This window comes from Benincasa hispida, chromosome 8, assembly GCF_027475165.1.
Source record: "Benincasa hispida cultivar pf3 chromosome 8, pf3_genome.v1.1, whole genome shotgun sequence".
Lineage (NCBI taxonomy): Eukaryota > Viridiplantae > Streptophyta > Magnoliopsida > Cucurbitales > Cucurbitaceae > Benincasa > Benincasa hispida.
Genome location: NC_143485.1, coordinates 41809305 through 41881393, shown reverse-complemented (window position 1 = coordinate 41881393; position 72089 = coordinate 41809305). Strand labels below are relative to the sequence as shown.

Below are 72089 nucleotides of genomic sequence, written 5' to 3'. Positions count from 1 at the left end.
GCACAAGCTGCAATACTCCCAAGATAAAAAGGTTGCCTGTAGAGACACAAAACTCAACAAACAATTAGCTGCCAAGTCCCCGACAACGACGCCAAAAACTTAATGACGAAAAATTAATTGTTAATTACTTGACGACTAAACTTACGTGAACGCATTATGCGATGCATGTCTTAAGGTATGCATTGATTATCATGTGTCGGTGGTCATGCATTCCTGTCATAAGTTTTCTTGCGCTAATGCCAAGTATAATGCGAACGCAAGTTTCTCGGGTGATCTAAGGTCGAACTCAGGGACTTGTGGCTAAACGTATGCAGTAATGTGTATGCGGCGGTTAAATAAAAGAATGATGGAGGGGTTTTTATGCTAACACTACTCCTACTTCTAACTAACAGACAAAGCACTGAGAATATGAATGAGAGGTAGAGACACAACAACCATTGATGCATAGTAAATGCATGGAAAATGGATAAAATGTGAGGATGTCTTCATCGCAACCCTAAGCTTGACCGCAAGGGCAACCTCAGCCAACACAAGCTATGCAATAATGCTACACACACTTCAGCCTAATTCTAGGACGCATGCGATGTATATGCGATAGTGCCAAGAAGCCTATGCCTAAACCTCTATAACCCGCTCACGTGCTCTCGCCGCATGAGCGTGATAGCCGCATACCACCATATCCTACTTCTTGACGCATGCAATATTCTCTCTGTAGGGTGCATGTATTGTGTGATAGCAAACGAAGCTTATTCCTAAGTTCCCCATTCTTGCTTATGCGTTCCAATCCGCTCTCTCGAGTCTTAGATTTGGATTTTATACTACTCTTTCAAGTATGCCTAAATGATGAATGATGCGCTCATAAAACAAGGTAACCGCATGAACTTGGCTGATGCAAGATTATTCCTATCTCTAGTGAACAATAGCTTACATTGTTTGATGCGTCCAACCACTTACCCTCCCAGGCAATTAGTTGTTGCTGACTTTACTCATAGACAAACATTGTGTCCGCCTATAGATAGGCATTGCTACAGCTTCGCAGTAAGCAAATAAGGTTTTCTCACACACCCCGCAACGCGCACCTCTCGGTGGTTTGCTACATGCTTCATATCTCTAATCCACATGACTAAGTATGCGATACTCCAGCAATCTCACTAAGTGATGTAATGAAAGTTAAGGATGCTAAGTAAAGAAGATGGAGATGGAATCAAAGGAAACACAGAAATGCATTGAACACATAATGTATTAATTCCTTAATCCTAAAATGTAATACAATATAATATAAGAAAAGAAGAGAAAATGAAATGACCAAGATTCTCAATGTTGAACGTCACAAACTCATTTTCTCATAAATTCCTAAAATAATTTTCGCATATTCTACTTAACAGCCTTCATAATTCTAAATAAAAGGCCTAAGATGACATGCAGATCAGTTAACAGTTCTTGACCGAACAAATGGTGTTTGTTAGGTACAGTTCCAAGAGTTGGTTCTGCCTAATGGTTGAGAATGTCTCATCCTAGTGATGGGACATCTGATCACCCCATCGGTGACGTCTGTCCTGCCTCGTTGGGGCATCATTACAAAATAGAAGTCTTATCACTTAGGGTACTTGGAAACTGTTTTGCTAAAAGTAATTGGTTAAAAATTTAGTTTTGCAAAGTCTTATAAAAGTTTATTCGTTTTTCAGCAATAGTTTTAAAATGGCTACAGCCACTATCAATTTACTTAGCGCCGAAAAACTAAATGGCCAAAACTATTCGAGTTGGAAACATATGCTCACAACGATACTCATCATCGAGGATCTATAGTTTGTCCTTACGGAGGACTGTCCTCCTATTCCACCTCAAGACATTACTCGAAATGTTCGGGCGGCATACGAGAAAATGAGTTGTGGGACTCAAAATAAGCTTGAATCGAAGGGAATTGGAGAGGAGGTTACTGGTTTTACACAATGTGAAGAACACTTCTACAAACACAAATTCTCAGCTTCAGCAACGATTGCTCTCACCTCTTCCACTCAAAATTCCAACTTTATATTGCATGACTTTCATGCAACTAACAACCTTGCATGAATCAAAACTCATGCTTGAATAACTGAGCTGAAGAGAAATGGAATTATGTGTGAGCTGTTATAATTAGAAAAAATCCCACTTTTGGGATTTTTTCCATTTTCAATTTTCTTTTGATTTTTTTTTTTTAATTTTTGATTTCCAAAATAAAAAGTTATTTCAATTAAGAAATTGAAATTTTATTAATTTTACAAAATTAATTTAACAACTAATTTTCTAATAAAATTAATAAATTAATTAAACAATTTATGAATTTTATTAATTTAATATCATATATTAAATTAATTCGTCACCAATTCCATTACCATGAATCTTTATTCATGAATTTAATATTTAAATCATATTTAAACATTAAACGATTCTCCAATTCCGTTTAATTCCAAAATTAATCGTATACTTATATCACATATAATTACTAATTCCTTTAATTCTAATTTGAACGTTTCAAATCAACTTATCACGCTACTCTAAGGCTAATCTGTTTGTGAGCTAGTAGAGGGACCTAGTGGACCTACAGATCATGGGCTCCAACGATCCGAGATTAATTGGCTAAGCTCTTTATACCGAATTAACCCTCATTTGTTAAGTCACTCCACTAAAGTTCGTAGTTTCACTCTCTTCACTGTAGATATATTGTGTCCACTCGATATAACCATGATTAGTAAGTTAACCCTTCACAGGTTGTTCGTAATAACAGCTGGGTCAAAAGGTTGTTTTACCCCCGAGATTACCTCTTATTCCTTAAGTCCCACTAATCCTCTAATGAACAATTGGTTTGTGATCTAATCATCAAACCGAGTCTCTCTTGGGAAAATTAGAGGATGGGGCCCCTTGTTCAAGACCCAGAGTCAGCACTTAAGGGAACAACCTCTTTACTATCCCTGAAAGCGGGTAGGAGTGAATTCCAGCTTGCACCCTATGTCCCCAGCTATCTACCCGGACTTACCCCTGAAATGAAAGGCTTATTGAGCCGGCGTCGTTGAGTCAACCCTCACTTATGCAATTCTAAGGATAATCCCGAATAAACAGAAGTTCACAGTTAGCTCAAGATTAAGGTCAAATTACCTAGGTCATCATTTTGAAATAGTCAGTCTTAAACGGTAAACAGTGTTATAAAGTAAGAGTGACTTATTTCGTGGTTCGATCTTGTGCAAACTCATTGCATAGGACGCCCACACTCTTCATGTCATGACATGTACGAATTAGGATCACTTCATCTGTAGCACTTTACAACTCCTTACAACAACTATAGAGTGGGTCGCATCCGATAGTGTTACCAGAATAAGGCACCAACCTTATTTATAAACTATAGATCATTTTGACTGTTTACTCGAACCTGATCCACTTTTATGTCTCCACATAAAGTTCAAGTACTCATATAATAGTCATGGACCTTTTTAGTTTATTGGATTTATTTCTAAAATGAAATAAGCAATTCATATATTCAATAACAACTTTATTGAATTACAGAATGAGTTTATTGTTTACAAACCATGAGTTTTAAGACATAAAACACAACAGTTGTCGCCAATCTTCCTCATCAATTAAGCAAACTATTATCGCATTCTTCACATTAAGTCTCAACCAGAGGTATAACCCACCTTCGACAAAGTGATATACTTATGGATGCATCGTCTAGAACTGTCAGGGCAGTAGCCAAGTTTGTCAAGGCGTCCGCCTTCTTATGTTCTGACCTCGGGACATGTTACAACATCACGCTATCAAATTTCTCCATCAACTGTCTGGCATAAATGAAGTAAGGCTTCAAGTCATCATGCTTCACATCATACTGGAGTAAGAGATGATTGATTATCAACTTTGAGTCACCAAAAATCTCCATGCATGATACCTTAATCTCCAAAGCCATTTGGAAGCTAATTGTCATGGCCGGATATTTCACAACATTGTTCAAGCACAATTCAGTAAGTGCACAATTATAGGGCAACAAGTGTTTCTCTGGTGAAATAAAGATGTTGTCTGCCTCCGGGCCACTTCTTTGTTCTACACCATTGAAGAACATGATCCAAGGTTTCGTGATTTTTGTGAAGAGAATTTCATCATTGGGGAAGTCTTCTCGCAACTTATAATCTGATGGAATTGGGTGATCTACTAAGAAGTCAGTCAATGCTTGTCTTTTGATTGCCTTTTGTGGCACATAGACAATGTCGTATTGCTAAAGCATGATTGCCCATTTGACCAAATGCCCAAAGATGATTGGCCTAGATAGAACGTACTTGATAGGGTCGGTTTTCGCAATCAGATGAATGACAAAGGCTTACATATAGTGTCTCGGCTTATCGTTAGCGAAAAAGAGTGCAAGACACGTCTTCCTAATAGAAGAGTAATTGATTTCAGCTTCAGTCAAAGTTCTGCTTAGACAGTAGAGAGCACACTTTTTTCCCTTTTCCTCTTCTTGTGCCAACAATGCCCCCAGCGATCTTTATTGTGCAACAATGTACAATATCAATGGCTTGCCTGCTACGGGAGCTCCTAAGACAAGAGGGCTAAGCAAGTACTTCTTTATGCTATCAAAAGCATTTTGATAGGTCTCATCCCATTCAAATTTTTCTCCTTTTCTCATCAATATTTGAAAAGGTTGACATCGACCAGCTAAATTAAAAATAAACCTTCGGATGTAAGCTAGACATTCCTGAAGACTTCTTCACTCATGTAAATTATTTGGCCTCGGCATCTTCTGAATGGCATCGATCTTGGATTGATCTATTTCAATCCCCCGATGCCTTACAACGAAACCAAGAAACTTCCCTAAGGTTACACCGAACGCACAATTGAGAGGGTTCATTTTCAACTAGTATTTTCGTAGGCGATCAAACACAGCTTTCAGCTCCTTCAAATGATTTTATCGTTTCTTGGACTTGACCACAAGATTATCAACATAAAATTCTACATGTTTGTGTAACATGACATCAAACACCTTTTGCATGATGCGTTGGTAAGTAGCGCCAACATTCTTCAACCTGAAGGGCATTGCCTTGTAACAATCTATTCCTTTTGGAGTTCGAAAGGCCGTCATTTCATCATCAGTGAGAGCCATTCGTATTTGGTTATACCCAGAAGATCCATCTATAAAGGATAGGGCCTCATGCTTGTTGTCGCATCAACCATGATCTCTATGATAAGCAATGGAATGTAATCTTTCTAGCATGCACTGTTTAGATCACAAGAGTCCACGCAAACATGAAGTTGTTCGTTCTTCTTTCTAATAAGGAAAATGTTGGTTACCCACGTTGGGTATTTGACTTCACGAATAAACTCTGCTTCAATTAACTTATTGACTTCAGCTTCAATCTGGGAATAAGTTCTGGTCGAAAGCGTCGTTGAGCTTGCTTAACTGGCCAACACCCCTATTTGATTGCAAGATGGTGGACTGCTACCTTCGGATCAAGCCTCGACACATCTTTGTACGATCAAGCGAAAACGCTCATGTATTCAGTTAGCAAACTCATATATTTGCCTTCTTCCTCTCCAGAGAGTGATGCATTGATGAAAGTTGGGCACGGTTCCTCTACTGTGCCAAGATTCACCTTTTTGAGTTCGTCCACTATGGATATATCACCATCCTCTAAACCTAGTGGAGCATCTTCCACCTTCTCTTCGATCATTTCGTCTTCGGACTCTTCGATGAAACAACATGAAATAAAACATCGGCCTTCAGATCGCCAATGGGGATTCTAAGCGTATCATACCTATCGCACTTCGGCTACCTTGGTTGAAACCTTGAATTACCAACTTGTTGTTTGACAATTCTTCCATGAGGATACCTAATTGCTTCATAGTCGTCTTAGGCATTATATTAACGGTTGATTCATTGTCGATGTGAATTCGATCAATTCTTTATTCTCGAATGTATCCTAAGACATACAAAGTCCTATTGTAAAGCTTCGATCCCAACAGTAAATCTTCAGCTGAGAAACCTATAGTTGTACAACACGAGGCATACACATGCAGCATAGAGGTTGGTACACTAGATGCGTTGGATTCTAACAATACATCGATAAGAACGATCTTAGTTGTTTGAGGGAGTGACAACATGTCATCTATGCTGAACGATGGTAAGTCTTTTAATTCTTCCATCATTTTCGATGAACTTAGAGGAGTATCCACTTCTTCTATCGTGCTGACAGCGTGACAAGCAACAACCTCTAGCGTTTTCCTCGAACAGTGGTCGTAGAAGTTCTTTGGAAGGAAATCTGCTAACGTCACCTTTTGCCTAGATTGAAGGAAGTCCTCATTTTCCTCCTCGGCAAGTTTGGGCTTCCAAGCCTTCCTTTTTCCCTTTCTTTTCTGAGTCATATTCCCTCTTCTGTAACTCCATAGAAGCGTGACTCTTTTTGGGTAAGACTCGACTTTCACTTTTTTTGACACGTTATGACAATTCATCCCTTGTCATCGTCGCTATCAACATGTTCTTCTTTGTTTTGAAAATCTATCATTTGGGTCACTTGCTGAAACCGAATGACCATAGGTTCGAGAGTCCTAAACTGGACAAAACTCTCTCTTTCACCGTAACATATAGTTGATATTGAGGTATTCGAGTTACTGCCACTACGGCATGATTTGTTTGAGCAACCTCGTCCAAATCCAGCTCAATCTTCCTCTCATGAGCCACCCTTAGAATCAACTCCTTCAGCACAAGCATTTTTCGTCTAGGTGGCTAATGGCCCTGTGATACTTGCAGTAGTTAAGTTCGTCCACTTTTCCTACTTATTCTGGTCGTTTTTATTCTGGTAGCTGAATAAGTTGCTTTTCTTGCGATTGCTCAAGCATATCTGCAACATCCGAGTCAAGAAATGAATAAACTTTTTATGCCTCTCCTTCAAAGTTAGACGACGTCTTTCACCTCCATCGTCTTTCTTCTCAATCTTCTTGTCTTTTTCTTTCAAAGAAAATTTCAACAGGGTCGTATTAACGACCATTGATTCCTTTGTGGCGCTTTTCACAATCTTCTTAGTGCCCTTTATCTCTTTCTTGTCCTTCTTCATCTCATGGATCAGGAAATTCTTTGTCCCCTATTGGCGATGCTCAACCCCATATCGTGGGCATGAGTTTCCAATTCCTCAAATGTATGGTTTTATTCCCTGCAAAATAGAAAGAAGTCCCTAGTACATACCTTGGGTGCACATTTCTACCGCAGACAGTTCGATGAGTCGATCTTTGTAATCTAAGCTCAGAGCTCTCCATTGGTTGATATAATCGATGATCAACTGTCCTTTCCATTGTTTGTCATTTTTCAACTCCATCATACTGATAGTGTGTCTGGTGTTGTAGAAGCAATTCAGGAACTCTCTTTCCAATTATTCTCAATTGTCAATCACCTCAGGCTCTAGATCAGTGTACCAGTCAAAAGCATTTCCTTTTAGGGTTCTGATAATCTGTTTGACCAGTAAATCTCCTCTGGTTCCCTCATCCTCGCATGTTTTGTCAAAATGGGCAATGTGTTGTTTCGAGTTACCCTTTCTATCGAATTGCTGGAACTTCAGGGGTTGGTACCTAACAGGCATCCTCAAGTTGTCAACTCTCTGGGTGTATGGCTTGGAATACATAAAGAAGGTCTGAGACGGGCCTCCACACTGAGCCCTTATGGAAATCATGATTATATCTTGCAACTATTAGACCGTTAGAGAGGCAACGAGTTTGATTGCTGCAATTGAGCTTCATGCACCACGGTCTTCCCTTTGTCATTTGCCCTGCCAGCAGAGGTTTGACTTAACTCAGCAGTTTCACGAGCCTGCACTGCTCTCTTAAGGCAACGATCTCATGATCTTACTCCTCAACAGCTTTCATCAAAAAAAATTTCTTTCCATGTCCGCCATGACTACCTCGGTCGCCACGTCTGCTATCATGATAGATATCACATTCGAGTGTGATTCCCTCTTCGACTTATTGGAGGTAGAAATGGAGTTGTCAAACAAGGGATTTTCCTTGATGACAACTCTACCTTTAGGAAACTCTGTCATCTGTTTCAGAATGCTATGCATGATGACGGAGCTCTACTCTTGTCCCTGTAGAACCTCCTTTGAGCGACTGCGGATGACAGGTCCCATGTAGAAGTCGCTTGCAGAGTTACTTTGGATATAGCTTTCTTTGGTGTCATTGATTTGTTTGGATGTTGAGAGAGATGAGAGGTAGAGATGCCCCACTGGACGTGCCAATTTGTTTGCACAAGGCTTGGAAACTTATTTCGTGGAGTTGCACTTGAGTTGATGTCGATGTTGATTTGATGCAATGTGGTTCAATCTCTAGTACTTGATCCTCTAATTCTCTCTCAGTTGAATGTGTACACTTGACTTGAAAAGGCAGAGTGCGTGATGTTCTTGAAGTCGAAGTCTTGGAAGAGTCTTTGTATCTTCAAAAGACTTATGTCTTCAAGGAGTGTGCGACTTCAGGAATCTAGTAGTCTTCTGATTGTTGGGAGAGTTCTCTCTGGACTCTCTGGAATGTAGAATTTCCAACCCCCACAAATGAAGAGAATTCCTCTATTTATAGAGTTCTCAGGTGGGCTCCATGGATTTGGACTTGGTTGGTCCATGGACTTGGCCCTTGGACCCAACTAATTGGATTTAGGTCTTATTTGACTATTTTTGGGCTCAATTTGACTTTTAGCCCAGATAATAATATCAAATTGGGTCATTAATTTCACATAGTCCAACGTTTGTGATTAAAACACGTGACATCATCAAAATTCACCAATTTATGTCTCCAACTTCAATTTGAGGCCACCTGTCAACTTCTAATTGGTCCCAAATTCAATTATTTGGAATTTCGTCATTAATTTAGTAAATGACGTGACAATTTGTGATTGATCCAAAATTTCTCTTTCAATAGTGTTTATTGTATAAAAAAATTATTGAGATGGTAAATTACATTAGAAAAATAAATTAATAAATTAATTGAAAAGATTCTTTAAATATTACAAAAAGGGGTGGAAATGGTTCGGTTTGGTAGTCAAACCGATTTTCCTAATATGTGAACCGATTCGAACTGATTTATTGTTTAGACCGAACCGAACCGAAACGCATATGTGGTTCGATTCAGTTTTAAATTCGATTTTAGTATTTAAAAAAAACTATGTTATATTTTTTAAAATTAAAAAACAGTTTGGTTCGGTTCGATTTTAAATTTGGTTTTATAATTTTTTTTAAATATATAAATAAATATTATTCAAATCGGACGGAACCATATTTTTTAATTTCACCCAATTTTCGATTCGCTTTTTGTAATTTGGATGGCCACCCTGATACAAATACAAATTAGAAAAAGTAAAGAAAAAAACTCAATGAGAGTATCAGGATACACTTTGTCAATTAAAATAAAATAAATAAAGGAGAGAGAAAAACCTAAACCCTTTCGTCTTCCTCTCACTCTCACGTGCTCCACCTTCTTCTTCACAGTTCACGCTGGTTCTTTCCTTTCAGCAGCTCAGTATCGCCGCCGTTACCGCCGTCTTCTTCCGCTCGTGCCGACGGCGTTTTCTTCCTCTCGTCCTGCCGCAGCCTTCCTTGTGCTGAACTGATTTTCTACTCTCTTTGTTTTTTGTTAAAGGTATTCTCCCAATCTCCATCTATGTCTTTCTTCTCCCTTGAAAATTCAAATTAGGATTCTCAAGTGAAAGAAAGAAGGAGCTGTTTTGATTTTATTATTATTATTATTTTATAACATTATCAGATTAGCAAATTGGAACTTGTCGAACTGTTGTGTGTTGCCCTATGCCTTTTGATATCTTGCGTTTTTTCTGCCAATTGAGGCTTTGATCTTCTTTGTGTCTTTTTATATAGAATCGCTCGAAGTAATCTATCGTGTCATCCAATTCTCTTTTAATCCCTAGCTTGTAGGAGTTGTTTTGATCGACAGAACACATTTAACTATATTTATTGGTAGAGAAGAAAACAATGAATCTGTTTTGAAAATTGGAATTTCCAACTTGATTTTTGCTGGAATTAAGAGCCTTCTATTATGCTTTGTACGTCGTGTACGTGATTTAAAGAATTCACTTGCAGCCACAGGTGTGAAATTGGGAAAGATCGAGGCTAGTTCATTCCTGGTAAGGAAATTCCTATTTCTTGACGTTTTTTAACCTTCTTTATAATTATTCTCCGTGATTTCTCTTCATATTTTTCGCCACCAGTTTTTTTAGTTCTGCACCTTCTAATATTTGCGTTGAAATTATGCTTTAAGTATTGCCTTATAAGTATGAAACCTGCTTCCTGAACAGCTTATGACGCTTTTTTTTCCTTCTTCTGCGACTAATTTGTGACTGAATATGTATGATTTTTCCATTTTCCTTGTTGTTTTGGACAGAATCTAGCCGAGCTGATAATATAGAATAGTTCCTGGCTTATTGTAAGGGTCTTCAATATGGCAAGTGGACCTGGACTCGAATCTCTGGTTGATCGTAAGTAATTTCATTTATAATCCCTCAATCTGTTTGTTTTTATACGTATGTCAGTATGTGTAGTTCATTCAGTGTGAAAATGGGGTAATTAATCATACGAGGATATTATTGACCTCTTGAGGTGTGCAAGTTGAATAGATTGTCTTCTTTTGACCTGGTTATTAATTGTATTGGGCGATTCAAAAGCACGTCTTTGTATCGTTTTATACTCTGTTAAGGATACCACATTGGAAAAATCAAGAGACTTCAAAGTCTTTATAATATACACGGACTATTTTTTTTAATTACTAATTGGTTTTGAGATCAACCCATGTTACCTAATATATTGTTCTTACTCTTCTCACCTGCTTGTGCTAAAATCATCCTCTTAACTTTTTTTTTTTTTTTAGAAACAATATCAGTTATCACAAATGACGGCCGCAATATAGTGGTATGTTCAAGAGCTATCATCCAGTTAACTGGTATTTCATCCACCCAATTCGTGTTTATGTTAACAATACTTTATGCAGGGAGTGTTGAAAGGGTTTGACCAGGCTACAAATATTATCCTTGATGAATCTCATGAACGTGTTTACTCAACCAAGGTTTGTACAATAACCAATGTAGCTAAGATGGAATTTTCTACTTTCTATTGCTCTTTCATTAACTGTTAGTTTAGAGAGAGAATTTTTCCAATATGTAAAAATAACTTATATATTTCAGTTTCTGCTCTTTGTGGCCCTCCTTTTCTTATTTATTTCAATCTATTTTGTCAATGTCTTTTGACTTTCTATTTGAACAATTTCTCTGGCGTTTGCTACATGCGGGGATTGCTATTTCCGGATCCCTTGAAAACTTGGTTAGTAGTAAAGTTGAATAAGATATTTTTCCTTCTTTCACTCACTAGATATGAGCAAACCTTATTACACCTTAGTTGATGAATTTCTATTCTGGTGGTTCAAACATAAAATTTTGTACTTAGCTGATTGTTATTTGTACTTTTGTTTATATTTTAAATTAGAAAACATAACCCTAGGTTGGTTAAATAATGTGATTTGAGATGTTAAAAAATCAGAAGAAATGTGAAAAGAGTAGTAGAAACAAATAAGGGATAACATGATGATTAAGAAGTGGGAGTTCCAGACTTTCAATTGGTCATATTTTGAAGTATACATGAAAATTTTGTATTTTAAATTTCAAGAATGATGTTAGATCTAGAGTAAATCGTTTCCACCGCAAGGAAAGCATGTTTTTCAACAGATACCAAAAATGACCTCATTAGCTAAACTCTGGCCTAGTTTGCTATCCACTAGGCAATGGGCAATATGTCATCTAGTTTTCACTTATGATTTTATGTTCATTTTCAATTATTCATCACATGGGCCTTTGTTTTGGGAAACTGATCCCATGATTATATTTATATAGTTTTTGTTTCTCAGTTCCCTAGTTCAAATAAGAACCATTTTCACATGGATCATAATTTTACACTCGACGTAAATGTTTATACTCATTAAATTGTGTGAACGGATAAACTTTCATGTGATTTGGGTTGCTTGAATTTTCTGATTTGATGGCTTTCAAGGAATTGAAGACTATGCATTTGCCCTTTGAATCTGCAGGAAGGCGTTCAGCAACTTGTTTTGGGTCTATATATAATCAGAGGCGACAATATGTAACTACCATCTCACTTTTTTCTTCTTTTCTTTCTTTTCCTTGAGAAGTTTGGAAACCTAAAAAATGTATCATTGAACAAGAGGTCGGAAGTCACATCTCCATTCCTACATATTGTTGAATCGGAAAAAAAAAATGTTGCGAAAAACACGTAGAACTAAACTATTTTAAAATTATGTTTTGTTTTTCCTTCTTAATTTCATGTATATTTTACCATGGTTTACTTTTTTAACCATTAAAACTATTCTAGAATTTGAATAGTGATGATGATAATGGGCTGTTTATTTTATTCCCTCATTGTTTTTATATTACAAACTTAAAACTGTTTTGACACTCATAAAGTTCTTAATTTTCTGCAGAAGCATTGTTGGGGAGCTAGATGAGGAACTTGATTCTAATCTGGACTTGTCCAAATTGAGAGCCCATCCTCTCAAACCTGTGATTCATTAATTGGACCAGGAAGCAATGAATGAGTGTTCATTATGAGCGAGCTTCCATTAACAAGTGAAGCTGTTAACGGTTTTTGGCTTTACCTTTCAACACCTTTGACAGCTTTGCTTAGATAAGCGGGTATTATTCGATGGTTATGGATATTAAATATTTGAAAGTTAAATATTTGGAATTTAAATATTTGAGATATTTAATATTGTGGTTGAATATTTAATATGATCAAATACGGTAGAATTAGGCAGTTCAATAAGAATAAAAGAGTCGAGTTGAGGTGTGTGCACAAGCTGTCTGAAACATTTTTAGATAAAAAAAAAAAAAAAAGGAAGAAAAGCAAGATAATTTGTTTTAGAAATTGCATGTTTTGGGAGCTCAAAATTAATTAGTTAATTTTTTTTGTCGGTTTATTATGTTAATCTCTTATTAATTAATTTTATCTAAAATATTTAGGAAGATTTTTAAAAATAGAAAGATAAGAAAAACTATTTACACAATGTTAATCTTGATTTTTTTTGTTATTTCTATTAGTAGTTTGAGATTTTTTTTGTTATTTCTATTAGTAGTTTGAGATTTTTTTTGTTATTTCTATTAGTAGTTTGATATTTTTTTTATTTGTGAAAATTTCTTAAATATTTATTAATTTATTAATATTGATATCGAAATTGATTCTAAAATGTTAAATGGAATTGATACTAAATAGTTAATTATTTTCTTTCGAAAAACAAATTAAATTTAAATTAACCAATAAAGATGGAAAATAAGAATGAAGTTTAATATAAAATATAGGTGTAATTGAAATTAGGGTAAAGTACAAATTTTGGGTATGTTATAATTATGTATTTAGTATTTGGAAAGATCCATTAAATATGCAACATACTAAAGCTGTAATTTTAACATTGATTTTGATAAGTATCGATCTCTTCTTAAGTTTCTAATTTCATCTAATGTATTATTGAATGAGTCTAGTTCAATGATAATTTATAAGACTTTTCTTTCTAAAAGTCGGAGGATCGATCTTTCATCTCTTAATCTTGGTTAAGTATTTGTAATTTTCATCTTCAACTTTAAAAACGTTGTAATTTACACTGTATGGTATGTTGTTTGTGAAAGCACTAAAGGGTTTAGGCGAAATAATAAAATTGAAAGTTAAGAGTGAAATTGTATACAGTTTAGATAAGTTATTGAATTGTTTGATAATCATGAAAATATATAGTTCATACACTACATGTCCTATTCTTTTTTGAGTTCGTTTGATGAAAGAGTTTGTTATGTGGCAACTATTGAATTATATAAGTTTTCGAGAATTAATCTAGTTCACAAACGAAACTTCACAAATATCTTAAAGTTATAATATATTTCATATCTAGATTTTGTCATAATTTTCGGACAAATATAGTCTTAATACTTATTCTCTCTCTTATTATAGTTTTAAAATTCTTAGAATTTAATATTAATTAAAAATTCAATCGGAAATTAAATATTAAAAATATCATATTATCAATTAATACTTTGTATTTCGTAGATTAATGTGGGGTATTATTTAATGAATGTGATTTTATTCTTTCACTTATATGATATTTATGTACATATAAAATGTTTATTTCAAATATGTATGAGGTTTATTTTAAATGTGTTTAAAACAAATACAAATTTAAGATTTTATATAATATGTACCTCATATTTTAATGTTAGTCTCATTTCTACTAAAATATATATTCCACATATTTTTTTCATATATATACATGTATATTATATTAAGATAGATAGTGTCCTCCGACTATTTAAAATATACCCATATATATTTGAAATTGAAAACAAAATTTACAAATAAACTCATATATACTATGTACTATAACTTACTTGACTTTTATGTGCGAATTATTAATGATTGTCATACGTGTGAATATGATATTTTTTTCATATGTATCTTTTTTTTATTTCTATTTTCTTCTTATTATTATTTTTAAAAATGTTTGAAATTTTATTATTTTTTTTCATATATATATGGAAAAAATCACTTAAGATGTGTGAATTTGGTATATTTTTTCATGTGTCTTTTCTTATTTCTTTTTTTATTATTATTTTTTAAAATGTATGAAATTTGTGGAAAGTGATATAGACATATTTAGACTAGATTTTTGTGTAATATTTCATACATGCTATTCATGAAGAAAATAAAGAGTTTTAATAATTTTGTAATTAGACCTATATAATTAGGTCAGAGATTTCTATATAAAAGACCTAAAGAATCGGCAAATATTACGTTAATGTCTTGAACATTCATTTTTTTTACAAAAAAGACCTATTGGTCTTCCTATCTTCACTAATATTAGTGGCTATTTATAATCTAGCCCTCACCTATAATATATATTTATTTATTTATTTCTCTCTCCCTCATGCATATTCTCTCCCCTCATGCATACTCTCTCTCCCCATGCATATATTCTCTCTCTCATTGATGGCTCAGCACAAATGACACGAACGACTTGGGACGAATCAATGGTGTGGACAGCGTGGGGCGAATCGATGATGGTAGGTTGAACAGATTCAGTCGACGGCATGACGAGACAAGAAAATTTAGTTGACGACGACGGGGAGAGAGATCCCTGGTGGCCATGGCTGAAGAAGAATAGATGAATATTAGGATTGGCAAAAATTCTCACGGGTCGGGTCCCTGATAACTTGTGAAATACAAGTTATTTATATTGTTTTGTTTAGATATTGCGGCTAAAAGAAATAAAAGTTGCATCGATAGTATAGAAATTGGCTAAGAAATGCAAGAATTATAAATTGTCGTCAATACACCCACTAACACCATTGTGATGGTAGAATAGAGTGTTTCAATTTATGTTTTGCAGGAAATCAGTCACCGCATGCGTTAATGGCTCAAAGATAAAAGAAACAACGCATCTACGTCACATTGCGCCCATCATTCAGGAATGAATAAAGATCAACGCAAAGACAGCACATGCGATAATCGATCAAGAGCTTAGCGAACAAAGAAAATTCAACTGCATGTGGTAATAAAAAACAACACCGCATGTAGCAATCGATCGAAGATGTAAAGAGCAACGTATTTGCAGAGGAGTCTGACAAATTTACAGCTTTCAGTAGTGCATTTCTGACGGGTTAATTGCGTAACAGAAGGAATATTCACTCCGCCATTTCAGGAACTACCATAACCATAAAGTGGGGACCATGAAGTCAAAGAGCCAAGCTTCACCTATAAATAGCTTCTGCAAATTCACTGAGAAATATACTTGAATACATAGAGACGTGCATATATCGATTCTGAGAGAGAGACTGATCTGAAACGACTGTCCAGAGTAGATCCGGGATAATCAAGAGACAAGGTCGAGAGGTGAGTCTCCGAGCAAGGAATCCTTCCAATCCTCGTCGTTGAAGCTCTGTGCGAAGGTCATTTCTACCAGAAGAGCAAGCCTGAGAGGGAAGCTCTCCTCTCCATTTCTACCACACGCCAACAAGCAAAACCTCCGTTTAGGATCTGTGTCAAGATGTTGACATTCCTTCTGTATTTATTTCTAATCTCTATTTCATCACTTGTATTCATCTTCTTAATCTTTCATTCACACCATGTATCGAACGCTTAATCTTAGTATTAAATGTTATGCTCATTACCATTATCATCTCTCTGTCTATTTCCGTTCATCCATAATCCATTTTTTTCATGATGTTTTCCTAATTCCCTGGGTAATTAGTAAGAATTAAGCAAGAAAATTAATTTGTGTTAAGGAAATAATTAAGTTTAGCTAAAGCATGCTCGATGGCATCTTCACCTATGAGAGCAGAAGTGAAGATGTTATTCTACCTATCGAGAGAAGGTTAGAAGAATGCGTTAACTAAAGCGAGAAGTACTTCCAGAGATGGAAGCAACCTCGCGTTTATCACGTTCATCCCTGTTTCACCATAGAGATATAGGGACGCAGTCAATCACCGATAGGTGTACGCCAAGGGAAAGCGGAACCTTAGTTGCATCTTTAATGCAATTGACAAACTTGCGTTATCTTTACTAATTACTCTTTCTATTTCTGATTCATCCATAAAGACTTACCATCATATACCACAATCCTTTGTATAACTTCACAGTCAGTCTCGACCTCAGTATCATGTATCACGTATCTTGTATCTTGTATCATATTAGTTTAGGATTTTATTTTATTTACGCAACTTTATTTTATCAACATAATTTTATTTCACCGCAATTTACATTACTGTATAAACAACCATTCTTTATTAATTGTAAAAACCAGTCGCATATACCACACTGTGTTCAACCTCGGATTATTCTGAGAAACTTGCGTTGGAATTATACTTGGTTTCAGCGCAAGGAAACTTGTGACACACATTACTCCATCGCATACTACAAGCATATCATTAACAACGCATATATTTAGACGTAGTGTGCATAAACGATAACACAGCATAACATTCCATCTACATTCCATTTCTATGTCATCAAGTTTATGGCAACATGAGCTTGCATGATTCATTCATTCACATTCATATTTGTTCACATGTTGTAAGGTAAGACAATAGACTCACCGTGACAAGTTTATGGCGTCGTTACCGGGGATTGGTAATGGTTAGTGTTGAATACTTTTGTGGTATTTTGCAGGACAGATCTCTTTGTACTGGCTGTTTATCGTGAAGAGCAGTCTGACGGTTTATGAATACTGGAATTGATCCGGAAATTCTAAGCTGACCCAGAGATCAGGTGTATTTTTCGTGCAAGAGCACATCAGGACCAAGTTAGGCGAAGAGGAAACATAGCTAATAATAATAAGGCACCTGAAGAGAATCAAAGGAAAAATTGGCCAGCGCAAGACCCTGTATTTTTTGCTGCAGACTGCAACATCCCAATGAGGAACTATGCGGCGCCAAATTTTTATAACTTCTCACCCCGAATTTCAAGACCCACGATTGAGGAGAATGCAAGTTTTGAGATAAGACCGATAATGCTTCAAATGATTCAAAATGTGGGACAATTCGGAGGTCTACAAGGAGAAGACCCGCATGCTCATTTGACCCGTTTCGTAGAAATATGCAACGCATTCTCTATACCTATTGTGACTCCAGAAGGAATCAAATTGTATCTCTTCCCATATACACTGCGGGATGAGGCAAGGAGGTGGGCTCGGTCACTAGAGCCAAATCAAATCAATGCATGGGATCAGTTGGTCGAGAGATTTATGAATAAATTCTTCCCTCCAACCGTCAACGCAAGGAGACGGAGGGATGTGTTGAATTTTGAACAAAAGGGTTATGAAACTTTGAGCATCGCCTAGGTGCGATTCAGGAAATTAGTGAAGAACGGTCCGCACATCGAGATTCCCGATTGCGTTCTGATGGAGACTTTTTATAATGGCTTGGATCGATCAACACAAGCAGTTGTTGATGCCTCCGCGGCAAGAGGATTAATGGACAAAACGTATATGGAAGCAAAGATCATCTTAGATCGCATTTCGCGAAATACAGATGAGTGGTTAGACAACGGGTATGAGGAAAGAGGTTCGAAACAAAGAAGAGTAGAAGGTGCCATTGTACGAGCTGATACAATGAACACCCTGGTAGACCAAATGACCACAATGATCTCGCTCCTTCAGACTATGGCTATTTATCAAGAACATCTCTCTCAAGGTTCAGCGCAAGCCAATGTGTTGACACACGTGGCCGCGATAAATTGCGTTCAATGTGGAGATGGACATTTAGTGGAAGTCTACCCGTTGAATCAACAATCCATATACTCTATTTATAATGAATCAGTCGGCAACACCTACAACCCTAGTTGGTGGAATCACCCAACTTTCAATTGGGGCAGGAATCACAACCAGGGAAACCAAGGTAATCATCAGAACAGTTATCATGGGATTCGAGGTAACCCTCTGGTTTTCATTAATCAGGAAAAAAGTCCAGGTAATCTTCAGAGTATACCACCCTACGACCAACCATTCTTTTCTGACACCTCTTGTAGTACCTCATCTTTGGAAACATTATTGAAACATTATATTGAGAAGAGCGAGGCAATTAAGCAATCGCAAGCTTCCTCCCTTAGAAATTTGGAGGAACAAATTGAACAGCTTGTGATCAAACTTAAGAATAAAACGCCTGGTACGCTGCCCAATAGTTCGAAAGCATCGGTGCCACGTGGTAAAGAACAATGTCAAGCAGTGACACTGAGAAGTGGTAAAACAACAACCCCCATGTCACCTGTACCAAATTCAGTAACAAGACTGGTAGATTTAACCATCAACGATGACCCGTCAACCATTAATGGCAGAGTTACCAGTTCAGAAGAAAGTACATCTACAAAGGATGAATCTCAACAAGACTTAAATTCAAAATCACCGGAATCTCCAGCTTCTAAAATACAGCGAGCACAGGACCTCAATGAACAACCAATTTAACAGGAAGTACGGTGGGATCCTCCACCTTTCCCTTCCAGGCTGAGAAAGAAAGATGACAGCAAACAATTCCAGAGGTTCCTAGATGTTCTCCGACAATTGCATATTAACATTCCCTTAATAGAAGCGTTGGAACAGATGCCGAGCTATGTGAAATTCCTTAAGGACATACTTGCCAACAAGAGGAAGATCGGGGAGAATAAAACTGTTGCGTTAACATATGAATGTAGTGCGCTGTTTCAAAACAACATTCCCACCAAAATGAAGGATCCCGGGAGTTTCACACTGCCCTGCTTGATAGAGGGAAAAGAAGTCGGGAATGCGTTGTGTGATTTGGGGGTAAGTATAAAACTCATGCCCTTGTCAATCTTCAAAAAGTTCAATATTGGCAAAGCAAGACCTACCACGGTTACATTGCAGTTGGCCGATAGATCAATAACGCATCCCGAGGGCAAAATAAAGGATGTACTCATGCAAGTAGATAAATTTATCTTCCCTACTGACTTTATCATATTAGATTATGAACCTGACAGAGAGGTGCCTATCATCTTGGGTCGCCCATTTCTTGCAACAGGGCAAGCACTGATCGACGTCCAGAAAGGAGAGCTTACCATAAGAGTCGACGATCAGCAAGTTAAATTCAACGTTCTCAATGCGTTGAAATATCTAGGTGATATGGAGAATTGTCAATATGTTGAAGAACTGCAGGATGATCATTGGCATGAGCCTCAGGAAGAATCGGAGGAAGAAGACTTTGAGATCGGCACAATGTGGGAAGAAAATTATGCCGCAATACAAACTGAGTCGGATTTTGAAACACTCAAGCTATCTGAACGAACAACGCAATGTACTAAGACATCTTTAGAAGAACCACCCATGTTAGAGTTGAAGCCGTTGCCAGTGCATCTCAAATATGTGTATTTAGGGGGCAATAACACTTTACCAGTTATTATATCTGCCTCGCTGAGCAAAGAGAAGAAGGAAGCACTTATCCAGATCCTGAAAAACAATGTCAAGGCTTTGGGATGGACCTTGGCAGACATTCGAGGAATCAATCCCTCGTATTGCATGCACAAGATTTGTCTGGAAGAAGGAAAAACAGGATCTATAGAAAGGCAACGTCAATTGAATCCTGCCATGAGGGAGGTTGTGAAGAAAGAGATAATGAAGTGGCTTGATGCAGGCGTCATTTACCCTATATCTGATAGCAACTGGGTAAACCCAGTGCAATTCATTCCAAAGAAAGGGGGAATGACAGTCGTCACCAACAACAAAAATGAATTGATTCCCACAAGGACAACTACGGGGTGGAGAATATGTATGGATTACCGCAAATTAAATCTGGCCACTAAGAAGGACCACTTCCCACTCCCATTTATTGATCAAATGTTAGATCGACTTGCGGGGAACGAGTTCTTTTGTTTTCTTGACGGCTACTCACGGTACAACCAAATTGCGATTGCGCCGGAAGATCAAGATAAAACAACTTTCACGTGCCCCTTCGGCACATTTGCATTCTATCGCATGCCGTTTGGACTCTATAATGCACCAGGTACCTTCCAAAGGTGTATGATGGAAATCTTTTCGGATTTCTTGGAGGAGTCAATCGAGGTATTTATGGATGATTTTTCAGTTTTCGGCAATACTTATGACTCCTATTTATCAAATCTTGAAAAAGTCTTAAAGAGATTTTTTGGAAACTAATCTTGTTCTGAACTGGGAGAAATTTCACTTTATGGTTGAAGAAGGAATTGTCCTAGTTCACAAAATATCAAAGGCAGGATTGGAAGTTGATCAAGCGAAAATCAACGCAATTTCCAAGTTACCACCACCAGTCAATGTGAAAACACTTAGGAGTTTTCTGGGACATGCGGGGTTTTATCGAAGATTTATCCGCAACTTTTCTCAGATCGCAAGGCCCCTAAGTGCGCTCCTCGAGAATGACCACAAATATGATGTTGATGACACATGCGCCGAAGCATTTCACATGCTGAAAAATACGCTCATCACCGCACCCATTCTGATTGCGCTGGATTGGACGCAACCTTTGCGTTGATGTGTGACGCTAGTGGATATGCAGTGGGCGTAGTCTTGAGTCAGCGCAAAGATAAAGTTTTGCATCCTATCTATTATGCTAGTAAAACGTTGAATGATGCGCAGGAAAATTATACAACCACGAAAAAGAAAATGCTCGCAGTGGTATTTGTGTTGGAGAAGTTTCGACAGTACTTGATTGGAACAAATGTTGTGGTGTATACTAATCATTCTGCGATCAAATACCATATGACAAAGAAGGATGCAAAACCGAGACTGATAAGGTGGGTATTACTCCTGCAAGAATTTGACCTAGAGATTAGGGATTGAAAAGGTACCGAGAACCAAGTCGCAGGTCATCTGTCAAGATTAGAAAATTGCGAGGTTCAAGTGAAAGAAAAAGATATTGAAGAAAAATTCCCTGACGAACTGTTGATGTCGGTATCCGTTAATGTTCCATGGTATGCAGACATTGTAAACTTCATCGTTTGCGGCCAAGTACCAGAAGACTACACGTACTAGCAGAAGAAGAAGCTAAGACATGACGTCAAGTTTATTTCTGGGATGAGCCCTTTTTGTATTGACTTGAACTTGATCATATCTTGCATCGATGCGTTCCTGAGCATGAGGCCAAGCACATTTTAGAGCTTTTTCATGAGTCCCCTTATGGAGGAAATTTTGGGGGGCAGCGAACTGCCGCAAAAGTCCTACAAAGTGTTTATTTTTTGCCAACATTATTCAAGGACGCCCATTCCCATGTTGTGCAGTGCGATAGATGCCAGAGAATAGGGAACATGTCTAGAAGAAACAAGATGCCCTTGACTTCAATCTTGGAAATTGAATTATTTGACGTATGAGGAATCGACTTTATAGGCCCTTTTCCGCCTTCAGAAGGTCATCAATACATTCTGGTCGTGGTTGACTATGTATCGAAGTGGGTTGAGGCCATCGCTTGTGCTAAGAATGATGCGGCCACGGTAGCGAAATTTCTCAAGAAGAATATTTTTACCCAATATGGAATGCCCCGGGCCTTAATCAGCGATGAAGGCTCATATTTCATCAACCGCATCATCACCAACCTGTTGACCAAATTTAACGTCAGCCATAGAGTTGCGACCGCATATCACCCACAAACCAATGGGCAGGTAGAAATTTCTAACAGAGAGATCAAGACTATCTTGGAAAAGGTAGTCAGTACCTCTAGGAAGGATTGGTCACCCAAGCTCGATGAAGCACTGTGGGCATACAGGACTACCTTCAAAACTCCAATTGGCATGTCCTCATATGCTCTGGTCTTCGAAAAAGCTTGTCATCTGCCTCTCGAGTTGGAACACAAGGCAATGTGGGCAAGCAAGAAGCTGAACTTTGATCTAGCAAGCGCGGGGAAAATTCGGAAGTTGCAATTGAACCAGCTGGTCAAGTAGCGAATGAACGCCTACGAAAATGTCAAACTCTATAAGGAGAGAACCAAGAAATGGCATGATGACCGCATAAACAATTGGACATTCTTTGAGAGTCCAAGGAAGTTGAAATCCCACTGGTCTGGGCCATTCCGCATCAAGACTATCTTTCCCCATGGCGTAGTGGAGCTAACAACTGAAGATAGGAATAACGCATTTAAAGTCAAGGTCAACGAAATAAGCCCTACTATAGGGGTGACGTGGATCGACGCATGAAAACCATCAACTTAGGCAAGCAGGATTGACCGCTTGCGGGGATGCTATTGCAATAACTCTGAAAAGCTTCTTTCTTCCAGCGTCCGTATATCTATGTTTAAGTGCTTTCTTTACAGCTTTCATTTACTGATTTTTAAATTGCGTTATTTACTACTTATTAGAATAGCATTTACTGCTTTACGTGTTTACTTTCAATTTAATTCAATTGTGTATTTTCATGTCGTGTTTAATTTCTTTACTTTTGTGCATTAGTAGCGTTGTCTTAAAATTTCTGTGAATGACTAAATAAAACGATGAACACCGCAAAGTCTTATCAACTTGTGTGTTTGATGAATTAAAAAGAAAAATAAAGAATTGGTATGCATTGCGATGATGGGTGCATCTTGTGATAACAAGAGACACTTTGCGTTTATCCTACTCAAATGCATTGCGTTGAGGGGTGTGTTGCGCTCGTATCTATTTTTTGCCCGTCCTTAGCGAAAACGCACTATGTTGAGGTAGTTTTGCGCTAGTAGAAATACCATGTGCTCGTCCTCCAGAAATGTGTTGAGTTAAGGGGTGTGTTGCGTTGATACATTTGTTGTTGCCCGTCTTCTACAAAGATACATTTGTTGTTGCCCGTCTTCTACAAAGATACATTTGCGTAAATGGAAGCGTGGTGTTAATCTTTAATCGTGCACCCGTCTGAATCAAATACAAAAGATAATTTCATTCATTCTTTTTCTATGTATAGAAGATAATTTCATTCATTCTTTTTCTATGTATAGAAGTTATTCTTAATTCTTTGTACATGCTACAATTTTGTATTGCGTTATTTATAATTCTTTGCAGACTTGGTTAGTTTTTAATACAACTGAGTAACAATTCTTTCCGTATGCGTTAGCCTCTTATTTATCATTCTTTGTCAATTATTGCAATGTTCTTTATCTTTTATTTTGCATTATTCCTTGCGTTGCCATGATGAATTATATGCATAACCTTAGAAACATTTCCTACACTTTGTATTTTCTAACTAACACTTAGATAATTCGTAACAATAGCACTGCTTTACCTTTTATCCTTCAAAATTCTGCTCAAACCTTCTTTCCAAAATTTTGACTAAGTTTTTGTCTATTCTGTCTAAAACAACGCAATGAGGACCTTGCGCATCTCTAAATTTGGGGGTGGGGAAGGTTTGAGCAGATGCGATCAAGTGGATGCGGTCATTAGAAAAATGCGTTCATTGTCAAAAAAAAATAATAAGAAGAAAAAAAATTATTTTTCATACAAACTCCAATGTCAACGCAAGGAAAATTCCAAAACAATCCCAACCTGATAAGAGTTAAGTTGTGAAAGGAACCTGCTCGTAGTTGGATGTTCGCATGACACTCGTGGGAACAAGCCAAAATGAAGGTGGATTTCCAAGAACGATGCAACATGAAAAAAAATGAGAGAAAAATAAAAGAATATAACTGACAACTCCTCTGACCAGCAAAAGTTAAACTTAGCTGAAAATCAAGAGTTGAAGTTGAGATTGGCACACAACCGTAGTTGGATGTTCGCATGACACCCGTGGGAACAAGCCAAAACGAAAGGTGTAACCATGATCAATAGTCTCTAAGAAAATAACGCAACCTGACCACTGCATTCAAGACGCATCAAGTTGTTTTTGCAAGAAGAGGTAAACATTCTTTTTAAAATGAGAAGGGAATTTTTTAGTAGAGATTTGTTGTACAGAAGAATAAAGTAGGGCATGTTTATGAATTATCAAGGATAGAAAGAAATTGTGTTGTTAAGTAATGTTGCCTAGGTGGAGCATTCGGAGCAAACAATCGACGCAAAATTTAGGATAAGAATTGAGCAATATTGCCTTAGTAGAAGATATGCTTGAGGACAGGCATATATCTAAATTTGGGGGTGTGATAACTTGTAGAAATACAAGTTATTTATATTGTTTTGTTTAGATATTGCGGCTAAAAGAAAGAAAAGTTGCATCGATAGTATAGAAATTGGCTAAGAAATGCGAGAATTATAAATTATCGTCAATACACCCACTAACACCCTTGCGATGGTAGAATAGAGTGTTTCAATTTCTGTTTTGAAGGAAATCAGTCACCGCATGCGTTAATGGCTCAAAGATAAAAGAAACAATACATCCACGTCGCATTGCGCCCATCATTCAGGAATGAAGAGAAGATCAATGCAATGAAGGCGTATGCGAAAATCGATCAACAGCTTAACGATCAACGCAAATTCAACTGCAAGCGGTAATAAAAAACAACGCCGCATGCGGCAATCGATCGAAGATGTAAAGAGCAACGCATTTGCGGAGGAGTCTGACAAATGTACAGCTTTCAGTTGTGCATTTCTAACGGATTGATTGCATAACAGAAGGAATATTCACCCCGCCATTTCAGGAACTACCATAACCATAAAGTGGGGACCATGAATTCAAAGAGTCAAGCTTCACCTATAAATAGCTTCTACAAATTCACTGAGAAATATACTTGAATACATAGAGACGTGCATATATCGATTCTGAGAGAGAGACTGATCTAAAGCAACTGTCCAGAGTAGATCCGGGATAATCAAGAGACAAGGCCGAGAGATGAGTCTTCGAGCAAGGAATCCTTCCAATCCTCGCCGTTGAAGCTCTGTGCAAAGGTCATTTCTACCAGAAGAGCAAGCCTGAAAGGGAAGCTCTCCTTTCCATTTCTACCACACGCCGGCAAGCAAAACCTCCGTTCAGGATCTGTGTCAAGACGTTGACACGCTTTCTGTATTTGTTTCTAATCTCTAGTTCATCACTTGTATTCATCTTCTTAATCTTTCATTCACACCATGTATCGAACGCTTAATCTTAGTATTAAATGTTATGATCATTACCATTATCATCTCTCTGTCTATTTTCGTTCATCCATAATCCATAATCCATTTTCTTCATGATGTTTTCTTAATTCCCTGGGTAATTAGCAAGAATTAAGCAAGTAAATTAATTTGTGTTAAGAAAATAATTAAGTTTAGCTAAAGCATGCTCGATGGCATCTTCACCTGTGAGAGCAGAAGTGAAGACGTTATTCTGCCTATCGAGAGAAGGTTGGAAGAATGCGTTAACTAAAGCGAGAAGTACTTCCAGAGATGGAAGCAACCTCGCGTTTATCACATTCATCCCTGTTTCACCATAGAGATATGGGGATGCGGCCGATCACCGAGAGGTGTACGCCAAGGGAAAGCGGAACCTTAGTTGCATCTTTAACGTGATTGACAAACTTGCGTTGTTTTTACTAATTACTCTTTTTATTTCTGATTCATCCATAAAGACTTGGCCATGATCCTTTGTATAACTTCACAGTCAGTCTCGACCTCAGTATCATGTATCACATATCTTGTATCTTGTATCATATTAGTTTAGGATTTTATTTTATTTATGCAACTTTATTTTATCAATGCAATTTTATTTCACCGCAATTTACATTACTGTATAAACAACCATTCTTTATTAATTGTAAAAACCAGTCGCATATACCATATGAGTAATACATTAACGAAAACAATCCCTGTGTTCGACCTCAGATTATTCTAAGAAACTTGCGTTGGAATTATACTTGGTTTCAGCGCAAGGAAACTTGTAACACGCATTACTCCAACGCATTGCTCCAACGCATTACTCCATCGCATACTACAAGCATATAATTAACAACACATATATTTAGACGTAGTGTGCATAAGCGATAACACAACATAACATTCCATCTACATTCCATTTCTATGTCATCAAGTTTATTGCAACATGTGCTTGCATGATTCATTCATTCACATTCATATTTGTTCACATGTTGTAAGGTAAGACAATAGACTCACCGTGACAGTTCCCGCCCTGATCGGGGCGGAGAATCCCCAGTTTGACCAGGGATTCAGGTCAAATCGGGGATCCTAACTGGGTCCCGGTCGGGGATGAGGAGGGTATCCCCACCCACCCCGTCCCCGTCCCCACCCCGATTAAATTTTTTTGTTATATATATATATATATATATTAATTACAAATATTTTTATATTTATATATTTTTTTTAAAAAAAAAAAAAGTGGTCGGGGATGGATCCCCGTGGGGAATCCCTATCCCCGTCCCCGCCGGGGGGAAATACCCCACGAGGATGAGGACGGGGAGTTCCACTCGACCCCGTTGACAACCCTAATGAAGATGAAGGGTTATGTATTATAAACCCCCTTATGAAGATGTACTTTATTTTTCCCTATTTTTATATATACCGTGATATATATATGTACTTTTTTTAGCTTTTGTAGGAAATTTAATATATATTGTGGTATATGTATTCGTTTACTTGATATAAACGAGTGTTTTTTTTTTATTCAGACTTATTGTATTATGATATATGTATTGTGGTGTAAATGAAATTTATGAAGATTTATATAATGTGGTACATTTCATATATATGTCAAGCATTGAGTCGATCTCTAATTTATAAAATGTAGTATATTACATATATTGGTTAGAATGTTTTCAAATACCTAAGAAAATATTCTAAGATATATTTAAAATAATTATGAATCTGTCAAAATGTTCAAAGGTATATTTAAAATAATCATTAATCCGTAAAAAAAAACCAATGAATTGATATGTGAAAACCAACGTAAATAGAAAATAAAATTTCATTAAATGCATTTTTTTCCAAATTGAAAAATAGAAAAAAATAAAATAAATGCATTTTCTCTCTCCAATTGATAAATGAGAAAAACTATATTAGATGCATTTTCTCTCTTTATAATAAATATATTTTCTCTCTTTATAATAAATATATTTTCTCTCTCGATCATTAGAGTGGCTTTGAAAATAGTAAAAAAAAAAAAAAAAGAATATAAATAAATATAAAAAAGGATAAAACTATCCAAAAATAATAAGAGACCTTTTTGAAAAAAAAATCAAATTTAAAGACATTTATGAAAATATATGATCAAAGATGGGCTTCTTATGTAAAAATCCCATTTGGTTATATGCAAAGGAAGCCCATTATATAAATTAAAAATGATTGGAATAATCAAATATATAGCAGTAATTATACTATCATTTGGAAAAATAACAAAAGCGGAGTACTTCTGAAGTAAAACACATGGATATCACGTGAGTTCAACTTTTTGAAATCCTAAAATACCTTATCGTCTCTCTTAATTGCAGTGTAATTAATTCGACATTTATATTAATGAGATTGTAATTAATTGTTCAAGTTTATATCCCAATATACTTTCAATGGCAACTAACATCATTCTTTCAAGCGGATAATTTTCCATAAATCTCACAATTTAACGGTTGTTTTGAATTTCTATATCAAATTTAATAGTTATTTTGAATATTTCGATCTTCTATAACAACAAACTTTCAAGTATTGGCTTGAAATTTAAAATATCATATTATATTATTTTTAAATTATTTTTATGATTATCTTATTTTGGATTTTTAAATCTTATATTATATTAGTTTTCGTAACAAACTTTTTATATTTACAGTAGATTTTCTCTTAATCATAATTAAATCATACGCTTTTTAAATTATTTTTATGAATATCTTTATTATAGATTTATTTTAACCGTGGAATAAAAAAAAACTCATTTTTATTAATTAGTTTTTTTAAAAATTTTAAATCATATTATTTTTTGTTTTAAAAATTCTATTGGGAAGAATAGCAAAGCAGAAATTTCATCAAATTGATAGCAAATACAGTCTCACATGTGTTCCCATTTTTCTTTAACCCTAAAATGCTAGAGTTTTAGTTACACTGTGAATTTTTAACATAAAACTTGATTTTCTCCTACATTATTTCTTTATACTTTTCTAATTTTAAAATCAAATGCATTTTTTTTTCAACTATCATATTTGATCTTATCTTCAATTTCAAATTTTATTTTATTTCTTATTGATTTTATTTTTTGTTATCAATCAATGACAAGTCTACTTTGGAGGCTTAACTTAACCGATCAAATCCACTACTGCAGGATGAAAGACTCGACTTAATCGACCATGACTAATATTAAAGTCACAGAGTCTCTTATTGCTAAAGTGATTCCTATCGAGCCATTATGAAAAAGTAAGCAAGAATATAGACGGTGTTGGTATTAACCTATTTGCCTTGGGAGTCTTATACCCACCTTGACCGATTCGATCAATGAAGAATGTACTGTACCATCATCGAACATTGTTTGTTTCTTTTCTATTTATGAGATCTCCCAATTGACATAAACACCACATCATGATTTGTTAGTAATTTCAATTGACGATTTTTAATTGAGATTTTCATACTCCAATCTAAATCGGTTTCTTTCTTCATGAATGCAATTATTTAGATAAAGTTTTTATCAATCCAACACTCACTTTCTAAACTAATATTTTGATCTAAAACAGGAAAAAGTGATTTTCAATGGCGGTGTATTTGTTGGGCGTAGTTTGGAAACCAATTACACTATATTTGTAGGTCACATAAGGCCATTTGCAGATTTTTTTTAGCATAAATCCTAACTTTCTTCTAAATTATCTCCCTATACTTTCGAATTTTAAAAATCAAATGTAATCTTTTTTAAAAATCGAATATAATTTTTTTTTTTCAAATACCATGTTTGATCTTATCTCTTCAATTTCAAATTTTATTTTATCTAATTTTTCAATTTTCATCTATTTCTTACTAATTTTATTTTTTGTTCTCAAGACGAAAACTTTGGAGGGTTGACTTAACCAATCAACCTCATTGGTACATAGATAAAAAGCTCCACTTAATTGACCATCGACCAAGAGTTCAAGTCGCAAAGTCTCTTCTTTCCGGAGTGATTCATATCAAGCCATTGTGAAAATGTATGTCAAGCATATGAAAGGTGTTGGTATTAACTAGTTTGCTTTGGCGGAGGAGTCAATTTGGAGAGAAAAATGGCAGCAACTTGGTTGGAAAAGAGGTTGGTGAAGAGTTTGGCCGATGTTTCTTTTAATTACAATGTAATTACGAAAATTTTTTAATAAGTCATTTGTATGGTGAGGGTACTTCAGACTTGTATAAATTCGTTTATATTTTATTATTTTTATGAATGAAATTATGATATATTATTTTTATAAATGAAAAGTTAAAATCTACATTGCAGTAAAATTTGATAAGCGGATCCGATTGAACTCCTGATGGGCCTCTTACGATCCGGGCCTTGTATCTATGGCTCGTTCCACGAGAAATGTATATCATATGGCTTTTGCGCAAGAAAGAAACACTCCGACTCCTTCCTCCCTCCCGCCATTGCTCGAAGCTTCTGAAGCATCTCTCGCGACTACAATCCTCTGAGCAAAAGTGTTATCCCTCTCGAGTTCTCTGTAAGTATATTTCTTCTGTGGAAATCGTCAATTGCGCCTCTTGCTCTTCATCATCTTCGTGTTGCTCCTGCCGCTGTCTACTCTTCTTTCACTTCCTTTTGATTATTTTTTTTTGTCATCTGTGGCTATCTCAGAGGTTAATTAGATGAAATCTTGACTGTTTACTCTGAAAATTTCTATTGGTACCTTAATTTTTCTTTAATTTGTATTTTTCGATTATTCATCTCTTCGAATGCATATATTTGTGGTATTATTATAGTTCTTTTGTCAAAAACAATCGAGAGTGATATTGAGTTATCTTTGTATTAGATATTTTTCGCACAATAGGCAATGGCTACTGAAGAAGACTCCGTCGAACAAGTTGCTGCAGCACGTAAAGAGAGATTGAGAGCTCTAAGAGCTGCTCAGGAATTGTTAAACGCTTCAGATGAGAAGAATTCTGGAGGAGAGGATAAAGAGAATGGTGCTACTGCAGATGCTGAAGAAACGTGAGTGTATATCTTCTTCTTCGCTGTTGTATCGGAAGTTATTTTTTATTCGATTTCTTCAATAAGTTTATAAATTATGATCATTTTTGCACATTCGTAACGTTCAGATATGTTCCATTCGACTGCTCTGACTGCAATATCATCTCTTTACTCTATTCGACTATATTCTCATTTAATTACGTTTTTAAAGATCTATCCTATGGTATCCTCTCCAAATGTACGATCCTAAACTATGATTGTACTCATAGATTAGAAGCTTAGAAAATAAGAAACATGAATGGATTTGAAAAACCATTGAGGAAGTCGCACAATAGTACATTAAGGCTACATCATTCTGTAGAAACGTTTTAATTTTTCATATCTCCTAGAAACTGACACTTCACTGGAAAAAAGAATATTCTATCGAAAGTAACACAATGGAGTAGATGATGAGGGGAAAAGAACAGATTTCATGCGACTCTCCTGTCCTGAATGTCCGTCTCCTTCTCTTTGGATTGGTGATGTCCGTCTTCCTCGGCCTTAAACCACTCTCGTTTATCTCTGTGTTTATTGCCTGACCTATTTTCCTTCTATTTTAACTACTTCTTTCTCATTCCCTTTCTCTTCCCCTTCCTTTAGCCATCCTTTTTTCTTTTTAAATCTTTATCTGTCGTCTTTCTTTTCTCCCTTTTAGTTTACGGTGGGAGTCTATGCCAAAATTACATAATTGGCACAGTTAGCCAAGTTCTCTAGAATCTGGCTTGGGACATGTTACAGACGACTACTGTCCGCTGTAGCCAGTGTGCTGAGCTCCCTAGAACTTGGTTTGGGGCATACTACAAATAAAAGCCTTGGCAATAGAATTTGCATTGTAGGGCAGCACAGACAAAAACTGTCTTCCTTTCCTTAGTAATCTGCATCTTTCTGTTTGCAGGCTAGAGTCGTAAATGGCCACAAAAGCTCCAAATGGAGCAGAAGACTAACCAAAATCTATGATAAAATAGTATTAGAAACTAAGCTGTAAAGTTTATCTGAATGTTGATGCATGTGAAGTATGCTCGTAAAAGTATCTTCCCACTAATAAGATATTTATTTCTTTTCTTTCTTTTGATCCTTTTTTTTTTTTTTTTAATTCTTTCTTTCTTTACTTTTCCTTTTCCTTTTCCTTTTTCTTCTTTTTTCCCTTCTAGTTCTTAATAACATTTGGGCTTGTAGGAGTTTGGGATGATGATGAGGTGGTGACAATAATGGCAATGTGACATACAGCTTAACTGTTTCAATATATTACTCTTGCAGGGGGAAATGTGTTCCAATATAAATGACTTTCTCTTGCCATTGAATATATAGTTTGATGTCGTTCTCATTCCCAACTTATTTGAATATTGATATACACTGTAACTATGCATGTACATGTTAAGAAGCTCTTCCCTCTTGCAAAAGTGCAAAATACAGATGTAACTTATTTTCTGTTGTCGAATTATTTTATGCGTCATTTGCCTAAGTTTTTTATTCACTAATAAATTATCCTTTTGCAGTAATCTTAATATGAAATTTCGGAACTATGTTCCTCATGATAAGGAGCTTCAGGAGGGCAAGCTTGCCCCACCTGTATTGCCAAAGTTTGAGGACCCTGTTACTACTGAACCTGCACAATTAAAAGAGGTACTCTTATCAGTTCTGCTTTTCTGTGTTACACTGACCTATGCTCATACTTTTTGGATCTTTTTCTATTTATTGTATTCCATCGGCAAAATTATAGGACCCATTTGTAAATATCGCTCCAAAGAAACCAAACTGGGACCTTAGAAGGGATGTACAGAAGAAGCTTGATAAGCTTGAAAGACGTACACAGAAAGCATTATATAAGCTTATGGGTAAGTAGAAATATTGAATTAGAGGTCTATGCAAACTTGATTAGTCATATTTTATCCTCGTTCTTTTACTTGCTTCATTTGGTAGTTGTAACTGGACTACAAATTGAATTTTATTTGCTTTGTTTGTCTGAGAAGATATCTATCTCCAGTCAATTAGCATATACATAATATCATTTTTGTCTGCTGGTTCTGTTTTGGGGGTTCTATATGTTTTCTTTCACGTCTTTAACTTGTGAACAAATTTTCATGCACCACAGCATTTATGAACAATTAAGAGATCTTGATTATCATCTTTTAACCTGTGTTCAAGTCAAACATGCGTGATGTAATGTTGCTTGCAACATATCTCTCTTAACAATTTTCAACCAAGTCATTACATGTAGAGATTAAAGAATCATTGCATGAAATAAATATCTTTTAGGTGAGTTAATTTAATCCTGTAAGGATGATTTAGAGTATTTGATCTGGTTGTGAACCAAAAGAATCTCTTTGTAATTTTTTTAGGGGGAAAAAAAACTTCTCATTTGTATAATTAAATGTTTAGGGATACAAAGTCCCAAAATGAGAGAGAAAAAAAAGTAAAATACAAAACAACAAATATACTCTTGAAGAAATTTAGCCATGAATATAAGCATCGAAAGAATATAGAGCCTTTTTCAAAATCTTCGTCTAAAAGACTTGGAGAGCTTGGAAACAAAAATTGATGCAGCGAGAAAGGTATTAGGCCAAGTCCATTTCCGAACAAGGGAAGTTCATCCCTAAAGTTGAGAGAGAACTCTCCAAGAACACAAGTCCAATATATAATTGATATTCAATACCTTCCTATTACAATCCTAAACTAGCTATTTATAGCCTTACAAAAAATAAGGCAATTAGATAATTAAACACTAATTAATCTAAAGTATCAACTAAACAAATATTAACTAAAATATAGTAATTATCTACCAAGTCTCCTCATCAACGAAAAAGGCCACCAAAGTATACACAAATGAGAAAAAAGGGCCACCAAAGTAGAATAATCTATGAAAAAGGCCACCAAGACAAGTATAGACAAAACAGCTGCAAATGCACTGTTTATAGAAAACACGGATGCAACATGGCCATCAAGACCAATGAGAACAACCTCTGAGGAGAAAAGATCAAAATGCTAGTGCTCCTATTACCATGACTAAGGCTCTCTTCTGACCGGTATAACTGGTATATAACTCTATCAAGCCACCTTTAATTCCATATTGGAATTCAATCTAAAAATAATAAAGCTTATCAATGTTCACTTTAACAAGCTCCGACCAGAGGAAATTTCTTTGCGGTTCTTTTGACTTCAATTTCAGCATACCAAGGCTAAATAAGAACGATTACAGCCCTTAGTTACCTTCCACTGAATTTCTTTTTATTATTATAGTTTCCTTATGATTATTGATTATTAGGAGATGTTGATTTTATAGGAGGGGTTCTCTCTACCCGAACTGTAAACTGTATGTGCCTCACTTATTGTTAATACTCCACATGTTTCTTATTAAACAATTTAGAGCATTTGGTCATCAGTTGTGTTTCTTATGACTGTTTCAATCTTGAAGTTTGAACTTTTTGGGCTGTAAGACTTTGGGGGATTATTTGGTATCGAGGGAAGTTGTGGAGCTTAGAGTAGAAAAGGGTCATTTTAAAAACTCATGAAGACATGGAATGTCATAGAAAGGTCATGCTAAACTAGACGGGTTACTTATTTATTTATTTATTTTTAAAGGACGTTGCAATATAAATATGTGGTGAGGCTACAAACCTATGATCTTTAAAAGGAATCATTGAACCTACGAAACTACTACAATCTTTGGGAGGAATTAAGTATGTCCTATAGTTGAAATACAAGTTGATGTAGGTTACTCTCATTTGCTAGTATGCATTGGAAGTCACAACAACGATTATTATGTGTATTGTATGGTAGAAAATTATTTGAAGCTCTGAAATTACAGAGTAGTTACAGATTTATAGAGCACCCTGCTTACTTACCTTAACGATCTTTTTGCTCATTCAATTTTGTGTAGAGGAACAGGAAAAGCAAAAGCAGTCAGCTGAAGGAGACGACGACCAAAATGGTGCAGAAGGATAGTATGGCACACAAGTTATGAGCTTCGATATTACGGTCTCGTTAATATTCATGACTACTGCGACATGCTTGGAGAAATTTGTCACTGAAGTACGATGGCTTTTCTGGCTTATAGGGTCAGTTTTTCTGTGACCTTTCTGATCCTTCTTGGCTACAAATCTTTTGATTTAGTTTATCTATCGTGGCTCATGGTGTGTTCCTTGACTAATTACACCTCATACGGTATCTCATGATGGATAGTGATTTGAAATTTACCTATACTAAGAATAACTTTTTATTTCACTTAATCTTCTTCGTGAACCGTGTTTTCCCCCCCATCTTTGTCTGCTACTTTATAATCTACTATGGACATTGATTTCACAAATGGTTTCAGTCAGACCCCCTTGCAAACGTTCCACGGTTCTTTCACTTGTTTTTGTGTCGTGGCAGCTATCTATTTCCAGGTGACGTCAGAGCTGCAAGTAATATATGCAAATAAAAGGTGATTGTATGATTATCATAACTTTGATTTTTCAATTTTGAAAAACACGATTGTTTGACCGAGGTTTCAGTTTTCAATTTTAAATTTAACATTTTTGAAAAGCGAGGTCTCTCTCTCTCTCTCTCTCTCTCTCTCTCTCTCTCTCCTGGAGGATAAGCATAAATATTAAGTTTATGTTACTCAAAGTATTAGTTTTTTTTCACACTTCTGGACATATTTTTATGTTCCTCTTAACAGTTAACATATCTCTCCCTAAATTTTGGTTTTCTTTTTCCAAACCTTCTATTTGAAACTTTTTCCAACTTTCCTTTAACTCTAACTTTCCTAATTTGTCTTCCTCTATAATAGTTTACTATTGGTTTGTTTTTCGACAAGTTCTCTCTCTCTCTCTCTCTCTGTTTAATTAAAAAAGAAACTTGCCTTTAAAGAAAACACTTATCAAATATATTTTATTTTCTTTATTCCGAAAGAGAAAAATTGAAGTAAATATTAAAACATCAATTTGTTTCTGGTACTAAGAACATATTTCATTTGTCTATATTTTCTGTGTATTTAGTAAATGAATTTTAATAAATTCTAAAGTTAATGTTATTAAATTTAGTGCTTATTGTTAGCTTAAAATTTTTAATGAAACTGATAAAATAATAATATTAATTTTCATCTAAGATGTAATGTCATTTAAAAAAAAAAAATTAACATGTTAAATCATGGTGCGTAAACCTAGTGCATAAACAAAAAATGATAAGAAAGCAAATGAAGAAAAGAAAAACAAAGTGTTAACGCCTGCTTCCAAGGCAGAAAACAATATACTGAGGAACTTGAGAACTCTAGCAAAATACAAACCTCAAGAAAGAAAGGAAACATTAATTTATTAAGAAAGAAAAAGGGAAAAAGCCAAGACCTATGATGAAATACACACAATGATTGAACAACGACGAGCTTTCCTTTGGCATTTGCACCATTCGTTTTCAGCGTCGCCTCAGTTATGTATTGATGTAATATGTGCAGATTTGTCTTATCTTTGATCACTTTTTAATTGTTTAGAGGCAACTTGTTGACCTCTGTTTATATTCTCCTCGTTCCATGAAGGGTCCACTGCAGGAAGTTGGAATTCGTCTGGCTTCAGCGCGAGAGCGAAATCGGGCAATGTCGGTGCAGTTTCTACGATTCTGTAATTTATTCATTTATTAGTGGTTTCTTTTTACTATGGAAATAAAACGAAGTCTACAATTCAAGAATTGGACTTACTTTTCAAAAGAGTACAAGTCACGGTTTATCCGCACTTTGCTTGAAGCATCTTTTGGAATTTTTTCTGATAGATACTTCATGGTTCCAAAGAGCGGCGGATTTCTGCATGAAGAATGCAAGTGTTTACAATTGTCAGTTATATTTTAACCTCTGTCAATTCTGAAAGAAGTCAATATTTAAGGTGCGAGCGCCACATATTTAAGAAAATTTGATTTTTTAAAACTTTTTTGAAGGAAAACATATGTCAAATCTAGTTGAGTTTCTATAAATAATGAGAAGTAGAACATACTTATAGAATTTTAGGTTAAATTAACAAAATATCTAATAGCTTTCTGAACTTTAAATTTTGTGTCTAATAGGTTGACAAAAAAAACTTTTCAAAATTAATTAACCATTTAATATAAATTTGAATTTTATGTAGCCATTCAAAAGCTCATAAACTAAATTTGAAAATTTCGAAGTTTGGACTGAATTTGTAAGATAAACCAAAAATTTTAACGGTAGTTTTAAACAAAAGATTGTATGAAAATAAAATAAAACAATACGTTAACTTAAACCTTATATACGACATTGGTTTGAAATTCTTTCTACTTCAAAAATGAAAGAAAAGTTAGAAACGGGTTGGAAATTTGCGAACCCAAAGACTAAGAACATAGCAGTAAAAAGAGAAACGAAGTACCTTGATAATGGAGGAGCGGAGTTAAAAGCCTCGCAAGCCTTTTTACTTTCTTTAAAATATTCATCGGCTGCTTGCAATGCAGCTACAGCCATCCCGTGGGACTTCTCGGTGTTTCCCTCGTCAAGTATCAAACCATGATAATAGTATGCTGCAGCCTGTTTATAATTTAACAAAACCCATGGGTTAGTTCTACATAGGTTTGCCACAGCTTATGCACTATGACATTACTGACCATGCTGACTTAAATAAACGAATATCAGTTCTCGTTAGAGACGGCACAGCAAAGTTTACTGACTTGGAAATCGAGATAATTAAGAACCAAATATGCAATACTTCATAGAAACAAGGATGAAAACCTTTAAGTAGGATGAAGCTGAGTACACACCAGTTTTCTTTGGGCTGTTTGGATCTACTAAAAAAAGTGTTCTTTAAAAAAATCATTTTTATTTTAAACTCTTTTGATTAAAACTATTTAACATACACTTTGAAAGTGTTTCAAAAGCTACTTTGAGTGACTCAATCACTTTAATTTTTTTCAAAATGACTTATTTTCAAAATTAAATACTTGAAAAATTAAACAAAACACACCCTTAATTAACTAAGAGGAGAGGCAAAGATTCAATTAAGCATTTCATCCTAACTACGGGATATACTTTTATATCTTAGTATTCTTTTGGGATGTCATTTATTTGGCTAGGAATGTTATTGATGTAGTTAATCAAAACCTAGATAGGATATAAAGGAAATCAAAGCATACCTTTGCTTCAATGTATTTCCATTTAACGAAGAGCCGGTGCTTCTCTCCCCAACCATTTGATAACGGAAGGTTCATGATGTTATCTTGGGCCTGTAAAGCAATCAGAGAAATATATGAGCTGCTATTTGAACAAACAGATAGTGAACATCATTTCAAACATATCAAAACCAATTCAGAATCAGTATTTGCGGGAAAGAAAAATTGGTCAATATACTAACAGACTAATCAAGAACGCCAGCCTAGTCGTCCAAGTAATTAAAATACAATAGCCTGAATTGTGAGAAGTTCTACATGACAATGATGACATTGTAAAATTATGCATGAAACTCGGGCAACATATTGTAATCCCGAAAACAATATAAAGACCCATTACATTAATGGATATTCATCCATGTCCATACAATCAACAAAGGTCCAATAAGTGCATTCGATTAATGGACGTTTCAGCATTCCAGAATCTACGTTATTCTATTTCATGCAGGAGAAAAAATTGAGCTCGGTCCTCTGCATTTTCTTCACTTCTGACCAATAGAGCGCTTGGTGTTCATGTTCGGTTACAAAAGCATGAAGAGGCTAGTCATTCAGTTAGTTATAGGGGAGAAAATAACAGTCCCTATCAATGATAGTCACAGGCAACTTTCCTTGGTAGGCGACCAAAATCCAAACATACCTGGACGTGGCATAAGTGAAGTTCCTAAAGGGTTGTTTGTTTCAAAGTTTTCATGGAATTAAGATGCTTGGAAAAAGAATACCTGGATATAAGATATCCGAAAATAAAAGATGTCAACTATTGGTATTAAGATGCCAAGAACTGAATACTTGGATATGAGAAACTTGAAATTTTTTAGTTATAATCTTATCAATTAACATTAGTTAACTAAATGAATTCTAACGATTGAATTGTCTTTTATTTATTTATTTTGATCTGACTTTTGTTTATTAATTTTACCAGCATATATGTTGATTAACTTTGATAAGATGTTATTTATCAAAATTATTTATTTATTATTTTTAATCATGGTATATGATACATAATTTTTTATTTTATGATAAAACAAAGAAATGAAAAATGTTATTCCTATAGGAATATAAATAAATAATCCATGTTTTTGGATGGGTTTGATGTGTCCTCCCTATATGATATAACAATCATATCGCATGGCACCATGCCAATAATGATTTTTTTAAAATAACCAAAAATGGAAAAGAAAAATTAGCACACATGGGATAGAATAACTGCAAATAAATGGCCCATAAAAGTGCTTTCTTAAGAGTCGTGACTAATTTCTGACTCCGTTTCAGTTTTATTGATTACTAGTTCACCTCCCCAAATCACCAGGATGCACTAATACACAAGCGTAACTACAAAGGCACAACCCTACAAACAAAGTTTTTTTTTTTTTTTTATGGAAAATAAACAATTATAACCATATGGCACTGAGAAAATTCATTAACTAGTATTAATGGGCGGAAAACAAAGAACACGTATACTTCCTACTTTTGCACTTTTTTATTCTCCCAGTGAAATTGGCATAATTTTCCAGTCCCTATTGATAAATAAACTTTAAAAAAAAATTACAACAGAAGAAGAGTGTAAAAGCAATCTATTCAATCCTTACAAACAACTTTTTTAGATACTTGTATAGAACAGTGCATGCAAATTTAAGTAAATCACGTAAACGTACTACCCTAAAATTGTATGCTGTAGCAAATAGAAAATACTTCATACTATATCAGACAAGAGATGTTATGCACTTATAAATGTAATGTATCTGTTACAAGTATGTGGTACGATGCGATGCACAAACTAAAATGGATTCTATGAAGAGAGATAGGATGTATGCATTAATGTTTAACGTGCCATTGTAGAATCCAAAAATTACCAATGCTGGGAGTTGACAGTACAATAGGCAGCTACAGAAGTCATATCTTGATCGTTATAATTATAAATATGTAACACAGATCAATGGCACTTCACTCAGTCAATAGATCAAAGGTCAATAGTTACTGTGATAAATTAAAGAACAAACTTACCTGCTGCCAGTATTTTACCATCTCACATGCAAGCCTTCGCTTAACAGCAAGAGTTGCTTTGGTGCTATCAATAGCCATTCCTAGCTGGATATCAACTCCCTGTGTCCAATTTGATAGAAGCCAATGAACAGATGAAAAGGTTGCAGTAATAGGAAATGCGTAATTTATATGTGAATAAAATGCATAGATGAAAGAAGTGCGCTTGTACTATCCAGCTAGATCCTTGTACACTAAATTGTTTGGGAAAGATAGAAAACGAAACTTGGTCAAGCTAGTCCTCTACGTGGACAATGGATATATTTTGATAAGAGGTTCAACATTTCAGAGTACACCCAAAAAAAAAAAAAGGAAAAAAATGCATCTAATCAAATATAGCAGGCTATCATTAAGACAATCTGAACATAGTACCTGGCCAAGTGCTTGCAGGCAAAGTGCTCGGAGAACTCCTTCAGCAAGGTCCACCGGCAAATTTCTCCTACAGAAGTAGAAATGCTCAATTGTAAGAATAACAGGACAAACATTCAAGAAACTCGAGGTCCATAGGGCATATGGTTTGAAAGAAACAAGAGGTTGTTGAAGATCGAGTTCTTTTTCTAGTTTGTATTGAAGGTGGATCTCAGCTATGTAATTGCCATTTCTTTTTAGGTTCAGAGGATCCTTAACCGACTAATTCTTGTTTGATATGTATGCTTAACAAAATATGCTTGAATCAAATAAAAAATAATAAGGATGTTAACAATGTTAAGATCACTACTAATCTGCATACCTAAATTCGGCAGGGAACTGAGGAAGAACGTGTCTAACAGCACAATCCAAATATCCTGCAGCTTTTACAAAAATGTCAATTGAGGCTCGCCTACTCTCTGCAGGGGAACAGAAACCACCTTTTAGTAACAAGGCCATAAAATTGAGGTTAAATGAAGTAGGAAGAAAGCCTGTCATCTTGAAAATTGCATTCTGTATTGAATAGAAATTCCATGTCCTAATACACAGAAATATATCCTATATTTCCATAATGGTGACCATACAGAAATTCACATCTAGAATGCAGATTGGACCAAACAATGGCATCACAAGAGATAAAGAACCAAAAGCTTCCTTTCTACACCTTTTTAGCTTGAATTACATCCTTTAATGAAAACAACACTCTTTCATTTTTGGAAAAAAAATTGTCATTACATGATCATCTGAATGAGCTTTCTAGTAACCAATGCTTGTATGTAAGAAAGATTTAAAGGAAATGAATGTAACTAACATGCCACATGATCATGCATCAATTAAAAGTACATCTTGTTTGCAAAATAGCATGTTACAGGTTAGCTAAAACAAAGATCTTGGTAAATTCATACTTCCATATTCTATGCAATGATTCCAAGGCTTGATAAGAGACAAATTAAACTGGGATATAGTCCACTTGATATATATGTATTACGCATTAAAGGTTACAAAGATTTAAAAGAAAAGGGAAAAGAAAAAAAGAAAAAGAAAAAGAAAGCTATAGGCCTAAACACTTGCAATACAACATTATGCAGAAAATTACCTTCTGATACTTTCGGTTGATAACCATCGGGAGATGTTCTAGGAAGAAGTAATAAGTTGGCCTGTGATAAAGATAGCATTGCCATTAAGTGCAAAACTGACAGCACCTCATACCAAGCGTTGGACATGGCAGTTTCCTGCAAAATAATTAAGTTTTAGCAGGATAACACAATCTCCTCTAGACTTACTTTTCAGAAGTCACTAGGAAACTACATAAATTTCAAACATCCAATTATTTTAACAAAAAGCCAACAAATGTTCTCAAGTAATTCTGGTATCATGACAACCTCCAAATCATCCTCCTGATTAATCCACGCAAACTGTACTTTGTGTTGAAGTTGGTTTCCTAGGTAGAGCACACAAGCAATGTTCTTAGGCATTATCTTAGAAATATAAATCAGTCATAATCAACTAAAATCTGGCTTACCATCTTTAACTAATCCCAAAAGAACAGGTAAATAATCTTCCAGAGCTTGCTGAAGATCAGCTAATGTTGAACCACCTAAAGATAACAGTACCATTTGGTATCTCAGAAGGAAAGAAGATATATTACACAATGTAAATAATTTTCATTACTAACCATGTTGGGTAGCAGTTTTTCTCCGTGTTCTAGTAATTGTTGGACCTTCTTGGCCAGCCATTACAACTATGCGAGTTCTCAGAGCTGATAGGCGTTCAACTATATTCTTAGATAGATGATCGCCAAGTGCTAGAGAGAAATCTACTGGTTTAGGAATGCGCAGACCAGGAACGTAAACAGAAACTTCCCCAATGTTTCCCGGCCTCCGCCTGTTTCCACCAGAATCTGCTGGCTTTGAAACAAGGCATCCCATATCCCCAGATATGAAATTTCTGCCCACACAATATCAATGGTTTTCAATTACTCTGGACTTTTAGGCATTTTATATATTCATATGGCATAAGTACCAATTCATCAAATTAGTCCAGGTATGGATCAAAAGAACTGACAAATGAGCTGGTGATGAAAAATCGCTGAAGCAAAGAACATAGATTTCACAAGAGCAGTTGCCAGTTGGCAACAAAAAAGAGGCAGATATATAAATAAATAAATGCCAACCAACAAAGCAGAAGTAGTAGGTTATTCACGAGTCACTCTTAAAATTGTCCACAAAATAAACTAAAAATAGTTCTTCGTCCTCATTTATCATTACTTTTTGACTAAAAATAAACGTATTAATTGCAAGAAATTAATGAAATATAAAATCCGTGCTCAATCGGTCACTAATCAGATGGTTTATCGATCAGACAAACTTCTGGCGGATTCTAAACAACATCGGTTCAACAGATGTAAAAAGACGATAATATTTAACAGCTTAGATCAAAAGACATGCAAGAGTCACATGAAAGGAATGAGACACAACAGTTGCCTTTCGCAACTTTTTTCTGATACCTACATTTTTTGTCGTTCTTTTTATTGCAACAACAATAAGAATATAAAGAAGACGACGAGCTAGCAAGGGCGCATTGATTTACTCAAAAAGGACGAATTCCTCCCTTGCACCGATTCTGCAAATACATAGTTCAAAAGCGAAAATGTGAAAATCACGGAATATTAGTAGCACAAAATTCGGAAACCTACATAGAAAGTAACAAAATTAAAGAAGCTTCTAAGAGGAGGAGCAAAATCTTCAAAATAAAGATTGCGAGTAAAGGAAATTCAGGCAAGCTCAAGCAACAGTTGAAGAAAAGCAAAGTTAAGCTAACACGTATAATCTTCATCCGTTTTCGCTATTGAAACGTTTCTTGATTGATGAGGAACCATGCCGTAAGTGAGAATTGAAAGTGAAAAGAAGGAACAGAAATACAGGAGATGAAAATAGAACAAACGGAAACAGAAACAGAGAACGTGAAAGAAGAAACACCAGAAAATTGCCGATAATTGAGAACTGATAGGTTCAGAGACGAACAAATTCACCAAAACATGGAAATGCAACGGCAAACAAAATTTGAAAAGAAGAAGAAGAAGAAGAATGAAGCGAAGGCTCAGCCAACAAAAACCTATGCAGAATATATTAAAATGAGAAGCGATGAAGTTTTGAACCTCAAGAAAACATTCACAATTGAAGATTGCGTCACTGTTTAACACAGTTTTCAGAGCTTACAAAAACAGCAGAAACGAAAAATCATGCGAAAGGAAATGAAAAACATGAAAACAGACAACAATCTCACCATAAAACACTGAAGCTTCAGCAATTCTCAATTCAGAAGAAGCCAATCTTCAAAACAGAGAAAGCAAAACCCTAAGAAGGCAACCATTTTTCAGTGGAACACACCTCCAAAAGTTTCAACCTCAAGCAATTACTGTTGGCAAAGGCAATCAAAGACAAGAGAGAGAAAGAGAGAGGAAAGAGAGGTTGCTTTTGCTTCTTTTTCTTCCGCTGTATTTCGGGTCCCTAATGGCAGAATTTGAGGTATTCTAACATTACGCCTTCAATTGTTGTTGTTGTTGTTCAACTACGAGTACAAGGCAGCTTGCTTTAAATAATAATAGCGTTTTTATGGCGCTCGACTCTCTCAAACTCATCTCACTCCCTTTCACATTTCGATTTTCTCTTGCCCTCTTACAAATTATACCGTAATAATTGGGTGCATCTAAATATCAACTGTTTTATGCATCTTTTTTATCACTCACATCTAAAAATATATTAAAATATTTTTAAAAAATAAAATTTATCCTATGATAAATTATGATTAGACAATTTGATAGTATGCACAAAGATTGGTAATATTCGAGATGCATCTAAATATATTTCATTTTACACGGTTGTATGAGTCAAGTGTAAAAAAAAAAAATCCAACTTTTGATTTTAATGTTGGTATACCATGTCAATTGAATTATACTCATTTTGTCAAAATTTGAATGATAAATATATAATAAATTGCATAATTGTAGCATCGAATTTCACCATTGAGCGGTAAAATCCAGGTGGGCATTTGATATTATTAAAAAAAAATATTGTTTTTTTGTTTTTGACATAGGTTTTATATCCAACTGTTGTTGTTACGAGACAGTCATATTTGTAGCCATCTAATTGAATAATTTGTTTATGACTTAGATCTTATGAAATTGAAGGCATGAGATTAAAAAATAAACAAAATTATTATTTTTAACCATGATTTAGAGAGTTGTTGCTACTACAATATGATACTATCTTAGTGCATGCTTAGGAATGATTTTGAAATTTTTAAAATTACTTTTGTCATATTCAAAGTTACTCTGAAACAATCATTTAATCCCTCGAAATTAATTTAATATGTAATTTTACCGTTTTAAATGTAATTTTTATATCATTAAAATTGGTTTTTGATGATTAAAAACATGTTTTAGAGTATTTTGAAAATGACAAGTGTTTTTAACTATTTAAGTATCAGTCTCAAACATACCCTTATTGACGTGTTCGAAAGTAGTTTTGAAATTGCTAAAGTGCTTCTGTTATTTCCATAATGTACTTTTAATGATTTAAAATTAATTAATATTCGACTTTATACTTTTAAATACGATTTCATACCATCAAAATTAATTATTAAAACATGTTTCAAAACAGTTATTTAGAGGAAAAAAGTGATTTTAGCATTTCGTGATTTTTACCATTGATTTAGAGAGTTGTTACAACCACAATATGACAATTACTTTATTGACTTTTTTTTAACGTGAGATTTTAAAAATGTTGGAATCATTTTTATCACGTTGAAAACCACTCTAAAAAACATGTTTTTAATCATTTTTAAAATAATTTTAAGAAAATTTTTTACAGATAGAAAAAATGTCAAACTATTTACAACTGAAAGACACTAATAGACATGGATAGGATTATCTGACTTTCTTAATTACCACTAAAAAGATGAATTACTGCTAATTCTTTAATTAATTACATCTTTAGGACTAAATCTGTTATCTGACCTTTTTTTTCTCCTAACTTGTAGTAATAATTAGCTTTTAAATTCCCCATGATTGATAGGAATTGAATAATTATTTTCTCCAAAAAAAAAATAAATAAGGGTTGACTTGTGTCGACATATTATATTGTAATAAATAATTTAACTTGAATATTAAAAAAGAAAGTTATGTTGCATTTGAATCAACTTTGAAATTAAAAAAGATTACATGCTTTTTGCTCTTCCATCACAGTAGACTCTGGAAGTTATTATTTTGGTTTCATCGCTGACTGCACCCACATGCTTATAAATCAAGACCGATGTTGGTGTGCCCCAATAACTTTTTGGACTAATAAATGGTCCCACCATATCAACGTTAGTTATTTTTTACATTTCTTTTTACTTAAATGATTAATTCATTTTATAATTCAAATTTTTATTTAATTAAAGACAAATACTTTCTTTTCTATTCTCTATTTCTTTGATTCGATTTGGCCTCTACTATTAAAAAGAGAATTGATAGAGAGTTCTTTTCTTTCCAATTAGATTCATAGCATTTTAGATCTATGGAATTGCAAAGTTTCTAGAATTTCTATGTTTGATCACTCGTGTTTGGCTTAAATCTAATCTAAAGAGTGATTTTTTAGGGATTTGGAATAGCATTAGAAGTAGATTTTGAAATTATCATCTTAAATGCTTTGAATTCTCCTATCAAAGTTTGTGGTCCTTTTAGTCGAGGTGACTAAGTGACTCGGTCAAAGGAGAGGACTCCAGATGATTAGAATTTAGTGATTATTGTCTTTAATTTGTCCATTTTCTAAGACTATATATGTAAGTCTAGTTATAAATATATTTTTATGTGCCCACATAAAGTATAGTTTAACAATTAACTACATCTACTCCTCTTAAAATTAGATATTCAAATTTTCATTTTTAGTACTAAAAAAATCTAATTTTGCAAGAATGTGTTAGTTTATGCCTCGTTTGATAACCAGTTTTTTGTTTTTGTGCTTTCAAAAAAAAATTTTGTTTTTGGAATTTGGCTAAGAATTCAACATTTCTTAAAAAAATGCTTATCATTGTAAGAAATATGGATGAAATAAGCTTAATTTTAAAAATTAAAGACTAAAAACCAAATAATTAACAAATGAGGCTTAGGTTAGGGTAGTTTTGTAACATATTTTGTTTATTTTATTAAACTTTTGTAGTTTATTTTTAAAAGTAATCTATGTTTAATTAAATTAAAATCTTAATGTTATAATTAACGCGTTTATAATAATAGCAATAATAAATTAATAAATTTTGAACTGAAAGTGAAAGTATTTGAATTTAAAATAAAATTGTAAATCAATTATTATTTTTTTAAAAAGTAGAAGTGTCATTTTTGTGAAATCTTCCAAATATTACAGTATAGGATTTGATAATAAACACAACATTTTATTATAAAAATATTTGAGCAACAATATGGCCACTCCTCATTTGTTTATTTATTTGGTTAGTTGGATATTTTAGAGTTAATGAATCTTACGTCCCATAATTGCAGATATTAATATACAATTAGCTCTCACCTTCTTGGAAAAGCCATCGCGGCGTTTAATTTGTATATTAATTTTTTATCTTATCTTCCAAAACCATGGCATTTTATAATTCATAAATTATCTGTCATTTTAATTAACATTCAAAGTTTTTTTTTTTTAAAATAATAATAATAATAAAGTTGTTTTAAAATAATAATCATAAAATATTATTTGGACATTGATATTTAATTAAATATATTTATCGAAGACTTCAAAATTTGGAATATACGAGAATTAATGTTTGATGAACAATGACCTGTCAATTTAAATACACCAAAGTTAATTGAAAGTTTTGCACAAATATACAAGGGTGTCTTCTGTTACTTCACTATTATTAAAGCAAATTTTTTGATACCACATTCTATGATATAGGATTCTATCTCGAAATCAATTATAATTAGAGAAATAATTTGAAGTGTGATCTTTTGAATTATCTAATGTCGGATTCCAACATTTAAAAGATATTGTCGGTTCATCTTCTTCTTTTTGTGAGCAAGGTTTAATTTCCATATTGAAAATGGAAGGGTTTTTTTTTTCTTTTTTTTCTTTTGAATTATGTTGAATCTTTGTGGAATGTGGATGGATAAACTTATACTTCTTAATTTTGTTTCTAAGTTGGTAATTGTCGATATTTAATGATCTTTTCTACCATGTTTGTGAGTAGAGAAATCGAACTTCTAATTCTACTATTAATAATATAATTTTTGTGTCAATTGAACTAGGTTGATGTTTTATTGAAGGTATGTAAATATGTTAAAATTGTTCTTTTTTAAATAGTTTTAGTAAATATTATACATACAAATATTTAGATATCTTGTTTAAGTAAAAATTGAAAAACCGCCATCTTACTTTTAATTTAATTTATCCATCCTATATAATTCAATTAGCATAAAATATGAACTATCGATCAAAAAAATAAAAGATTCGAATCTTCATCCGCTAGATGTGAAAAAAAAAATATTCATCTTCTTAGACTTACAATTTTTTCTTTTTATTTAAGTTCTTAAATTTTGCAAAATGTACAAATCAATAAACTACAGAACTGTAAAATTGTTACAAATTAACACAATGTTTTAACTTTATATAATTTAGAAACAACAGTCTTTAACCATCAGCTCAATTTACAAAAGCAGAAAATTGTTTTAGAGAATTTAAGTTTGATTGTAATAATTATTTAGACCCGTCGGGTAATTATGTCATTTTTTATTTTTGATTTTTTAAAATTAAGCATATTTTATTCACATTTCTTACAATAAATTGCATTTTGTATAATGGTTGAATTTTTAGTTAAATTCTAAAAACAAAAACAACTTTTTAAAATTTTTTTTTTTTTTAGTTCTCAAAATTTGGCTTGATTTTTTAAATCATTGATGAAAAGTTGATAACAAAATAATAAATTTAGAAGTGGAAGTAATGTCTATGGACTTAATTTTTAAAAACAAAATGGTTGTCAGACTTACTTCAAAGATTTATTGAAAACAAAATCCAAACATTAAGAGTTGAATGGTGTATTAAAATTGATTGTTTGATGGTGTGATTTGAGCATGTATATAGTTAGCCGTGAATTTTTCAATATTCACTTTCTTTAAATTGTGTGTTTTAGGATATATTTGAGTGAGAAATTATCATAAATAGCATAGCATATTTAGGTTTTTATCTTCCAAAACTAGTACGTTTTTTTAAAATTCATAAAAATAGTTTTTCTCGATCTATCTTAGACGAGATCGATCATCGACAATTGGTTAAAAAATCATCTTTTTCTATTTTATCATTGTTTTGGGTTTTTCGGTATAGCTCACCGGATTACACACGAAGATTTGTTGATTTTTTTTTATGTAATCTTTCGAAATCTTATATTATTTTCAACTTTTTTCTAAATTCGGTTATGTTTACTAAATATTATATCAAATTATTTTGTAGTTTTTCAAATTGTTAGTATAATTTATGTTTTTACAATTATAAAAATTTTCAAAATTCCAGATGAATTTTCCAATTATCAAAATAGAATTTTCAAATTGATTCAATATTTTTAATTTTGGGAAAAATCAATTTTTTTAAAAAAATTGGATAAGATTTGAAATATATATAGATTTTAATTTCAATCTGAAATTTCACTGAGAATGCTCAAATATATGAATTTTTGTGTTAATTATGTCCGAAATTTTACCGAAAAAGCTCAAATATAAGGAAATTCAGTACTACTTTGCTCGAGATTGACACCGAGATGCACATAATCTCGGTGTAGATGATCGAGAAAGCTTCAAACAATCGATAAGTTAGAAAAAGTTGATTTTTTTAACTAAAATCTCGTGGTCAATCTCGTCCGAGATGAATCCACAAAACCTATTTTTTAAATACTAATTTTTTAAAGTAAAAATCTAAACATGCTATTTTTTATTCGAATGGATGACCGATAGTTTGCCAAAATAGCCATCTCAATGTATACACGTTGATGTTAACTTTTACAATTTACTTCAAAAAAAGTAAGAAGGAAAAAAAATCAGTTTTTTTTTTTTATTAAATCATAGATATTTATCATAATTCTCTTCTCATTCCAACTATTTGGTTGAATGATATTTATCTTCATATTGGAGAAAAATGTCTCATCAAGTTCAATTTATTCGAGTCGAATAAATTGTATTATATTTTATGTTTATCGGATACTTTTTACTATATCAGATATAGATTAAAAATATTAAGAAGAGTTCAACTCAACTGATATAGTGTTTGTACTATTAACTTTGAGATCAGAGTTAAAAATTTGATTTTCTATCCCTCGAATTTAATCTAACACCTTTGGAGAAAAAAGATATGGTTTAAAAATATATGAAAAGACCAAGTTAATTATAATTGCTAACCATTCATATTATATAGTCAATGATTAGTGATTTAACATCTTATTATCGTCAACTATCATCAATTGACCTAGTGGTAAAAAGAAGATATAGTCTCAATAAATAATTAAAAGATCAAATGTTCAATTCATGGTGCGTAAATTGTCTCGGACCATACCGATATTAAAAAAAAAAAAAAACAATCTTCTTGTCGTCAATTTTTTCATTTTTAATTAATTCTTAAAATGCAAAAAAAGCTATTAAATATCACTGCAGGGGTTAAGTGCTAAGGGCTGCTAGCACTGGAATGCAACATTGGTGCTTATCCCACCAAACCCATTTACTTATTTCTTTTTTCTTTTTTCTTTTTTCTTTTTCCTTCATTGTTGAATTATTATAATTGTTATATATTTATCAATATATTACGTAAGATGAAATGGTGGACATAAATGGCTAAGAATAATTATAAGATAATTAATATATTTGAATCAACATTTAAATTTATTAGAATTTTGGAAGGAAGATTATAAATAGTCACTCTAAGATTATAATAAAATAGCTTATTTTTAATCGTATGACAAATAAAACACTCTTTTTTAGAGAGCTCGCTCTCAACTTACATGAGTAAGATTGAAAAATGAAGGAAAAAGTTATAATTTTCTAACATTTCACCGTGAGCGTGACTCAACGAAAACTAGTATATATATTTTTATTTAAGATCCGAGCTTCAAATCTTATAGTTATATTTGTTGTACTATAAAATTTTGATTTTACCAAAACCACTATAACTTAACTATTTGGGGCGCTGAGATAATATAATATGTGCGGAGTTATGATGTCTGGAGAATTCTAATCGAGTATGAACGATCGAGTATGATCGAGTATGTTCAAACATTGAGATGATATATGATACACACAGGAGGAAAATGACGGTGAGATACAAAACATGTTCCAAAAATGGGCCAACAGACAATTAAAATCGGTGAGATAGGATAATAGACCTCCAAACACTAGAATGTGATAATATATCATCTCATGTTGGGCTCCAAACTGCCCCAAAAGACAAGTTTCATTCCATCTTTTGTACTAAAAAAAGGTGACATTATTTTTATTAACTTTTGTCAATTGTACATTTGAGTATCTAATTTTAAGAAGTATCCTCAAGTGAACCATTACTCAATACTTCATTTGACTTCAAAACTATATAATAAATCAAATTTAGGTCTAAATACTACTTTGATCCATATATTTTGAATTTTAGTTCACTTTGTTTCTATACTTTGAAAGTATTCTTGTTGGTCTCTATACAAAAACTTTGATTTATTTTGGTATTTGTATTATCAAAATGTTCATTTTAATCTTGGTACTTTGAAAAATTAACCATCTTTGGTCCTTTATTTTTCAGTTTTATTTATTTCTTGGGATTAAAATGGACACCTTTTGAAAATTTAAGACTCAAATGAATCGAAGTTGAAAGTATGGGGACAAAAATAAACATTTTGAAAGTACAAAGACTAAAATGAACCAAAATTTAAAGTATAGAAACCAAAATGAACTAAAACCCGAAATTCAAAGACCAAAGAATTGCATTTAAACCTAAAACTTAAGTTTTTTTTCTTCTTAAATAAAATTTAATTTTATACGAAAATAATTCAAATTAAATGTTGTTTGTTGGGTTAAAACCATCGCTTTTTAAAAATGATTTATTAGTATAAACTGTTTGAATACAACATTACGAGATGGAGGAAACTATTTACATCCATTAGTCAACACCTTATGTTACTATATCAATTATAGGGATAGGTTTTCTAATCTTAAGGGTTAAATTTCTCTCCCGTATGTCCTTGTAAACTATTTGAGTAAAAGTTATCCCCGTCCCAAATCCATCCATTAGTCAAAATTATTCAAACTAATCATACAAATATATGTTACATGGCATCACAATTTTACGTTCTAAAAAAATGGTTGAATAAATGGAGAGACCTCTAATAATTAATTTTAAAGTTAGACATCATGTTTATCTAATATGACATCAAAGTCTATAAAACCCAAAAAAATATTTGATCTACAAGATTCGATTCAAAAGAAGTGAACTCAAGAAGAGACACGTTATCTCAAAAGGAAAAAGAACTTGGGTGCGACAATAAAACCATGTTACGTGGTAAATTTTTTTAACTATATTAAAAAATAGAGAACACTAGATTAAGTGCAGTCCATCGTCCATCTTAAGAGGAGTATATTAAGAATCTCACATTAACCAGATGAGATGATCTCACCGTCACAATCTTTATACGATGAAAAGATTACTTTTTCTTTTATCAATTAGTTTAAATGGCATGAATCCTAAATATGATATTTGATAGAAAAGAAAATGATGTGGAATCGACTCGATAGATTGACTAAAGGACAGACCATTAAGAGAATTAGTATAATACGATTACAGGCATATCTAAACCTTTCATGTTTGACGTTTAAACAGAGCCCAATCAGAATGTTCTAGAAATTTGATTAAGTAACCTTAAAGATTAATGCATTTATCATTTATATTTGAAAAAAAATAAATAAAATAAAATAAAACAAAACAAAACTTGCATCTTCCTCCACTACAGAATTCCAAACCATTGGTTACATTGAAAGACAACAAAAGAATAGTGTTAAAATAAGCCCACCGATATTTAGTATCCCTAGTTTTTAAATTTAATTAATTATTCTAATTTTAAATTGCAATTTGTACGTACGATACAAGATATATGATATTGCTTACCATTCGTCACTAGTCCTTTATCCGGACAAAGGATTTCTTTAATTGTTACCTACTTCGTTTTTTAAACACTTAACTAAAATTTTGGTAATATCAATGAAATTTGTTGGAGGAATAATGTTGGTCGACAATAATGATGTTTGATATAATCTACGTAAAATAATAATAGATTATTTAAATATATTAAGAGTCGGTTCAGATTGACTTGAAAAAATAGTATTTTTCAAGAAATTTAATTTTATTTAAACATATTTAATTGTTAAAAATATATTTAAAAAACTATTTTGAGTGGTCGCCAAATACTCTAATTTTTTCAAAATGGTTTATTTTTTAAATCTAACACTTTAAAATGCATTCCAAATACACTTTAATGCGATGTCTGTCTGGATAACATTTAACAACCAAATAAAATGATAAAACTTGGAATGAAATAGAGTTTTTTTCTTTTTATTATCTGTTACTTATGTGAGCCACATAAATAGAGTATGTGAACAACAATAAAACAATACACATAAATAAAGTTAAAAAGAGAAATGTGATGAATTTTAAATTAAATCTTATAAATATATAGAGATTTATATGTACACATACTCTATCAACAATGTGTATGGAATACCTTCTAGTTTAACTTGTATTGGAATCGATATTACATGCGTTATACATGATTATACAAGAATTTTAATACTTTTTAGTGTTGGTTAAACTAATTATAATTAATTAATTTTTTGTCCACATTGTAATTTTGTGTAAGAGAATTTTAAATTAATTTTGTGTAATCAAGTATCTGTTTATTGGGTTAAGCTAATTACAATTTTCACAATGGTTTCACACAAACCAATTTAGACCATCCATCGGTAATTTATACCTAATTTACTCAATTCCATTTAAAATTTCTTAACTAAATTATTTTTTATCCCAAAATCGGTTCCAGTGAAAAATTATCCTATAATTCTTTCAAAAATAAATAGAAAACTAAAAAATGAAATTTTGATACTATCTATTAGATTGGGACATTTTCTATAATTTATTAAAATCAAAATTCTAACAAAGAGTCTAGTTTTAATGGCTAGAACCATCAAATTTATTTTTTAAATTTTTGTTTACACTGGGAAATGTACTTCAAATATGTAATAATAATAATAATATACAAAGGAAGGAAGTACGTGGGCATTTAATTTAATGAAGGGAATAATTTCACAATAATAAAACTGATGGATGGAATTTGGAACATTACAAAAAAGAGAACAACATCAAACAAATAATTGAAGCTTCACAAAACGACACATTACATTTATAAGGAGATATTGAGAAAAATGCACGTAGCAGTTAAAATTTAAATAGGCCACGACAAACAAGGAAATTAAAGAAAAAAAAATCCTCACGGCGACTCAATTCAACCAACCTCAGAAAACTCGGCACGATTAGCTGTCGCTAGCGCCGGAAAAGCGTACGATGCGTAGTTGGACTCGCCGACGAAATGAAACGCCGATCGCATTAATTAGTTTCCTCGCCGTAATGCAACTTCTCCCTTTCATTTCGCTATTGGTGAATGATTGAGATGCACGCGCCGCTATACGCGCTTCTCACGTAATATCCAATATAAAAACCATTTGCTTCATTTAGACTATTGTAATATGCATTTGATACCTCGTTAAATAATTTATTAATTTACTATTCATTTATTTAATGGAGTTTACTTAATTCTAAATGTTACTTTTATGGTATGCAATAAAGAGAAGTAGTATGAGATAAAGATAAACATGATAGATCGAAAAATTGAATTGACCGACCATCGAAAAGGAGAGGATCGGTCGATATCGATTTGAGAAATTCCAAATTGAAAATTTTCAAAAAAAATAAAGTATAAAATCGATCAAATCGATCGACTTTACTGCTCGATGGTCAAGATCAATTTGAATATTTATTAAATCGACTATAGTTAGTTAAATAATAATTTAGTTGGAAAACTCATTCTGACCAATCAATGCTCATTCTGATATGAAAAAATATAGTACTAAAAATTTTCTCTTTAATCAACACCCATTTGGAATTTGGAGTGGACTTTGATAATTTTGTTGAAAAGGTTATTTTCTATTTTAAATTATGTTCTATTTTAATATATATATTTTTAATGGTTTAATTTTAATATTAATTCTTTTAATAAATATTAAATTTATTCTTCATATTTCGAATAAATCTATTATTTTATTGTTTTAAGTATTTTTTATTTAAAAATATGCTATAAATATAGTTTTCACAATTTATAAAAAAAAATATTAATAGAGATTAAAATATTTAATAATATAGGATTATTTTTGTGTTTTTTTCTAATTAAATCAAATATATATAATTCAATTGTCATATAGTATGTATTAGCAATTCTATACTGATATATAGTTTATGCTAGTACAGTTTTCATTGAATTGTCAAAATGATAATCATGATAAATGAATTTTAAACTAAATTTTGGACTTAGCTTAATTAAAGGAACAATTCCAAATTAGCTGCACGCTCAGTTTGAACAGACATAAAACTTTATTGTTGAATTCAAGCTAGCTTGAAAAACGGATAAGCCTTATCCAAAACTAATCAGGATGGAGATTTAACTAAAATTATAGTGTATAGTTTGTTTGACATATTGGTTGAGAAGAGACAATACTTGAGAGTAAAATAATTCCAAATATAGTAATATATAATCTTAAATCAAACTTTTACCATTGTATTGTTCAAAATGTGAAAATTTTTATTAGTTGGTGACATTATGATGATAATATTAATTACTCTCTATAAATTATATATGATCAATATGTATCCTGGAATTATCAAGATAGGAAGGAACATTTTAAAAAAAAAAATACTTAGGTCTATCCTAGACAATATTTATATTTTTGTACATTTCACATTATTCAATCATAATTTGTCACGTGACAAATTTTTTATATTTTTGTACATTTCATATTGCTTACTTATTTTTTAAAACATTTCTTTTAATATTTGTTTGTTGTATGTGATTAGAACTGGATGCTTCAACAAAGGTTGCTTTGCAAATTGAAGTAAATTAATCATATTGAATTATTAGAAGGGCATTTCAACTGGATTGTATAGTTTGTTTAGCAAATGAATGGTTAAGAAGGAATCAACCCTTGTAATTAAACCATTCCAGATTAGGAAAAAAAAAAAAAAAAAGACAAGAAAAGAAAAAAGAAAATATCGATTTATACCCCTTAACTTTGGGTGTTGTATCAAACTAAACTCTAAGCTAATAATTGTATCAATTTAAACCCTAAACTTTGGAAGTTGTATCAATGTAAACCCCAAACTATATCAATTCAAACCTTGAATTATTATAAGCGTGTCAATTTAAACCCTCCATTATGTGTGTCGTAATTGTATTAACATAAACTCTTCATTATGCTTTATTTGGACACACTTATGAAAGTTTAGTGTTTAAATTGATATATTTATGAAAGTTCAGGTTTAAATTGATATATTTATGAAAGTTCATGTTTAAATTAATACACTTATAAAAGTTCAGGGTTTAAATTAATACAATTATTAATTTGGTTTAAATTATATAACTCCAAAAGTTTAGTTAAATTGATACAACCTCAAATTTTAGGGTTTTAATTGATAGAACTTCCAAAATTTAGAGATATAAATTGATAGAACTCCTAAAGGATATAAATTGATATTTACCTGAAAAAAATATAATCTAAATCAAACTTTTACCATGGTGATATGACGAGAACAAAAATTGCTATCTACAAAATCATGGTTGTAAATATATGCCTCTTCATTACCAACCATAACAATAAATATTATTTGTTCAAATTTATCATAAAAGTAAATATACCTTTATATTCAATCACAAAAACGGTTTTGACACTGTGAAATGAACTTTATATCTTATAAAAATTGCCCAACAATTACAATATCTATTCTTTTTCATGAGGTTGATCGTTTAATTTAGTACAAATTATACCTTTCGTCAGCATTTTGTAGAAAATCGTTAGGTAATTTTCATATCTTCATATTTGTTGAACAATTATTCTGGAAAAAATGTAAATTATACATATACTGAAATTGAAATTGAAAGTAAATTAACCAATCTAGTAATAATTAATATGCTCCAGATATTCTTAATTCTCCTTAACTACCTATCATACTAAAAAAATTATATATATATATAGCCGAAACCAAACTATATATTTCTGTTATCAATTAATTGTCTTCATCATCCATTATAACTCGCAAAAAAAAATAAAAAAAAATAAAATAAATATAACAATAATTTCTTAAAATTTTTAATATACAACACAAAAGTCAAGTCAAGTCAAGATTGAATGAAATGAACCATGTATCAAATGAAGACTATGAGTATTTAAGAAGTAGAATCAATTTGCTATAGAAAAATGGTAGAACTAATTTAATGAACTAGAAAGTTGTTCTATTTTATGTGGTTTGATATATTTGAAGACGACTTTTAAATGGGAAACCAACTTTAGTAAGATAAGGAACTCTCGAATGGACTAGAACCTAGGTATAGTTAACTTTTTCATTTTCTTTTTCTTAAAAATGAAAAATATATTTTTAATTTAAGATCAAATTTAATTCAAAGTAGTACACATCTTAATCGGGAATATAACTTAGTAATTGACATGCAATCATTATTTTTCAAAAGTTTAAATCTTCATACTCTCACTTGTTATACCAAAAGTAAAATACACTTTAGTTTTGAAGTAGCTAACATTATTGTTTTAATAGATAAATTACACAAATATTTGTAAACAATAGTGTAAAATATTATGATATTGGATTTTGAAAAATCTCAAAAGGATATATTGGAACTACATTTCTATTATCTTTTGAAATTTTTTAAAAATATACCATAAAAAGGTTCAAAATGTCCTTTCGAACTCTTTAAAATATCTTTTAAAATTTTAAAATTTATGGACCAATTAAAAGTAAAAAAATCTATTAAACACCTTCTAAAATTTAAAATTTAGGGGGGAATTAGATACCATTTAGAAAATGAGAGAGTGCTATCTATTTTCTTTTTCAAATGTTCTATGTTTTTTTCTTAAAAAAAAAAAAGGAAATTTCAATGTTCTATGTTATTTACAATTCATAGACATGAAATATAAGACCGAAATTGATTGAACATATAAAATAACAAAATCCCAAAGCACTTTCTTTTGTCTCTCCGCCGTCAACGTCGTCGGACCTCTGAAAGCGAAAGGTAGACAAAAACGGCACCGTCCAAGGCCCTGTCATCATTCCACGTGGCAGCGTATAATCATGATGTCATTTTATGACACGTGGTCGTAATGCAAACGACTAATAGAAACAGCTCCTGATTCCAAGCGTTGAAATGCTGAACTCCATGGGCGGTGATACGATACGATGGATCTTAAAAAGAAAATAAATTAAAATTCATAAAAAAATCATTTTAAATGTACGATATTTATGGAAAGTGACGTGCAAGGTTGGACACGTGGCGGATTCACCAAGTGAATTTACTGTTTTCGGCAACGGTTGCGTAATTTAAATCTGGCCACCACGTGACGGCATCCGACCAATCAAAAGAGATTTTCTTTTACCCATTCACATATCGACACGTGTCATGGTTGGCCGATTGATAATCCATATGTAGTTTTGCTGTTGGACGGAATTTATGACACGTTGCACCAATCATCTGTGCGACCCACTCCTTCGTTTATGGATTGGTCCACGTCATCAACTGTTAGTGCCTTGAGTAACATGGAGATCCCCACAGCGGAAAATCTAAGTCAGTTCTTCAAAATTAATATTTTTGCTTTGTTCTTATGCATAATGAGATATGTTCTTTTAAAAGCTATATAGGCATTTAAGGCATGATTGTTGCTGTGTGACATGATATTTTTAATTTAATATTATTTGTTACGAGACATATAAATTCGAATTCAAACCTTACATTTGAAATATAGTTAAAAATTTTAATTTACAATTCATGAAGTTGCCAAGCCCAAGTATCTAAATGGAAAAGGTGAAGATCTCAAACTCTCATAATCGAGTAGAGGCGCAACTCAACTCACAAAAAGAGGTAATGAAACATTGGAAAGTGTTAGGTTATACAATCGATCTCGGTGATCATCTTGCTAACATAAATCGAGCCTGCATAAGGATGTTAAGATAGCGAGAAACCATTCAAGAGTATAAATAAGGAGACACGCCACTCTATCAAATGCAGTATTACTTTGTCGCTATAGAAAAAGCACTTTGTGCAGCTCAATATCGATTAGATTTATTACTAACTTAACGTCTAGAAGTCAAAATACGTCGAACTGTGTATCATACATATATTGAGAGTTGTGTTTCTTGTAGATACACGGAGTCCGGAATAGCTATTACAAAAATCACACATTTACAGATGTTACTCTCATAAATATAAATCACAACGAAGAGGTTTATTGTGCTTACCTTTGCACTACTTTATATGCTTGAAGGACTACAATTGGTAGAACAATTTTACCAAACTTTCTCTGTGAGTGAAGCCAGAAAAATTTCATTTTATCATTTTACGTGTATAATATCTCAACATGATTTTTTTAAAACAATCTTAAATTAAATTTTATATATAAGCCAATTTTTTACACATGGATCCAATTACAACAATTTAGTTCATAAAATTTAAAATTTGTGTCTAAATGGTCATTTAACAATAAAAGTTATACATTCTAAGACAAACTATAAAAATTATTAAATAATCTCTTTAACTTTCAATCTTATGTCCAATATACATTTTTTAAAAAAATAAATGTATAAGTCTTCAGACTTTCAACTTTGTATAACTGTGAGAGTTTTTGAACCTAACTTAGATGGCCAAACAGAATGCAAACAAAGTAAAGAACGAACACCAAGATATATAGTGGTTCAACCAGTTTGGTCTACATCCACTTTAAGAACCAACTTGAATTAATTTTATTATGAGCAATAAGGAATTTACAATTACAGATAATCAATAATAATCACCAATCTATAATTTTAATATCCACTGATACCGAGAGATTTGCACAAGACGTCGTCTCTGAAATCGAGAACAACTCACTACAAAACAAACAGCCCAAAACCGTGTACTACCGCCTCTGACCGGCGAACCATGTGCAAACTTGCGCGGGCCCCTCTGTCACTGACAACCGGCGAGCCCACGCCGAACCCAGCACCCGCCAGAACCCACTGGAACTGACCGGCGACAGTACTGCGAACCAGACTGGAACTCACACGCACCGGACGATAGCCTGCGAAGCCGATGGACACAAACCCACACCGCTTAACCGAAACCCACAGCTTGCTCAGATCGGCAAACTCCTACCCGTCACCCATGCTCACGTCGCGAACACACGTCCACCGACAAACCCACGGTCGGACAATACCCACTCCGGACGGTTGTCGCTTCTCCTTTTCACGATTTTTTTGTTCTCACCGACGGCTGCACTCTGTCTTCCAACCCAAACGACTGCTGCTATTTTTCTCTTCAAAAGGTCACAACAAAAAAATCCAGCCTTAAGTGGAGAAGATATGATTAATTACAAAATTGTCATTTGTCCATAATTACCAAAATGTCATTGGACCTTTAATTTCACCAAAAACCCAACAAAACCCACTTAAATACCTTGTTATTTTCTACAAATCTCCCTCATATTTAAGTGTCAAGCCGATTCTTCAATCTTCCTATCATCCAGATTTAATATTCAACCCATCTAATAGGTATTTAAACCTATGGATTGGAAGAATCTTGGTTAACATATCTGACAAATTCTCAACAGTATGAATCTTGACCAGTTCAACATCTTTCTAGGCCACAACTTCTCTGATAAAATGAAATTTGACATTGATATGCTCAGACCGTTCATGATGAGATGGATTATTCGCAAGATGAATAGTACTCTGGCTATCACAATGGACGATAGGAATGAACTCCTGCGACAATAACTCACCAGCTATCCTTTTCAACCACACTGCCTCTTTCACCGCTTCACCCATTGAAATATATTCTGACTCAGTAGTAGACAAAGTAACAATTGAATGTAAAGCAACCTTCCAACTGACCACATTACCTAAACAAACGAAAAATGTGACCTGATAGAGACTTTCTTTTGTCAAGGTCTACAGCGTAATCTGCATCTGTGAAGCCTTCCAACAATGCTGATTTATCACAATCCCTGCTAAAACACAACGATACACTGGCACTACCTTTCAAATATCGAAGCACCCATTTAACTTCATTCCAATACTCCTTCCCAAGATTTGACATAAACCTACTTATCATACCCATAACATATCTCAAGTCAGGCCTAGTACAAATCATCAAATACGCAATACTTCCAACAGCATTACAATAGGGAATATTAGCCATCTCTAATCTTTCTTGTTCAGTAATAGGACACTGAGACAAAGAAAGCCTAAGATGCTAAGGGTGTCGAAACTGCCTTACAACCAGACATATTATACTTCTCAAGCAGTTTATGCACATAACTCTCCTGTGAAATGGTTAACAAACCATTCTCCCTATCTCTTTTCACATCCATGCCTAGGATCCTTTTCGATTCACCTAAATATTTCATCTCAAATTCACTACTCAATCGTTTCTTGAGATCACAGATTTCAGAATAATCCTTAGACATCAAGATCATATCATCTACATACAGAAGTAGATAAGTATATGTACCTTTCTGAGATAGTTTCCAGTACACGCAGACATCATATGAGCTCCTGTGAAACCCCTGCTTCAGAATAAAGGTGTCAAACCTGATATACCACGGTCTCGGCGATTGCTTCAGTCCATAGATGGACTTGTGAAGACTCAAACCATGTCTTACTTTCCTTTCACCTCATAGTCCTTAGGTTGAGCCATGTAGATCACTTTCTCCAATTCACCATGAAGGAAAGCTGTGGTGACGTCATCTATTCAACAAACATATCAAAGTGAACAACAATAGATAAAATTAATCGAATGGACGAATGCCTCACCACCGGAGAGAAAATCTCATTAAAGTCAACTCCCTCCTTTTGAGTGTAGCCCTTGGCTACCAGTCTAGCCTTATACCTAGGCTTGCTGTCATCTCCTATACCTGGCTTGATTTTATAAATCCACTTTGACTGAATGAGTTTCTGAATAGGAGGCTCTGGAACCAATGACCATGTTTGATTCTTCTACAACGAGAACAACTCTGCTTCCATAGCATCCTTCCATTGTTCCTTCGAATCAGATACAATAGCCTCCTTAAAAGTAAGAGGCTCTGCTTTAATATTGTCAACTGCACAAGTAAGAGCATAAGCAACTACATCAACATAACCATACCTCATAAGAGCCCGCCTCATCTGCTGAGGCCTGTCACGTGTAAACTGATAGTTCTTTAGGTCACTGTTACTTGAGTTTTCTTCATCGAAAGCTCCCTCATCAATCAAAGTCCTCTACAGTTGAGGTTGTCTACCATCAGAACTGAATGACTGATCACTGGATTCGCTTGAACTAACTGATGGTCGTGCTTTAGAATCAATTCTAACCTCTGCCTCAACCTGATCAACTATCTGCTATTTCTGCTGCTCTTTGACACGAAATGGCATCTCTGTTTCATTAAAGGTTACATCTCTGCTGATAATACATTTATTTCTGCCTTATTCCAAGCACCAAAGTTTATATCCTTTAACACCCTGAGGATAGCCAATAAACATACATTTCAGTGCCCTCTTATTCAGCTTCCCTTCCTTAACATGAGCATAAGTTGAACATCCAAACACTCTGAAATGATCCAAACTTGGAGCTTTTCCTGTCCATATCTCTTGAGGAGTCTTTAGGCCTAAAGCGGAAGACAGACTTTTATTAATAAGATAACAGGCTATTTGGACAGCTTCACCCAAAACTTCAAAGGTAATGAAGCATTTGTCAAGAGACATATTGTACGCTCCATAATTGTTCTGTTGAACCTCTCAGCTAAACCATTCTGTTGTGAGTGTACGTAACAGTGAAATGTCTCGTAATTCCCTCATATTTGCAAAATTCATCAAATTTGTGATTCACAAATTCTAAACCATTGTCTATCATCAGATACTTTACCTTCTTGCCTGTTTGGTTCTCAACCTGCCTTTTCCATTCAAAAAATTTCCCAAAAGCTTCATTCTTCTGTTTCAGTGGGTACATCCACACCTTCCTTGAAAAATCATCAATCGACATGAAGTATCTCGAACCTCCCATAGAAGGTATCTTTGTAGGACCCCACAAATCTGAATGAACATAATCCAAAATTCCTTTGGTAGAATGCTTCCCTTTCCTAAACTTCACCCTGGTAAACTTTCCCATTATGCAATGTTCGCAAAATGGGAGTTTAATGTCTTTAATTCCTCCAAGCAAACCTTGTTGTGAAAGAGCTTGAAGACCTCATTCACTCACATGAGCTAGTCTGTTATGCCATAACATAGACTTGTCTGTTTCTTTCCCAGATGCAACAGCAGCACTACCTGAAACTACAGTACCATCCGACGCATAAAGATCATTCCTCAAGGTCCCCTTCAGCTTAACCAAAGAACCCTTGATAAACTTCATAACTCTATTTTCAGACTTATAGGAATAATCTGTTCTATCTAATTCACCCAAAGAAATTAGATTTCGTTTGAGTTCTGGAATATACCTTATATTTGTAAGAATTCTGATCATTTCATCATGTGTTGCAATTCGAACTGACCCAATTCCTTTTACATCACAAGCAACATTATCACCAAGCAAAACTGATCCCCATCATTTTCCTAAAAGTCAATCAAGAAATCCCGATTAGGAATCATGTGAAACGTGCACCCTGAATCCATGATCCAAGCATTCTGAATGTCCCGGACACCATCAAGACCTCTGTTGAATCATACCCATCAGTAACATTTACTGCACTAGAATCCCCTGCATGCTTGCTACTTGATGCTTCCTTGCTCTTATTCAAAGGGCAATTTTTCCTAAAGTGTCTTTCTTTATGACATAGGAAACACTTTTTGGTTTTTTCCTTTGATTTTGACCTGGATCTCGACTCTTTTCTTTTTCCGTTCTTTTTCTCTCTTCTACCTCTGGCCATGAGTAACTCTCCATCCTTGCGTTCCTTTTTAATCTCGAGGTTTCTCGTTCTTAAGGCATCCAGCACTATATCCATGGACAATGAATCCTGTTCATATTTAATAGTTGCCTTAACTTCTCGATACGATTCAGGCAAAGAATTTAGAAGAATAACTGCTTGATTTTCATCCGGCATCTTCTCATCGATGTTATTGAGATCAATTATAATCTTCTGGAATTCATATAGGTTCTCTTCTAAGCCTTTACTAGAGTCCATCTTATATCCAAAGAATTTCTCTTTTAGATATAATTTATTTGGCAAGGACTTAGTCAAATAAAGACATTTTAATTTCTTCCATAACTCCGTTGTAGTAGTAGTGGCCTCATCTATTAGCCTAAGCACTCCATCTGACAGATACATAATTATCGTCGAATAGGCCAACTCATCCATATCTCTTTTTTCAACTTCTGTAATTGTTAGTGAAAGGTCATTTTCGTTTAAGATTTTGGCTACCTTTTGTTGTACCATAATAGCCCTAATCTTTTTTCTCCATAACCCGAAATCACCTTTCCGATCAAATTTAACAACTTCGAACCGTGTAGACATCGAAGCCATCTGTCAAATTAAACCCAACAAAAAATATCCTAAACAAAGAATATGCCAGTACACTACCACACACACTACTTGGATCGACTGGAGCTCTGGTACCACTTGTGAGAGTTTTTGAACCTAACTTAGATAACCAAATAGAACGCAAACAATCAGCAGAATAAATCGAAAGCAGTAAAGAACGAACACCAAGATATATAGTGGTTCGACCAGTTTGGTCTACATCCACTTTGAGAACCAGCTTGAATTAATTTTATTATGAGCAATAAGAAATAATCAACAATAATCACCAATCTGTAATTTTAATATCCACTGATACCGAGAGATCTGCACAAGACGTCGTCTCTGAAACCGAGAACAACCCGTTGCAAAACAAACAGCCCAAAACCATGCACTACTGCCTCTGACCGACGAACTACGTGCAGACCCGCGCGTGCTCCTCTGTCACACCCCGCCCCAAACTACCCTCCGAGCCTGAGAAAGGGCGTGACTGCAGCAATTATCAACCCTTTTGTTGACATTTACTGCCTAGTAACTCTTGCGGAAATAACTTTGATACCAATGTATAAAATCAACTACCAACTGATTAAGTCAAGGAGGCAAATAACAACTGATTAAGTAGGCCCATTTTATTACAATAATATAACGTTTATACAACTCCAAGACTTAAATACGAAGTTTACAACAACAACTGTAAAACCCTCTGGAAGTGTAACTGTGGCATGTGGTAGACCTTGACCTTAGCAGCACCCTGGAACTCTTCACCTTTCGCTACTTGGGAAGAAAAACATGAAATAACAAAATAAGCTTTTACAAAGCTCAGTGAGTGGTAAGCAACTTCTAGAATCTATTTCAACTCATAAATAACAAGCATATCACAAATATGAGGTTACATTCAAATCTCAACTTTGAACGAGTCTGGTTTCAACTTCTATCTACGCACACGGTAGATAGTTAAACTGATAACTAACTAGAATGAGTATGTTGTCTACCTACACACACGTTCCCTCTGTCTCCTATGTGCACATAGCTCCCCGCTTATGGACTTAGAAGCTAGGCCCGTCGGCCCAGGACCATCCCATACGAGGATCCTCCCATAGGCTTAGAAACTAGATTTTTTGTGTCCCCTGACCATCCCGTGAGGTTTTGTTTACAGGCTCAGGCACTAGGTCTATTGACCCCCTGACCATCCCGATCACATAATCTCATTCTCACGCTAGATACTCATCCATAACCTAAGCATATACAATTTACTCTAAAAGATATGCTTTAAGACTTAAAGGAAAGTACCACTCACCTTGGTCGTTTAGGAATTTTTCTCTCTAGAAGTTCCTTGGTCTTCTCGGGTGCCTCTTTTGAACCCTAAATTCCAGATTCAATTTAAAGCTCAAACTATTTATAGTTCTAGACTTTATCTCGAGTTCCTTCTACGAATATTCTCTAAAATGTCTCAGTAAGCTTACCTCAAAATCTTAGCTCATAACTTCTCGTGGTTTGGCCGGAAACATAAAAAAATCAAGACTGGCCCAGCTTACCTGATAGCTAGACCCCTCGGTCTTGTCCTTCTTCTCAAGCCCGATTCTTTGGAGCTTCTTCTCCAGAAGCCCCACCATACAAACTAGACTCTTTTATCTTTCAGATGGCTTTAGAATCACATCAAACGCACGAGTATTCTGGGAAAACTCCTCTTCTCAATTTGATGCTACTTTCTGACCTTTCTGTCTGACAGCATCTCCCCTCTTGGAATCTCTTGACCAACGCATGGTCTTACCATCAACGCATAGTCTCCTCCCAATACACTTTTCTTTATATTCTTTGAAGAGAATTGAGTCCTCATCTGAAGTCCTTAGCCCTATTTATAGGCGTCTAAAGGCTCTCCAAGATCGACACCTCCTCCTCCAAGTGTTACCATTAGAGATTGCCAACCTCCAGCCCCTTCCACCTCTTGCTTGAGGTGTGTACCAACGCAAGGTTTGATCCATGCAATATTGGGTGTCCTTCTTCTACATTACTAATGCATGAGACCAATTTTTGCATGTCTCCTCATGCCTCCACCTCAAATCCTTAAGGCTAAAGATTCCTTCTCAACAAGCCACATATTAGGATGACGTCTTCCATATGAGCTCAGCTTTCTTATGCGTTCATTCCCTTCAATATGCGTTCACTAGGGTGATTCTCAATGCATACAACTAGCCTTAGATAATAACGCATAGTGTACTCAAGAACGCATAATAGGTCCTCAATGTAGTATGACTCCAACGCATAACTTTGTTTCCCTTGATTTCCAACATAGCACCATCGCAACCCTTAACCATCGCAAGAGCCAACACTATGCGTCCAACCTAGCCCATCGCATGGCCTATGTCCAACGCATCCCTCGTGCAAGCCATCACCAACCTCCAACGCATCGCAAGGTCACACGGCTCCAATGCATAGGCTTAGCATCAATCACATGGCTCGCTCGTCATCAACGCATTGCTCGCATGAGTCACTTGGCCGGTAGCTTGGCATCGACGCATTGCTTAGCATGGCAGCTTGGCATCGACGCATCGCTTGGCACGGCAACTTAGCATCGTTCGTAGGGCTCGCTCGGCCGCTCGACGCATGCCACCCTCCAGCGCATGCCTTGCCCGCGTCCTCGTCTACCCTTGTGTCTATATGCCTTTTGCACAGCCGACCCTCGTGCCATCCAACCTTCCAATGCATCACTTCAACTTTCTTCCTTCAGCTGCATACCACTACCAACGCATCCATTGAGCCTAATGTGTTTGTCTAACATCCAAGGCATGTGTCACTCCCACTTCAAATTCTCCATTTGCCCAAGTAATCTTTCCAAGATCTTATGCCAACGCATAGCAATGCCTAATCCAACACTTAGTCAATTTTCATCAATTAAAGCTTAACTCAAAGCTACTCAAGGAAAATCTATTCAACATTTAGAAATTTCCTTCCCTTCAACATACGATTTAACTTTCACCTAGTTAATCCCTTAATTACTTGCTTAAGTAGGGAACATAGAAATTCGGGTTTCACATCCTCTGTCACTGACAACCGGCGAGCCCATGCCGAACCCAGCACTCGCCAGAACCCACCGGAACTGATCAGTGATAGCACTGCGAACCGGAATCGGAACTCACGCGCACCGACAACAGCCTGCGAAGCCGATAGACACAAACCCACGTCGCCGAACCAGAACCCATCGCTTGCTCAGATCAGCGAACTCCTACCCGTCACCCACGCTCACGCCGCGGACACACGCCTACTGACAGACCCACGGTCGGATGATACCCGCTCCGGACGGTTGCCGCTTCTCTTTTTCACGGTTTTTGTGTTCTTACCGATGACTGCACTCTGTTTTCCAACCCAGACGACTGCTGCTATTTTTCTCTTCAAAGGGTCACAAAAAAAAAAAAAAAAATCCAACCCTAAGTGGAGAAGATATGATTAGTTACAAAATTTTCATTTGCCCATAATTACCATAATGCTATTGGGCCTTTAATTTCACCAAAAACCCAATAAAACCCACTTAAATACCTTGTTATTTTCTACCGTAACAAATTATTAAAATTTATCCGCGTTCTGTTTATTATATTTTCCAATTTTCGATACAACAAGTTTAAACTTTAAGATCTACAACGAATAAAATTGAAAGTTTTAGGTTCCAATTAAACATAAAAATTTATTTACAACAAATCAATTGAATTTTTTGAAATTTTGAATATGCCAGAGAGCTAATAGATACAAAATTAAAAGTTCTAAAACCATATATGAGTACTTTGAGAATCTACTAAATAAATACACATTAAATCTCATAATAGAAAAAAAAATGAATATTCATGAATTTCATACTATATTTTTTTTTCTATCTATAGATTTTTTTAGTACAACAACTATGTAGCGGAGTATTGAATCTTTGATATCTTGTGATAGAAGGCATACCAAAATCACTTAGTGAAACTCATTATGGCTATAAACTATAAGGACTTGCATGATAATAAGACATGTGCTTATCAATCTAAATACATTACCTTTTCCTATTTAGACGTAGACATGCTAAAATACTCTCGTAAATAATATTGTCTAGTATGAGGTTTATGAGTAATCTTAAGACCTAATAAATATCGATTTCGGTAACCTCATTTTCTGTCACATGCTAAAATTAGGCAATTGTCTGAAATAACACTCAAAGTTATTCACATTCCACAAATAACACCTTTTTTTTTTTTTTTTTTTTTGTCAATTGTCTTAATGACTCGTTTTCTTGCATTTTGATTAGAAATAATACTAGACCAAAACAAAGACTTAACTTCTTTGGATGGCACATTCAAACCATTGGTTCTTTTGTACTTTTTCAGTGGAATCTCAGTCAAGAAGAAAATAAGACGAACTTTTATTACCTACGTATCCCTAAATCTTACACAATATTTTTCAAATACGTAAAAAAAAAAAAAAAATAGTCAGTCCCGATCTTCATCCTGGTCAATCTTAAAACCTAAAAAATATCAATCTTGATAACCTCATTTTCTGTCACACGTTAAATACTAGGTAATGGTTTGAAATAATACTCAAAATTTTCATATTTTATAAATAACACCCTTTTTTTTATCAATTGTTTTAATAGCTCGTTTTCATGCATTTTGACAAGGAATAATACCAAGACTAAAACAAAAATTTAACTTCTTTTGATGGCACATTTAAACCATCAATTTTTTATACTTTCTTGGTGGAATCTCGATTAGGAAGAAGATCGGATGAACAATTATTCTATATGTCTCCCCAAATCTTATACAATATTTTCATATTTTCAAATACGTAAAATAAAAATAGTGAATCCTAACCTTGGTTCTGGTCGAGATTCTACTAGAAAACCTACAAAATAGTTCATTTGAATGTGCCATTTAAATAAAGAAATTAAAATTTTGTTTTCGATATCAATTTGGCCGAGATGTACCGAAATGTGCTATTAAAATGATATTAAAAATGGTGTTATTTGTAACATAATCTTTAAATATCTAAATGAAATAATATTGTCTAGTATCTGAGAAATTTAAAAACTGAGAAACAAAAAGATATCGATCTCGATAATCTCATATTATGTCATTTTTGTGTTGAGTGTATATCGCAATATATAAATATATACTGAGTTCAATGTATCAATATAAATAAACTATTTTGATTTCTTAAATCATTAAATAAACATGGATAAAAAAACGAGGATGATACTGTCATTATCAACTCCTTGAAGCTAATATAAACTCAAATTAACAATGAATTTAGTTTCTCTAATACATGAAAAATATTGATATTGAATTAAACATTTTAAAAGTATATAAAGACTAAAATAAATCAAAACTGAATTAATTATTGATGAAACTTTGATAATGAACAAAATGAATAATATTACAGAAGTTTGATCACTAAAATTTGTGTTGTTTATTTGTTTTTCTCTTTTTCAAAAAGTCTTGGACAAACATTTAGTTGAAATAATATATATCATTCCACTTATCATTCATGACAATAAGATTTTATACATGAAATAAAAATAATAATCTGTCTTGAATTAGATATTGTAAAAGATAACTCTGAGCATTTTAATTTTCTAGCATTATGTAGTAAAATTTTTGCCTCGGGGATAACAAAATACTTTGTCATGCATCTGAAAAAGCTAGCTTAATGGTAATTGACATGTACTTCGTCCCACAAAGTCGAAAGTTTAAATCCCTATAACCTCCCTTTTTCGTACTCTTACAATATGAACAATTATAATAATAATACATGGATCAACTAAAATATAAAAGACTGAACTATCCAAATCTAATCAATGAAATAAGAAACAGATTTGAATGGATATTGAAATAGTATTTGAGAAAAAAATTATATAAGATTTGAAAAGATTACATTAAAAAATGGCCAATTTCGTCTTTCTCAAAAAGAAAAAGAAAAACGGTTAATTTAGATGTGCTATTTAAAAAATTAAAATTTTGTTTTGATCTCGATATCAATCAGATGACTAGAATGGATTATTAAAATAATTAGAAAAGAATAGCCCTATTAAAGGCAATTTCTCCAAATTAATCTAAAAATCATTCTTGCTAGTCAATGTATATCATATATATATGGAATTCAATGTATATCTCCATATTAATAAACTATTTTGATTTCTTAAATCATTAAAATAGAAATAAAAAACGAGGATGATGTTGTCATTATCAACTTTTTCTTGTTCTTTTTCTTTTTAGAAAAGAACTCCTTTTATATATATATATATAAATAGAACTCCTTAATATCTTTCAAGATCTAAAAATATAAACTTAAATCAATAATGAGTCTTTTCTCTAATACATGGAAACTACAGATATTAAAACAAACATTTGAAAAATGTAAAACTAAAATAAATCAAAACGAAAATTATAAAATTAAAACAATATTTAAATCTAAATTAAATACAAACTAAAAAAGACTAAATCTATATTGAAAAACTAAAATATTATTTTCGTACACATACTTGAACTAAAAAAATATTTAAATCTAAATTAAATACAAACTAAAAAAGACTAAATCTATATTGAAAAACTAAAATATTATTTTCGTACACATACTTGAATTTCAATTCATTTTAGTATTTATATTAGTATCTATTATTAGTTCATTGTTGACTTTTCTCAAGAAAAAAAAAAATCTCTAATAGCATTCTTTTTATAAAATTTGAAAATATATTCACTTTGATATTTCTGTTAGAATTATTTAACCAAATTCAATAAATATTAATTTATAATAACTAAATTTAAGATTTATTAAAAATATGAAAACTATATTTAGAATATGAATAATTAAAAGTAACAAAATCAAACGTATATGATTTAAAATGATTTATTTGTTTTAATTAAAAAAACCATGTGTATATATATATATATATGAGTAACACAAAAATGAAGCTTAATAATCTTTTAGTAAATAAGGATAGAAGATTTGAATCACTTACTTCTTAGTCATTAAGACATTATTGTCACATTCATATACTAATTGAGATATACACTAACTTGATCCGACATGATCTCAGTATATACAAATTAGGATTGTACATAGGTTGAGTTCGGGTTGGTTAGGTTAGCTACCTGAATGACCCAAATTGTGTCTCCACCCCAACCCAACCATTCGAGTTGGGTTGGGTTGAGTTATTTATTTATTTATTTTCTTTTTTAAATTTGTCTACAACACATACTAATAACTAAAATGTCATAAAACTTAAATGTTAAATATCAAAATCTAAGATATATATTACAAACTTCAAACAAACACCATAAAAATATATTGAGTTATATTATATTTATAAGTTATAAAATATATATATATTAAAAATCTAGGTTGGGTTGAGTCAACCTGAATTTCTAAAAGTATAACCCGAACCCAACCCAACAAAAAAAAAAAAAAAAAAAAAACCTTTTTGGTCCCTAGGGTTTAGGTATAGTTTCTATTTGATTCCTACGTTTTCAAATGTTACACATTTGGTCCTTAAGTTTTGAGTTTTGTTTCAATTTAGTCCATAAATTTCAAAATGTTATAATTTTAAACTTGAGATTTGGGTTTTGTTTCAATTTGGTCCATAGGTTTCAATATTTTACATTTTTAAAATCAATTTTACATTAAATATCCACTTTCAATCATTGACGTCAATTTCTATTGATTAATTAAAATTAATTATGAAGCAAAAATTAGAATTTAATTTTAAAATCAATAAAAATAGTGAAACTTAATTAATTATAATTTTTTAATGACATTTAATTTATTAATCCAAATTAATACTAAAGATGGAAATACATGTTAGTGAATAATCAAGGCTAAAAATATAAATCTTAAAACATAGAGATCAAATTGAAACAAAACTCAAATGTTATGGTAAAATTGTAACATTTTGAAATTTAAGGACTAAATTGAAAAGAAACTCAAAAGTAAAAAACTAAATATGTAACATTTTGAATTTTAGGGACTGAATAGGAACTAGATTCAAAATGTAGAATAAAAAAAAAATTCAAAAAACAAAAAAACATAAACAATTCAACCAAATTCAACCCAAAATTAAAATTAATCCAACCCAACTCTTATAATT

General features: G+C 33.4%; 4 protein-coding genes across 8 annotated transcripts; 3 read left to right on the top strand and 1 right to left on the bottom strand.

Moving 5' to 3' along the window:
- The first annotated feature begins 9266 nt into the window (after positions 1 to 9266).
- On the top strand, positions 9267 to 12794 carry LSM8 (Small nuclear ribonucleoprotein family protein). 4 transcript variants are annotated; one of them, XM_039037805.2, is made up of 7 exons: positions 9267 to 9630; positions 10086 to 10129; positions 10387 to 10480; positions 10870 to 10910; positions 10990 to 11064; positions 12079 to 12131; positions 12490 to 12794. In XM_039037805.2, exons 3-7 carry the CDS (start codon positions 10444 to 10446, stop codon positions 12578 to 12580), a joined length of 297 nt encoding a protein of 98 aa, XP_038893733.1. In that variant the 5' UTR covers positions 9267 to 9630; positions 10086 to 10129; positions 10387 to 10443; the 3' UTR covers positions 12581 to 12794. The 4 variants fall into 4 exon arrangements, with proteins under 4 accessions (XP_038893733.1, XP_038893735.1, XP_038893736.1 ...); XM_039037807.2 differs by having other exon boundaries at positions 9312 to 9630; positions 10092 to 10129; XM_039037808.2 differs by having other exon boundaries at positions 9358 to 9630; positions 12042 to 12131.
- Positions 12795 to 19137: 6343 nt separating this feature from the next.
- LOC150034595 (uncharacterized) lies at positions 19138 to 21555 on the top strand. Its single transcript, XM_090316788.1, has 3 exons — positions 19138 to 19916; positions 20552 to 20610; positions 21368 to 21555. Exons 1-3 carry the CDS (start codon positions 19138 to 19140, stop codon positions 21553 to 21555), a joined length of 1026 nt encoding a protein of 341 aa, XP_090172914.1.
- Positions 21556 to 29905: 8350 nt separating this feature from the next.
- On the top strand, positions 29906 to 34778 carry LOC120082874 (Cwf18 pre-mRNA splicing factor). 2 transcript variants are annotated; one of them, XM_039038235.2, is made up of 5 exons: positions 29906 to 30046; positions 30356 to 30534; positions 32049 to 32175; positions 32273 to 32387; positions 34430 to 34778. In XM_039038235.2, exons 2-5 carry the CDS (start codon positions 30377 to 30379, stop codon positions 34492 to 34494), a joined length of 465 nt encoding a protein of 154 aa, XP_038894163.1. In that variant the 5' UTR covers positions 29906 to 30046; positions 30356 to 30376; the 3' UTR covers positions 34495 to 34778. The 2 variants fall into 2 exon arrangements, with proteins under 2 accessions (XP_038894163.1, XP_090172427.1); XM_090316301.1 differs by lacking the exon at positions 29906 to 30046 and adding an exon at positions 30164 to 30182.
- A 970-nt stretch (positions 34779 to 35748) lies between these two features.
- On the bottom strand, positions 35749 to 43830 carry LOC120082873 (uncharacterized). The gene is made up of 13 exons (XM_039038233.2): positions 43420 to 43830; positions 42645 to 42756; positions 41810 to 42081; positions 41657 to 41731; positions 41517 to 41575; positions 41231 to 41366; positions 40457 to 40553; positions 40099 to 40165; positions 39691 to 39789; positions 37657 to 37746; positions 36900 to 37054; positions 36221 to 36322; positions 35749 to 36141 (listed from the first exon to the last, which is right to left on the bottom strand). The coding sequence occupies exons 3-13, from the start codon at positions 42060 to 42062 to the stop codon at positions 35988 to 35990; spliced, it is 1287 nt and encodes a 428-aa protein (XP_038894161.1). The 5' UTR covers positions 42063 to 42081; positions 42645 to 42756; positions 43420 to 43830; the 3' UTR covers positions 35749 to 35987.
- Between the last annotated feature and the right edge of the window lie 28259 nt (positions 43831 to 72089).

Coding starts and splice junctions, on each gene's coding strand:
- LSM8 (XM_039037805.2), top strand. CDS start 10,444: ATGGCAAGTGGACCTGGACTCGAATCTCTGGTTGATC. Junction 10,911..10,989: donor ATGACGGCCGCAATATAGTG/GTATGTTCAAGA, acceptor TACTTTATGCAG/GGAGTGTTGAAAGGGTTTGA. Junction 11,065..12,078: donor AACGTGTTTACTCAACCAAG/GTTTGTACAATA, acceptor TTGAATCTGCAG/GAAGGCGTTCAGCAACTTGT.
- LOC150034595 (XM_090316788.1), top strand. CDS start 19,138: ATGCCGAGCTATGTGAAATTCCTTAAGGACATACTTGCCAACAAGAGG. Junction 19,917..20,551: donor CCAGTGCATCTCAAATATGT/GTATTTAGGGGG, acceptor ATAATGCACCAG/GTACCTTCCAAAGGTGTATG. Junction 20,611..21,367: donor TCTTGGAGGAGTCAATCGAG/GTATTTATGGAT, acceptor GGGATTGAAAAG/GTACCGAGAACCAAGTCGCA.
- LOC120082874 (XM_039038235.2), top strand. CDS start 30,377: ATGGCTACTGAAGAAGACTCCGTCGAACAAGTTGCTGCAGCACGTAAA. Junction 30,535..32,048: donor ACTGCAGATGCTGAAGAAAC/GTGAGTGTATAT, acceptor ATCCTTTTGCAG/TAATCTTAATATGAAATTTC. Junction 32,388..34,429: donor AGCATTATATAAGCTTATGG/GTAAGTAGAAAT, acceptor AATTTTGTGTAG/AGGAACAGGAAAAGCAAAAG.
- LOC120082873 (XM_039038233.2), bottom strand. CDS start 42,062: ATGGGATGCCTTGTTTCAAAGCCAGCAGATTCTGGTGGAAACAGGCGG. Junction 41,367..41,516: donor ATCAGGAGGATGATTTGGAG/GTTGTCATGATA, acceptor ATTATTTTGCAG/GAAACTGCCATGTCCAACGC. Junction 39,790..40,098: donor GCCTGCAAGCACTTGGCCAG/GTACTATGTTCA, acceptor AATTGGACACAG/GGAGTTGATATCCAGCTAGG.